This window comes from Amblyomma maculatum, chromosome 7, assembly GCF_055883805.1.
Source record: "Amblyomma maculatum isolate TAMU_Amacu chromosome 7, ASM5588380v1, whole genome shotgun sequence".
Taxonomy (NCBI): Eukaryota; Metazoa; Arthropoda; class Arachnida; order Ixodida; family Ixodidae; genus Amblyomma; species Amblyomma maculatum.
In genome coordinates this window covers 20,445,785-20,517,873 of record NC_139350.1, presented here as the reverse complement: position 1 = coordinate 20,517,873, position 72,089 = coordinate 20,445,785, and the positions used below count along the sequence as shown (strand labels likewise).

Below are 72,089 nucleotides of genomic sequence, written 5' to 3'. Positions count from 1 at the left end.
GGTGCTCTTCACTACATCGTCTCATAGCCTTAGTCGCTTTGGGACGTTAAACACTATAAACCAAACCGAATTAGTTTTCAAAAGTAATTCTTCCATGTATGACGCACTCAGCTTTATTTCTGACCTTTTTTTTTTTTTAAACAGTACGGACTTCTGAGCAGAGCGCAATAACTTATGAACCATGAATACCTTCTTCAGCAAACGGAAGAACCGTAAATGGAGATGGAAAAGTACTAACGGGGAGACTAAAAATGAAATTGACTTTATACTGTGGTCAACCCCCGCCAATATGCTAGATGCAGAGGTAATCGGGAAAGGGCGGTGCAGTGACCACAGGATTGTGAGGTCCAGAATTGGTCCAAATCTGAAGAAGGAACGCAGAAGATTAGTAAGAAAGAAACCCATCAACGAATTAGCGCTGAGGGGGAGGGCAGAAGAGTTCAGGATCTCGTTACAGAATAGATATTCAGCTCTAACTGAGGATGGCGGCAGTACCCTAGAGGCAAAGAACAATAATTTCAGAGATATCATTACTGAGTGCGCAGTAGAAGTAGGCGGTAGGATAGTTAGAGAGGATACCGGTAAGCTGTCTAAGGAGACGGAAGATTTGATTAAGAAACGCCAGAGTATGAAAGCTTTATTCCAACAGACCAGATCGAATTGGCCGAGATATCAAGGCTAATCAATAAGCGCAAGGTGGCCGATATAAGGAATTATAACATGGAGAAAATTGAGCATGCTGTAAAGAACGGGGGAAGCCTTAAAGCGGTAAAGGAGAAATTGGGCATAGGCAAAAACCAGATGTATGCGATAAGGGACAAGGCGGGCAACGTCATCTCGAATATGGACAAGACAGTCAAAGTAGCCGAGGAGTTCTATACAAATCTATACAGCAGCCAAAGTAGTCAGGATCGTAACGAGATTGGCGGTAGGGAAAAACAGTCAGACGTTCCACCAGTGACGAAGGACGAGGTCAAGAAAGCACTAGAAACAATTAAAAGGGGGAAATCAGCTGGAGAGGATCAGATAACTACAGATTTGCTGAAGGACGGGGCGATATCGTGCTAGAAAAACTGGCCACCCTGTATACGCAGTGCCTGGTGTCATCGACGGTACCGGAACCATGGAAGAATGCAAACATTATCCTCATTCATAAGAAAGGGGACTCTAAGGATGTTAAAAATTACAGACCAATTAGCTTACTGTCTGTTACGTATAAGGTATTTACTAAGGTAATCGCTAATAGAATCAGGACAACATTAGACTGCAATCAAGCAAAAGATCAAGCAGGGTTTCGGAAACGGTACTCTGCTATCGATCATATCCCTACCATCAATCAGGTGATAGAAAAATGCTCGGAATATAACCAGCCCTTATACATATCATTCATTGATTACGAAAAAGCTTTTGACTCAGTTGAAACCTCGGCGGTGATGCAGGCATTGCGAAATCAGGGGGTAGACGAGCCGTACGTGAAAGTGCTGGAAGATATATATAGTGGCTGCACAGCAATCAAAGTGCTGCATAAAGAAATATCAAAATTCCCATAAAGAAGGGTGTTAGGCAAGGAGACACAATCTCCCCAGTACTATTCACAGCTTGCTTAGAGGAAGTATTCAGAGACTTGGAATGGAAGCAGTTAGGGATAAGGGTAGATGGAGAATACCTCAGTAATCTACGATTTACTGATGACATTGCCTTGTTAAGCAACTCGGGGAATGAACTGCAAATAATGATTGATGACCTAGACAGGAAAAGTAGAAAGGTAGGCTTGAAAATCAATATGCAGAAGACTAACGTAATGTTCAACAGCCTCGGGAAGGAACAGCAGTTTACATTAGGTAGCAAAGTACTGGAAGTAGTAGACGAATGTGTCTACTTGGGAAGGTAGCAACCGCAGATCCGGACCATGGAAATGAAATAACAAGAAGAATAAGATTGGGATGGAGCGCATTTGGCAAGCACTCACAGATTATGACTAGCAGCTTACCGGTATCGCTAATGAGGGAGGTATGCTCGCGAGTTTTCTTTCAAAACGCTGACGACACAGGGTTTACGAGAAAATGGGGCTTCTTAATGCATTCGCGTTCAAATAACTGTAAGAAAGGAGGCCAGGTTTCTCCAGCGATGTTGCTGCAAATAAGTCAATGTACTGAGAAGCTATAGGGCTGGGAAGGAATGGGGGAAAATGCTAAAGACAACGCCTCTGTAATATCCGATTCGCTCGTGACATTACATTCTTAGGAAATAGGGATCTAAGGGAGGCGGACAGCCGCCTTGTAATGTTCAACTGAACACTCAAATACAAAAAAATGGATGTCACGAAGCCAAAGAAGACCCTCAAGGTTAAGGTGGGCGGTGAGGGAGTGGCAAGAAAGTATGTAAAGGCAAGTAGGGACCTCACATTCGGTCTCTCAAGGGGAAAATGCTGTCCAGAGCATATCTGGCCGTAATCACGTTCGTCGTTCATGAAACCAGCGCCACTAAAGTTCCTTTCGCTGCGGGCACTTGCGGCTGGTATGCACAGAAACTTTTTGGCCAGGAGAGAAAGGCATGGAAACTCTTCGGCATGAGTCTTCCACCACAGCCGCACACTGTCGTTGCCGTTGCTACATGTGTCAGCGTGTAGCTGCCCAGCTCGTCTTCATCAGCTTGAGTTTCGACGGTGTCGTGCTACTGCTGACACTCATGCATCAACATTTGTCGCTTCGCACATGATGATTGGTTGCTGGTAGTTTCTTCTCCTGCAGAAAGTGATAGCATATCGAACAGCGTTTCCCTCACTTTCTCGCAAAGAGCGTTGCAATGTTGCAGTGTAGCAATTCTAAGGAGTTCCCCGGGCTGCATTTTACTTTCAAAAACCTGCATTTCTCTTGTCTTCAGAATGACCATTTGTGAGTTGCCTGTAGAAGATGCAAGGTGTTTCTTCAGCTTCGTAAAGAAAAGAAGAACAAGTGGCAATGTTGCCAGCTTGTCTTGTTCAAGCTTATCGGTTGCCTCTTCGAACGGCTCAAGGACGTCAACAATGTCCGTCAATGTCGCCTTGCTGACATCCGCCATCAGGGAGTTCTCTCTCGATCCAACAAGGTTTCAATCTCCTCGTATTGAGTCAGAACTGACCAAGCTTTGCATTCCATCCCGTGCTCACTTCCTGGCACACGGTGTGTGGAAGCTGGCTTACGAGGCCACTTTGCTTTAAAAAAGTGACGGCAGCCTTAATTTTCTGCATTTGCTCGCGCAGCTCAGGTTGATCTTCAGAAAGGTAGGCATCCTGAGTACAGTGGTCACGATATGAGCGCTACAACTCATTCTTGTGTAAGGGCGGAGGGCACTGATATTATTGGCTCCCTGGTCAGTGTCAAAGACAGAATTTTTTTAAGACGGCTTCGTCAGAACCCATTTTCGCGTACCGGCGCAGAAGTTACTTCCGAATGTTCTCGCCTGCCTTTTTCTCGGGCGGGAAGTCGCCTGTGAACTACACCAGGCTTTTCCAGCTATCATCGACGTAGTGGGCAGTCGCAGTAATGTACGAAACCTTCTTATAATCATCAGCCCCCGGCGAAGCAACACCGACCTTTCTCCCTATTGCTGACACGCTGCAATACTGCCCACCGACAGCGATCAGTTCATAGACAACCTTCAAAAATCCATCGTCACATACGAGGTCGAATGTTCTCATGTCTTTCGTGCACCAACGAACACAAGATGTTGTCAAGTTTTCTTTCACAGTGACAGGAAGACCTGTTTATTTTTCTTTTTGACTGAAGGAAGAAGTAACGGCAGCACGCTCTGGCGTTTACTTGCGTTTGTGACGACTCAGATGGGATGTTCCTGTTCTGCCTCCATCGTAGGTCAAGACGTTTGCAGTCTTTGCATTGCACATGCTCTGCTGGTGACAAGGTATTGGCGTCAACGAGAATTTTTTTCCATACTTCGCTTTTTCTGGCTTCCTTAAAAATTAGTTGCAGCTTCCCCGAAGCAATGTCACTTTTAAGTCACGCTGCGTTCATATTCCAAGACTTATGCGGAGCTATAAACACGAAACACTATGAGCAGATGTATGAATACCTTGAAATGAGAGCTGGAATGCCTTGGTAGGTCCACAGAGGTGCAGTTTTCGTGCACAGAGGCAGTGACTCTGCAGTGGTGTGTAGACATCGTGTATCCCGCTGTTTGCCCAAGGAGTCCCACACTGTAACCCGAGCGTGTCCAGCAACCGTATCTGCCGCCGCCGCAGCGAGGCGATGTCGATCGTGGCGCCAGCGGCCTGCACCTGTGGCCGCGGCGGCTACACCTTTCGTCGGTGTTGCGTTCTCCGCAACACAACCACACCGCCATCCGAGACGTATATCCAAGGTCGGGCGATGCGTGCCGCCGCGGTGTAAGCGGTAGATAGACCACATTTCGTCGCATGCTTTCTGCTTTTCTTTTTTTCCTTAACAGTGCGTAAAGGATAGGGACAGGCAGGGTGGCGGTGCACTTTCGAACTATACACGCTTGCTTCCCTTAGTGAGGTATGGCCTACGGCATCGGAGGAAGGGCTAAAGATATGACTGCTTCATTGCGCAGCGGGTTAAAGCACATCGGCCGCTTTTGCAGCTCAAGACGCGCCCGGTATATGACACTACAGTCACGGAAAATTGCCTGTCAATATGTTATGCAACATCTTGTATATTTCATTGCTTAAATCCAAACGTCAACGTTTACGCGCCCTTTGCTCACACAGAAAAACTGCAGGTGAGTGGGCGCGCGTGGCGCGTATGCTTGCGCGTGTGTATTGAATATTTATTTATTTATTTTTTCGTCCAAGGCCATAGCAAGAGGCTTTTAGTACATTTCGAGCAGCGAACATATATACATATCTTCCATGAGCAGCACGACAGGACATACAAGTATACGTACAAGAAAAGAGAAAACATTACGACGTACAAAGCAAAAAGATCATCCATAACAAACAACTTCACAATGCAGTGCACACCGCGCAAATTACAAAATTCTGCATGTGACCGTTTTCCTGTCAACAGGTAGCAGTTACGGCTCATGCACCGCTATCATGAATATATTAAATGCTCGACTTCTGAGAGGAATGAAGATAGAAATTATTGCACGCGAGTAATGCGATGTTCTAAGCGATTCCATTCACTGATGGCGAGAGGAAAGAAGGAATGCTTGAATGTGTCATGTGTGCAAGTGTTTGTGCCAAGATGGTCGCGATTCTCAGAAGGATGTGCATTTTCGCCAGCCTATTTTGTAGCGGTTGTGTATTAACTGAAACAGGAACTTCAGGCGCGCTTGTTTTGCCCAAGATGATAAAGTAGGAAGGCCGCATGAGGCTGCAAGCAAAAACGGAGAATCGGTGCGCTTGTATATGTTATATATTACTCGTAATGCCTTGGGGGGGGGGGGGGGGGGGCACTGCACAGCTTCTAGTTTCTTCATGTTGTTACTGAATTAGGTAGCCAGACAGTATTCGCGTATTCTAAAATTGGCCTTACGAATGTTGTGTGTGCTAGGAGTTTAGTGGATACTGGTGTGAAACTTAGGCATCTCCGTATACAGAAACGTTTTCGCAAAGCAGCTGATGTGTAGCAGTGATGTGAGAGTCCCACCTCAGATCAGATGACAGCGTGATACCAAAACATTTATGGTGCCTAACATATGTTAATGGCTTGGCTTGGCAAAGGTCGCGCTCCACCTTGGCTTGCAACACAACACGAGTGGAAGTCCTCGACCGAACGTCGAGTCGGCGTTCTCGCCGCACAACCATACAGCTCGGCCACGCAAGCTTCGCTGATCCGATCACGTCATACGTGTTCATCATCAGTCTCCGGCCTTGATCCAAGCCGTGAGATCCAAGGCACCGACCGGCAGTTGCGTAGAAGTGGTTGTCTGGCACGCGGCGAAAAAGTGTTGTTTTACACGTACCGCCGCGTTTCACCGGCAAATTAAGCAGCTAGCCATGCGCGGATCCGCCGCTGCGTCGTCGCCTCTCGAGTGGAACACCCGGCCACGTGGAGTGGAGCTGAGTCTTCGATCTTAACAACATGTAAATGTTTGTGGGCTTCAGTTTGCGTCGCAGTGAGGCGCCGCTTCCGTGCACCGTCTTGAGCGCTGCTTTCTCTTCTACAAATTTGCTGATTGTGGATACAATTCGCGAAGTTTAACGAATTAAAATGGTCATCGATTATAGAAATAACTACAGTGAACTGAAATCAACGATTGCTTACATCGCAAGATGCGCGTACAATCATCACGATGCGCCGGAACGATCCTGTCCGCCGACCATTGCTATTAGCGGCCAGCGGCAGTCGTCGGTGCTACTTGCAGTAAGTACGGCCACCAAACGCACGTCTTAACCGATGTATTTTACTCAGACAGGCTTCCCTGTAAAGCGATGAGAAAACCAAAAAAGGAAATATACGAATCTGTATTACAATTTTGAAGCCGATGACCTGTTTGCCATCCGCCGAAACTGACTATCTAGGGACGAGTACTGTAGGCTGGCAGAAGCGCATATCATCGCCACCCGCGGAAGGCGCCGTTTCCGAAGGTCCGCGCTTTGTGCAGGAATGCTGCTGTTGCACAAGTACAGCAGGCAGTCCTTCTTATAGTAACTATTTTCTTTTTTTTTTATACGGACCTAAACTGTATCAAACCAAGCAGCGCTACACGGCCGGCTCACGACTCCATGGTCCCGGCGGCGGCGACGGACAACCAACGCGGACCATCGGCGCGCCGTCTGCGGCAGCCTTCAGAAATTTTAGTCAATTAAAAAGTCAATAAAGTATAGTTTTAGCTACAGACGATTTTAGTTTCGATGCCTGGGCGCAGCCATCTTAGTTTGATGGTAGCTCTGCGTATGAGCCAAACTGCTGGAACGTCCGGTCCGGCTCCTCTTGATGCCATCTTGGGCTGTGCAGTGCGTGTTAATGCTGCAATGCGGCAGTGTAAAATTGCTGTTTCGCGGTGCTCGTGAAAGCTATCCGACACCTTGGCGCTATTTTATGTTTTGTTTGAGCGCGCCAGCAAACCATATACCATCCGTTTGGCATGGCGGCAGCTGTTGGAAACAGCACTATAGCGACTAGGGCGACTGCGAAGGACTGCACTGCGCTTCCGTAGGCCGAACTCGTCAGGTTAACTGTGAGAATGTATCTGTTGTATTTATCACAACACCTGTATTTTAAATTAAATTTTACGATCGCAATGGTAGCTGTACACACAAAGACACACCGAATGAACCATACGGGCAGCTACCAAACGCGGAATACAGATGCTGCGAAAGATGCTTTTCAGTCATCGCCACATTGATTCAACATGAGTTGCGACCCTTTTCGTGTCGTGTATTTCCTCTCGACAGTGGATATGTATATTCGATGTTGCGCTGCTTTCATTTCGTATTAAATGTACGGATAGCCACCGCGGTTAGTACGCCGCTAACAGCTGCTATCGCAAACCGATCTTGAAGAATGCATGCGTGTCTGTGGTGCGTCGGCTACCTAGTGCGAGTCCACGAACACGCATTGCTGCTCCGATGGCAATTACCACTGAAAGGGGCGCTAATAATTGAATTTAAGTCTCTCAAATGACAATATACAGAGATGCAAGACCGCTTTGCTAATCACGAAGCCCACTCGGTACTATAGCAACAAAGGCGTGCTCGACAATTGTTTACATCGCAGCATGTACGTGCAATCCCCACGAAGCGCCGGTGTGCGCAGCCGGAGCAATCTGGCTCGACTGCTCATGACCGCCGCCGCGTGAGCGCTCGCCTGCATGCGCTGCCTGCAAGACGCCACAACATGGGTTTGCAAGATTAAAAAAAAAATATACGAAAGTAGGAAATGCGCAGGAATGAGTCAATGAGCTCAAGTATGAGTGCATTGGTTGGTGTGTTGTCGCCCGTAAATTCGCCTGGCTGGCGAACAGTCCAAAGAATGTTTACGGACACTTGTTTCCTGTTTGTTTCGGTTGCCGAACACTGTCACACCTAGGTAATACTGCAGCAACCTGTTCAGCTTCCCGGCTGTTCGTGCGGTGGCATGCTGTTGGGGAACAAATTGGTTCCGAAACTTGTTGGCGGCTCGTTTGGCGAACTTATTTGGTTTGTGTCGCTGTTTTGTTTCCGCAGTGCGGCACTGATTTCGAAAATGAATTGCGAAACTTGTACAAGCCTGCCATTAACCGCGGTGTCGCCGGCAGAAAACTTTCAGCTTGCTAGGTTGCATGACGCGGGGCATGGTGCAAGAAGCAGCCGGGCCTACTCCGAAATGTTTTTTTTTTTTTGTAAAATTAAAAATGTGATGGGGGTTGATTGGGGAATTTTTGAATTTTACTGAATAATGTCTTGTGGCCAATTATTGCAACTTTTCTTCCAGAAACACGTCGGCAATAAATTCACGATTCGGAAAGCAGGCGCGACAAAAGGGTGCTGACGGCTGCAGACGGTTAGGAATACGTATACAGGTTTACATGTTACCTGCGCAAACCTACGTGTCCCGGCACTCTTTGTATCATCGCGGCCGTTAATCACAAACCTCAAAGTGCGGGTATCGAGCACCGCTTCGATACCTGCACGCCTTCACTGTTGCGCCAAGGACGGCGGAGAGAAATCGGACACGCGTTTGCTGTTAGAAACCTCTTAGTTCGTCGTACAGCACCGACAGTAGAACAACTTGCTAATATAACAACCTCTGCATACCTACTACAAGCAAATGTAGAAAATGCGGACGAACGCGGCGTGTTTTTCTAAAGCGAGAAGGTTGCGGTCGCAGGAACTAGAGCACTGCGCGGGCATTAAATATTTACCCGGGCCCGCCCCGGGCACTGCAGGCTTGTTCGTTACCCGGCCATGTCCGGCCCGATACTTAAATCTGTGCCTGGACACGGCCCGCACCCGAAGAAGCTTTGATCTCCCAGCCCGGCCCGCTGGGTGGACAGGCCCGACACAGGCCCCGAAACCCGAGTGCTAGGTCTGCATCGGTAAAGCCAAAATATTTTGTTTCTACGAATCTCAATAAAAAACACCTTTATAATTTTAAAAATGGAAACACTACACTCTGCAGAGATAGCAGCAGTTGAATAACTGTAATTTCATTATTTTTTCTGATAAGTGGTAATGTGATAAATTACTTTAGTTCAATAATTTTGTATCAAACGTAACTAGTTCCTTTCGAAACTGCTTACCTAAGTGCAGCTTTGCTCTTTATAGACAAATCAACGTACGCCCGGCCGGGCTCTCGAGATTAGGAACGAAGCGCGGCAGTCTTGGGCCAGCGTAAAGGACCAACGAGAAGGGGTGAAAATGAGAACTGACCTCCTCTGAAGGGCCGCCGAAGAGGCAGGTATAGGACAGGACGGAGTTCTTCAGAGTTAGTACTGAGCAGCGCTTTGTGGCATACCCAAGGTTGCGCCGGCTAGGGCAGTGTGGTGCCTGGATGGCTGATACAGAATTGGAGGGAAGGCGAGAGAATGTGTCTGTTAGTGCATCACGAGGCTGGCTGCAGTTTCGTTCAACCCGTTTCTTAGTTTTTGTTTATATATCAAGACCTGAAAGTAATTTGAGAGTAATTGAATTAATTTTCTAAAATATCTGTAATGCAACACTAATTTTTGGATCAATAATTTGAAGTGTATTTTATTTATTTTGTGGGTTTTTCCGCATATTAATTGGTAATGCAGTTGAATTGGTTTTCAGCCCCTCCGTGGTGTTGCAGTACGTGGATAAGGCGCTCGAGTACTGCGCCCAAAGATGCGGGACCGAATCCCGGCCGCGGCGGCGGTTCTTTGATTGATGCGAAAAGCAAGGCGCCCGTGTGCACCGCGATGTCAGTGCACGTGAAAGAACCCCAGGTGGTGGAACTTTCTGGTGCTCTTCACTACAGCGTCTCATAGCCTTAGTCGCTGTGGGATGTTAAACACTATAAACCAAACCGAATTAGTTTTCAAAAGTAATTCTTCCATGTATGACTCTCTCTGCTTCTTTTCTGACCTTTTTTTTTAAACATTACGGACTTCTAGGCAGAGCGCAATAACTTATGAACCATGAATACCTTACGGAAGAACCGTGAATGGACATGGAAAAGTACTAACGGTGAGACAAAAAATGAAATTGACTTCATACTGTGTTCAACCCCCGCTTTAATACTGGACGTAGAGGTAATCGGCAAAGTGCGGTGCAGTGACCGCCGGATGATGAGGTCCTGAATTGGTCTAAATCTGAAGAAGGAACGTAGCAGATTACGTAACGTTACGAATTAGCGGTGTGGAGGAGGGCAGAAGGGTTCAGTATCTCGCTACAGAATAGATATTCAGCTCTAACCGAGGATGGCGACAGTGCCCTAGAAGCAATACACAATAATTTCAGAGATCTCATTACTGAGTGCGCTGTAGAAGCAGGCGGCAGGACAGTTAGAGAGGATACCGGTAAGCTGTCTAAGGAGACGAAAGATTTTATTGAGAAACGCCATAGTATGAAAGCTTCCAATCCAACAGACAGATAGAATTGGCAGAGATAGCAAAGCGAATCAATAAGCGCAAAGTGGCCGATATAAGAAAGTATAACATGGAGAAAATTGAGCATGCTGTAAAGAACGTAGGAAGCCTAAAAGCGGTGAAGAAGAAATTTCGCATAGGGAAAAATTAGATGTATGCGCTGAGGGACAAGGCGGGCAACGTCATATGAACAAGATAGTCAAAGTAGCCGAGGAGTTCTATACTGATCTCTATAGTAGCCAAAGTAGTCAGGACCGTAACGTGATTGGCGGTAGGGAAAAACAGTCAGACGTTCCACCAGTGACGAAGGACGAGGTCAAGAAAGCAATAGAAACTATGAAAAGCGGGAAAGCAGCTGGAGAGGATCAGGTAACTGTAGATTTGTTGGAGGACGGGGGGGATATCGTGCTAGAAAAACTGGCCACCCTGTGTGCGTTGTGCCTGGTGACATCGACGGTACCGGAACATGGAAGAACGCAAGCATTATCCTCATTCATAAGAAAGGGGACTCTAAGGACCTTAAAAATTACAGACCAATCAGCCTACTCTCTGTTACTTATAAGGTATTTACTAAGGTAATCGCTAATAGAATCAGGACAACCTTAGACTGCAATCAAGCAAAGGAAAAAGCAGGTTTTCGGAAACGGTACTCTATTATCCATCATATCCATACCATCAACCAGGTGATAGAAGATTGTTCGGAATATAACCAGCCCTTATACATAGCATTCATTGATTATGAAAAAGCATTTGACTCAGTAGAAACCTGGGTGGTGAGGCAGGTATTGCGTAATCAGGCGGTAGACGAGCCGTACGCGAAAGTGCTGGAAGATAAATATATGTGGCTGCACAGCAACCATACTTCGGCATAAAGAAAGTAACAAAATTCCCTTAAAGAGAGGTGTTAGGCAAGGAGGCACAATCTCCCCAGTACTATTCAAAGCTTGCTTAGAGGAAGTATTCAGAGAATTGGAATGGGAGCGGTTAGGGATAAGGGTAGATGAAGAATACCTCAGTGATTTGCGGTTTACTGATGACATTGCCCTGCTAGGTAACTCAGATGAACTGCAAATAATTATTGGTGACCTAGAGAGGAAAAGTAGAAAGGTAGGCTTGAAAATCAATATGCAGAAGACTAAGGTAATGTTCAACAGCCTCGGGAACGAACAGCAGTTTACGTCAGGTAGCGAAGCACTGGAAGTAGTAGGCGAATACGTCTAATTAAGAGAGGTAGTAACCGCATATACAGACCATGAAAATGATAAGGCAAAAAGAATAAGATTGAGATGGAGCGCATTTGACAGGCACTCGCATATTATGACTAGCAACTCACCGGTATCGCTCAAGAGGAAAGTATACAAAAGTTGCATCCTACCTTGTACTAACCTATGGGGCGGAAACGGGAAGGTAACAAAGAGGGCCCTATTTAAGTTGAGGACAACGCAGAGGGCTATGTAAATAAATATGGCAGGGGTAACTTAAGAGATAGGAAACGTGCAGAGTGGGTCAGAGAAATAACTCATCTCACTGACATTCTAGTGGGAATCAAGACGAAGAAATGGGCATAGGCAGGACATGTAGTGCGAAGAGATTATAACCGATGGTCGCTTAGGGTAACAAACCGGACCCCGAGGGAAGGGAAGCGTTGCATGGGGCAACAGAAAGTTAGGTGGGCGGATGAGGTTAAGAAGTTCGCAGGGGTCAAGTGGAGGCAGCTAGCACATGACCGGGTTAATTGGAAGAATATGGGAGAGGCATTCGCCATTCAGTGGCTATAGTCAGGCTGATGATGATGATGATGATGGCATACTTCTGGCTCACTTTCCTGAGCGTATTGCAATAAAGCCCAATGCAGCCTCGCGAGTTGCTTTTAACTCATGGGAACGTGTAACAAGGATGCTTGCGACTGGCAGTCGCCTCGCTGCAGGAAAGCAAGAGGTCATGAAGGCCCGTAATTAAATTACCGACGAATGCTTCTTCCTTTCTTCCAAAATGAGAAGCTTGCTTCTCTCAGCGCCGTGTAATGTCTATCCTATTCAGCTACAACAACGCACACCCACACGACTTGAACTCGGACATACTGGTACTTCTAATTATTGAATTCAAATTCGCATTTTCAAAATCTTGCGAGATATTTCAGTAAGTCTATGCAGATGAGTTATATACCAAGGCAGACATTATATACACGAATGAATATTTAGATTGCTTATTCAATTTTGTGAATAGTGACTTTAAGGGGAATTATGCTAAAAAATTATAAACATTAAATGTGAGCCATTTGTTTTTAATTTTCTTGGTTCGAATATCGAATGTCAAAAGTATACGCTTATGAAATCGCGTGGAATTTGCTTCCACGCTTTACGCATCTATAAAATGTCATAGGTTTCATGTCTTTTGAATCAAATGAAGAGGCCATTTGTATACTAATGTTGTAGAAGAAATTAACAAGGTTTCGGCGGCAATGCCATCCTCACATAAGCCGTTTATAAACGTGCAATCAGTGAAAACATAATCAGCGAACTATGAGATGCGCATTTGTGACAGACATTTTGAGCCTCACTGCTCTTCAAGAAAATTTAATTGCCTTCAGTGTTGACGGCCGTCAGTTTTGCAGCATAATGTTAACCCTAAAGAAAAACTGAAAAAGGTGATTCATCAATTTCAGTTATTTATATCCTTAATCATTGAGCTCTAAAAGTATATTGATACAAACTATCAGTGGCTAGTGGGCGCAATCGATGAAGTGGATGCCTTTCCGAGGTTGCCGACCTGGCCAGTGCGGCCCACACGGTGCACATACTCGTCAGTAGACTGCGGCAGGTCGTAATTCACCCCATGCCGCACGTCCTTTATGTCCAGGCCGCCAGCAGCCACGGCTGTCGCCACGATTACCGGACAGGTTCAACGCCGGAATACCAGCAGAGCCTCCTCCCTCTGCCGCTGGTACCTGTCGCCGTGAATGCTGGTAGTCTTTAGGCCCTTCTGGAACATCACCCGGTCGCTGCCCTCCTCCCCTAGGATATCTAGCAGCTTCTCGTATTGGGTCACTTGGTAGACCTGCTGCTTGACGTCAGAGTTGGCGCCACCAAGGATTCCGAGATTGAGAAATATGGAGTTGTTCAAAAACTCTCGCGCCAGCAATTGGATCGACTCCGGAAAGGTGGCGGAGAACGTGAGGGTGCGCCGCTCACCACGCGGCGGCATCGACGAGTGCCGCATGAGAGTACGCACGTCTGGCTCAAATCCCATGTCCAGCATTCGGTCCGCTTCGTCCAGCACCTGGAAACGGAGTTTCTCGAACGAGATCTTGCCCTTCTCGACAAAATCCTTGAGCCGCCCGGTGGTCGCCACCAAGATGTGGCATACCCGAGACAGCTGCGCCAGCTGGTGCTGAACCGAGGTGCCTCCGTAGATGTGAACTGTCTTCAGGATAGAGTCGTCGGAGTATTTGTGCGCGTCCTGCGCAATCTGCATGGCCAGCTCCCGCGTTGGCGAGAGGATCACTGCCTGAGGAGTCTGCACCGCTTGAAATGACGGGTTCTCCAGAGCACTGTCGCTAAGGAGCGTGTGCAAGATGGGCAGCATAAAGGCCGCCGTTTTGCCAGATCCGATTTGAGCGCACGCCATGAGGTCCCTGCCGTTGTACCGAGCCACTCGCTTGAAGGTCGCCAGACAATCCTCAGCGTCTTCGAAGACGTCGCCGTGGAAAGATGGTGGTGTTCGCGGCGGCTGGCAGAGGATCGGAGCTGAGAGCCTGGGATCAGTGGCCATGTCGAGGTGGCTCGGAAATTGCGGCTGCGTCATCCTCGTAGGGGTGGAAAGGGGCCCAACCTCAGGCGACTGTCCGCGGAGCCGGCGGCTGAGTCCCTGTTGGACCGGCGTCAGATCCGTCGTGAAGCGTGTAAACGCGGGTATTGGGCCAAACGTCCAGGCAACGCTCTGAGTCTAGAGGACTGCCGAAGTCCGAAAGCGGTCCGAGGAGTGGTCTAAACTCGGTTCCAGGAAACCAACTTCTTCTTCTTCTCCTTTGTTGTTTGTCTACGCCAAAGAGCAACGACCTCATCGTCTTCTTCTTCTTCTCCCTCGTTGTAATGGCACATACCCACAGTGAGGGATTGGCCAGAATTCATTGTAGGCGACATAATATTTTTGATAATGTCGATTTGACTGTACGATATAGATAAGCTAATAATTAGGAGCTAGTGTTGCTAAAATAGTTAGAAATTTTGAGGCGATGTAATAGCAAACAATGAAAAAAGGAAGAAAATTGCAAATAACTAAAAATAACAATAATAATAAAAAATACAATTCAGACAGATCAGCGGTAACACACAAATTTTCCAGTAGCAATATTATAATTATGAAGCCGGCAGCGGTGGCGTAGCGGTAGAACATCCGCCTCGCATGCAAGAGGACCGAGGCTCAAATCCCGGTGCCGCACAATTCTCCATCGGATTAAAAAAAAAAATCCGCGTGTCGATAGAATTGCATAAACAGGTTTGGGGTGCGACCTGATGCCGGTGAACACCTCCGGCAACGCACTCCCTCACCCGAACAGGATTTGGCCACCCAGATGCAGTAATTGGCCACAACCTCTCATTATAAGCTCCATAAAACCCCGGCCCTCAGTCACCAGCGGCGGCGGAACAACTGACCACGGCGGCGGTCAGACCTGTGACGCAGCAGGGGGTGCTAAGAACTTCTGGCTCCGCTGGACAGGCCGCCTTTGGAAACTGACCCTGGCAACGTTTAACGTTAGAACCCTGGCTCGTGAAGCTAGCTTAGCAGTGCTGTTAGAGGAACTAGAAGGTATAAAATGGGATGTCATAAGGCTTAGTGAGGTTAGGAGGCCGAATGAGGCATATACTGTACTGAAGGATGGGTATGTACTGTGTTATCGAGGCTTACCAGAGAGGCGACAACTAGGAGTAGGTTTCCTTGTCAATAAGTATATAGCAGGTAATATAGATGAATTCTATAGTATTAATGAGAGGGTGGCAGTCATCGTAATTAGGCTTAATAAGCGGTATAAACTGAAGGTTGTACAGGCTTAAGCACCTAGAGGTAGTGATGATGACCAGGCAGGTTAAGCTTCTACGAAGATGTAGAATCGGCAATGCGAAAAATAAAGACGCAGTATACTGTACTAATGGGCGACTCCAATGCCAAGGCAGGAAAAAAGCAGGCAGGAGACAAGGCAGTAGGTGACTATCGCATCGCTTCTAGGAATAACAGGGGGGAGTTACTAGTTGAGTTTGCAGAGCGCATTAACTTATGAACCATGAATACCTTCTTCAGCAAACGGAAGAACCGGAAATGGACATGGAAAAGTCCTAACGGGGAGACTAAAAATGAAATTGACTTCATAATGTGTTCAACCCCCGCCATTGTGAAGATGAGGTAATCAGAAAAGTGCGATGCAGTGACCACAGGATGGTGAGGTCCCGAATTAGCCTAAATCTGAAGAAGGAACGCAGCAGATTAGTAAGAAAGAAGTCCATCAACGAATTAGCGGTGCGGAGGAGGGCAGAAAGGTTCAGGATCTCGCTACAGAATAGACATTCAGCTCTAACCGAGGATGGCGACATTACCCTAGAAGCAATGAACAGTAACTTCAGAGATATCATTACTGAGTGTGCGGTAGAAGTAGGCGGTAGGATAGTTAGAGAGGATACCGGAGCTGTCTAAGGCGACGAACGATTTGATTAAGAAACGCCAGAACATGAAAGCTTCCAATCCAACAGACCAGATCGAATTGGCCTAGATAGCAAAGCTAATCATTAACCGCAAGTTGATCGATATAAGAAAGTATAACATGGAGAAACTTGAGCATAAAGAACGGGGGAAGCCTTAAAGCGGTAAAGAAGAAATTGGGCATAGGCAAAAGCCAGATGTATGCGATAAGGGACAAGGCGGGCAACGTCATCACGAATATGGACAAGATAGTCAAAGTAGCCGAGGAGTTCTATACAAATTTCTACAGCAGCCAAAGTAGTCAGGATCGTAACGAGATTGGCGGTAGGGAAAAACAGTAAGACGTTCCACCAGTGACGAAGGACGAGGTCAAGAAAGCATTAGAAACTATGAAAAGGGGGAAATCAGCTGGAGAGGATCAGATAACTACAGATTTGCTAAAGGACGGGGGGGGGGGGGGGGCTATCGTGCTAAAGAAATTGGCCACCCTGTATACGCAGTGCCTGATGTCATCGACGGTACCGGAACCATGGAAAAATGCAAACAATATCCTCATTCATAAGAAAGGGGACTCTAAGGACCTTAAAAATTACAGACCAATCAGCTTACTGTCAGTTACGTATAAGGTATTTACTAAGGTAATCGCTAATAGAATCAGGAGAACCTTAGACTGCAATCAAGCAAAGGATCAAGCAGGATTTCGGAAACGGTACTCTACTATCGATCATATCCATACCATCAATCAGGTGATAGAAATATGCTCGGAATATAATCAGCCTTTATACATAGCAATCAATGATTACGAAAAAGCATTTGACTCAGTTGAAACATCGGCGGTTATGCAGGCATTGCGAAATCAGGGAGTAGACGAGCCATACGTGAAAGTGCTGGAAGATATATATATATAGTTGCTGCACAGCCACCATAGTTCTGCACAAAAAAGTAACGAAATTCCCATAAAGAAAGGTGTTAGGCAAGGGGACAAAATCTCCCCAGTACTATTTACAGCTTGCTTAGAGGAGGTATTCAGAGACTTGGAATGGGAGCAGTTAGGGATAAGGGTAGATGGAGAATACCTCAGTAATCTGCGATTTGCTGACGACATTGCCTTGCTAAGCAACTCGGGTGATGAACTGCAAATAATGATTGATGACCTAGACAGGAAAAGTAGAAATGTAGGCTTGAAAATCAATATGCAGAAAACTAAGGTAATGTGCAACTGCCTCGGGAAGGAACAGCAGTTTACATTAGGTAGCGAAGCACTAAAAGTAGTAGGCGATTATGTCTACTTAGGACAGGTAGTAACCGCAGATCCGGTCCATAAAAAGGAAATAACAAGAAGAATAAGATTGGGATGGAGCGCATTTGGCAAGCACTCGCAGATTACGACTAGCAGCTTACCGGTGTCGCACAAGAGGAAAGTATACAACAGTTGCATCTTACCTGTACTCACCTATGGGGCTGAAACGTGGAGGCTAACCATGACAGTTCTACTTAAGTTGAGGACAACCCAAAGTGCCATGGAACGAAAATGTTAGGGGTAACATTAAGAGATAGGAAGCGTGCAGAGTGGGTCAGAGAAATAACTCAAGTTACCTACATTACGAAGAAGGAATGGACATGGGCAGGACATGTAGTTCGAAGAGATGATAACCGATGGTCGCTTAGGGTAACAACTGGATTCCAAGGGAAGGAAACCGTAGCAGGGGGCGGCAGAAAGTTAGGTGGGTGGATGAGGTTAAGAAGTTCGCGGGGGTCAAGTGGATGCCGCTAACACAGAACCGGGTTAAGTGGAGAAATATGGGAGATGCCTTCTCCCTGCAGTGGGTATAGTCAGGCTGATGATGATGATGATGAGGAATTATGAAGTAAGTCACACACCGGTTTCAGGGCGTACCCTTTGACGGTTGCACCAAAGGAGAGGAGGACAGGAACTGTAAATGGCAATCCTAGGCGAGTAAGAGGTATTTCTAGATAATTTCTTCTCTGAGTAGCATACCTGTGGCAGGAGAGGATGTAATGTTCAATTGTTTCCACGTCATTACATGACGCACAAAGATTCGACGGCGTGAATCCAGAGCGACATAAATAAAGATTGAGGGAAGGAATTCTACAACGCATGAGCGTCATGGAACCCTCACAATGCCTCGAGGTACAACATCGGACATTCCAATGGAAATTTAAATGGTTAAAATACGTAGTCGCAAAGAGTGGCTCATGGCTCAAGGAGTTTAACGTTTGAAGCCGTTCAAAACTGGATATATTTGGCAAGATAATATTGGGTACAACATTGAGAGCTGAATTTGCTAAATAATCCGGCATTTTATTAGAAGCGATGCCGCAGTGTCCCGGAACCCACTGAAAACGTACTTCCTGTAAATGTAACGGAAGGAAAAACATCAGTGTTTGTTTCAAAAGAGGCATTTTCGGACTTTCTAATGCTGCTAAGATTGACAGGCAGTCAGAGAGTATGATTACGTGAGTAACCTTACCGGGAACGTTTTGAGGGGCCAAACCAATTGCAAGCAATTCAGCAGTAAATATTGGTGTGTAATCAGGGATCCGTACAGAAAAACTCCAAACAAGTGCTTGGGAGTAAATCCCTATTGCTGCTTTTTCATTTCGTTGTGAGGCATCTGTGAAAATAGGTACGTGTCGTGGATACTGTAATAGATAATCTTCAAGGTGTCCCTTTATTACCGTGGTAGTCAAGTGTTTTGCATTAGATGGCAACGAATGGTCAAAGCACAGTGTGGAAGCAGCTTGAACATTGCCAACACGTCTTACTGACGTAAGCAAAACTGCAATTTTGGACAGCAAGGACTGAGTAAATACAAATTGTGGTTGCTTATATTGCGGCCAATGATAATCTAGAAAGTGAGATTGGTGTGTAATAAAATTTGGAGAAGCCACTCCGGACAGAGATTCCAGTGCTCGTAAAAAGGTTCGCACAGTGAGCAGCTCAAATCGAGAGTTCAAGTCACGTACACGGGCCTCTAAATAGAGGACTGCATTTGAAACTGTTTTGGCAACCCCAAACATAGTCATAAAGCGCGCCTCTCCAGTAGCAACAAAGGTCGTAGTTTGTATTTAGGACTGCCCGAGAAAAGAACATAGCCGAAAGAATTGGTCTCAAATAAGTTTTATAGAGAAACAAAAAAGTATCTCTACGCATACCAAAATTCTTATGGCTAATTCTAATCAGGCGACCAAAGGCTCGCTCACCTTTCAGGCAATTACTTTTGATATGAGGCCGCCAGTCTAATTGGGAGTGGTATAATACGCCAAAGTACTTTAAGGATTCAACCTGTGGGATTTGTGAACCGCAATACGTAAGGGAGATATAAACAGGGTGTGCCGGTGGGAAAACAAATACTGAGGATTTCTTCACGTTGAGTATAATTTTACTATTCCGAGCTAAACTTCAATGGCACTCAAGTAGGCTTGCAACAGCTGATATAAGGAATGAACATCTCGTGCGGAAGAGTAAAAGGCAATATCATCCGCATACACGTACACTTTTATATTTGGATGAACAGGAATATCTCTCATTATTATAATAAATAGCAATGGAGACAGCAATGATCCCTAAGGCACGCCTGTAGTTTGACAATAATTTTCCGAAGTTATAGAACCTCTCCTGCAGAAAAACTTTCTATTGCTTAAGAATTCTTTTAGCCATGCAGACATGTGAAAAGGTGACCTAATTTCGTTTATCTTATTCAACAGTATAGAGTGTTCTACACTGTCATATGCTTTGGCGATATCCAAAGTGACCAATGCCAACACTTCTTTCTTCTTCATTGCTAACCTAATTCTACTCTCCAAATCCGTATGAGCCGTCCAAATCGAGCACCCTTGACGAAACCGAATTTGTGTATCACTAAATGCATTCAGGGTCATCACATGGTTTGTCAGGCGCAGGTGAACTATGCGTTCAGTAAGTTTCACTAGATTTGAAGTTAGAGAAATTGGCCGAATGTTATCCAAATCAAAGCCTTTTTTCGGATCAGAGACTTGGTATAATTTTTGCAACTTTCCAGTCTTGAGGTAACCAAGCAGTTTCCAGAGAAAAATTGACAATATTCCACACTTCCAAGCTGTGGTCTTGCACTAAAGCTTTCAGCATAGCCACTGTAATACCGTCACAACCAGGAGCTGCAGGTTTCAGAGCAGCCGCTATACAATGCAATTCCAGTGGCTCATCTGCAACAAAATCAGCACTTGGCGTAGGTCGAAGTAACGGAGCCACCGTTTGCGCTTGAAAGCGAATAGCAAGACCGTTCGCAATTTGTTCAAGTTTCTATTTTGCTTCATTGGGTGATAACACCTCTGACTCAGTTATATGTGGTGGAGAAGAACTTTGGTTGCGTTCCATGAGCCTATACAATGCCTTCCGATTAATTGGATTAGGGCGATAAATATTCATATTAGCATTATACTCATCCTTTGTTATACGAATAGTTTTTTTTAATGAAGCCGCATAAAATTTATAATTTATCCAATTTTGGGGACACTGGTTATGGGAAAGGCTCTTCCACGCAGCTTTTCTACGACGGAATGCTTTCTCACATTCTTCGTTCCACCATCGGCATGACATTTTGTTAGGGACAGATGATTTCACAGTGAACACTGAACGCTCAGTGGCATCTAGCCCCGAAGAGAGTGCTTGTTGAGCACGTTCAGAATGCTGAGATGATGCTATGGAGGAAAAAGAGGAATTCACAAACTTTTTAAATAGTTTATGGTTGACAAATTTTTGTTCACAATTAGGGGAGTAGATTCTATGATAAACGTAACTGGAAAGTGGTCGCTAGATGTACCACAATCCACCATAGCCCATGATGAGACCCTAAATCCATTTGCTGCTGACGTTAAATCAATTACTGACCTAGAAGCTGCTCGCATGTAGGTTATGCCTGGACTATTACAGCAATGCACATCATTTACAGACATCCAGTTCCAAAGTCGCTTCCCAGATATATCTGAACGGTAACCCCAAATAACATGGTGTGAATTAAAATCGCCAGCAATAATCAGTCCGTTGGTCGAACTCAGCAGATCACTTAAACAATCTGTTGTACGGACACCTGTTGGGAAGTAGACATTTGCAATAGTGAGAGGAGCAGACTGTGGAATTGCAATATCAACTGCAAGCAGTTCGCAGTCTTGTCGTAGAATTTTGTGTGACACCTTCGCCCGATGAATTGTTTTTGACGAAAATAATGTTAACAAGCCGCCACCCCGGCCGCTAGGGCGATCAGATCTAAAAGTTCTAAAATACTTTAGAGAAATTGGCCGATTTGGCAAAAGTCAAGTTTCTTGTAATAAAACTATGTCTGGGCTGAAATTTCAGATAAGATTCTGTAAATCGTGAAACGAAGATGCAATTGAACGACAATTCCGCTGTAGTACTTCTAACCCCGCCATGATTATTGTAGAATCTGGGAGGCTGTAACAGCATCCTTTAAGACATCAATGTTATTCGGAATATTAGGGGAACCTTTTTTACTTTTAGTGTTAGAATGGGCGGATTTTGAGGGAGAGGAAGAAGCGCGACGCTTCTGGGATGAACATGTCATCTCTACGTCCAATGGGTTAACGGTGGACACGTGGGTATCCACAGGACCCTGACTCTGTACTTTCATTGAAGAAAAAGGAGCAGGCGTCGTCTGGGTAGAATCTCCCTCAACAAAGGCCCTAGCAACCATAGGAGCATGGTATTCAGCTAAACCAGGGTTGCCGACTTGCAAAGCTGCAATTTCGATCGAAACAATCTTTGTAGCTATGACCTGTTACACAGCTTCTGTAAATGTGCTTAATATACGCTCGAAGAAACCCTCAAGAGATTTCTCTACAGCTGAGACAACCGACTTTGTCATGCCTGTTTCCACATCCGAAGCTATTGTTTTTGCACAAGCTGCATACGAATTACTCTTATAGTCTAGCTGTGCATAGGTATCTCCTCTAGAACACTTTTTATGCTGGATAATGTTAAGAACAGTTTCTTCATCTGCACGTTTTGGGCATGTACCATCATCAGCAGGGTGATCTAAGTGACATAGTGCGCAAATAACCACAGCAGAGGTGCACATGTCAGATGAATGGTTGTCTCCGCACAGTCTGCAGCGTGATGCGGATTTGCACGACTTGCTGCTGTATCCGAATCGCCAGCAGGTTTTGCACTGCAAAGGGCGAGGCTGCGGGGGATCTACACGGTACACAATGGGCCATACCTTAATCTCTGTTGGACAGTTAGCCCCGGCAACCGTCGCTATCATCGATTCTGTCGGCACCCTAGAGCCACCAGCATCCCTGCTGCAACGGAATAGTGATGAGATGCCAATGCCAGCCTCATTAAATTCCTCAATCGTTTCTTGCGGAGAAGCCGACGAATCCACGCCGCGTATAATACCTTTTGCACATGCCAGCGTTTCAGATATAAAAGGTTTTACTGGCAGTGATGCAAACGATGTGCATTGAAGCAAGTCCGACACACACTGTATATTCGAGGACTTACATAGGATACCTTTCCTGCCAAACGGACGCACCTCAGAGATTTCTAGGTAGTGGGGGATGACAGCCTTTAGCTGCTCCTGGATTATTTTTGGATTTTTCAACTTCAGGAATCCATCCCCAATTGGTACAAATGCCAACGGTATTATCTTTATTCCATTTCGTCCGAAAGATTCCAAGTCCAAGCTTTGGGCCGGCAGACTGGCAAACCAGGATGCCGAACCCCCACCTGGGGAAGCTAGAGACATTATAGGCCTAATTGCACCTGAATCCTAGGTTCGGTTTAAAACAAATACTGGTCAATCCCCCGACGTGAAATGGTCTCGCCAGAGAGAACGGTCAGGCTTGCAGTCAAGATAGGATCCAGAAGTAAGGAGAAAAAAGCAGAACAGCACACCAGCACAGTAGCACAGCATGGTCACTCGAAGAAGAAAACCGCAGCCACCATCAAGGCGAACATAACCTCTTCTTCCGATCTTGCAGGCATCGGAACAGCGCTGCGCAATTCATCGTCTACGCCAACTAGCCACTGATTGTCTCCGCTTCGTCGTCGACTATAGTTAACATAATATGATGTTCGCCCAGCCGTACCATCTACCTAAAAGAGCGCACCGTCGTATGATTTACTGGTTTAGGAAGAAAATTTTGAAATGAATACTTTGAAATACCCATGATGTTCAGGATTGATGCTTTGAACAAACTGCTCAGTCTTGGCTCCAGAGTAAAAATTAAATTCCTTTTCGCTGCCCCTTTTGCTAACACCGATGAAATAGGGCATTCGAGGACGCGGAACCCAGTGACCATTCTGTGCCTTGTCATACCTTCCACATACCACCTTAGGGAGGTATGCTCGCGAGTTTTCTTTCAAAACGCTGACGACACCGGGTTTACGAGAAAATGGGGCTTCTTAACGCAGTCGCGTTCAAATAACTGTAAGCAAGGAGGCCAGGTTTCTCCAGCGATGTTGCTGCGAATGAGTCGATGTACTGAGAAGCTAGGGCTGGGAAGGAATGGGGGAAAATGCTACGCAGCTACACAGTTAGTTACAACAGTTGATGAAATTTCTAAAATCAAAGATATTGGAGGACAAGTTGACATTGTTTTACTAGATTAGTCAAAAGCCTTCGACAGAGTGCCTCATAATAAGCTGATCACTAAAATGCAAATGATTGGTGTTCCTAGTGAAATTGTACATTGGACATCATCTTCTCTCAAAAAGCGTAAACAGTTTGTTACTGTTAATGGTGTCGACTCTTGTTTACTAGATGTCCTTTCTGGCGTTCACCAGGGTTCGGTTTTAGGGCCTACACTGTTTAATCTTAATATTAATGATCTGGTCGAAGCACTGGAACCAACAGTTTCGATTAGATTATTCGCCGATGACTGTATAATTTTAAAAGATAATAAATCCGTTCATGATCAAATAACTCTAAACGAAAATTTCCAATTTTTGGAACGATGGTGCAATTAATGGGCGATAGCCATTAACTTTGAGAAAACTGTTGTACTTAGCCTCACAAATAAAATTATTAAACTTGAATTTCATTATAACATAAACAGAAACCTAGTCACGCAGGTAAATGAATATAAATACTTAGGCGTAACGATTACTTCCAGACTAAAGTGGACAAGGCACATTGACAGTATATACTGTCAGCGGTGGCGTAGCGGTAGAACATCCGCCTCGCATGCAAGAGGACTGGGGTTCAAATTCCGGTGCTGCCCAATTCTCCACCGGATGAAAAAAAAAAAATAAAAAATCCGCGTGTCGATGAAATGGCATAAACAGCTTTGGGGTGCGACCAAATTCCGGTGAATACATCCGGCATCGCACTCCCTCACCAGAACAGGAGTTGGCCACCCTGGTGCAGTAATTGGCCGCAACCTCCTATGATGAGCTCCATAAAACCCCGGCCCTCAGTCACCAGTGGCTGCGGAACAACTGACCACGGCGGCGGTCAGACCTGTGACGCAGCAGGGGGTGCTAAGAACTTCTCGCTCCGCTGGACAGGCCGCCTTTGGAAACTGACTCTGGCAACGTTTCACGTTAGAACCCTAGCTAGTGAAGCTAGCTTAGCAGTGCTGTTAGAGGAACTAGAAGGTATGAAATGGGATGTCATAGGGCTTAGTGAGGTTAGGAGGCCGAATGAGGCATATACTGTACTGAAGGATGGGCATGTACTGTGTTATCGAGGTTTACCAGAGAGGCGACAACTAGGAGTAGGTTTCCTTGTCAATAAGTATATAGCGGGTAATATAGATGAATTCTATAGTATTAATGAGAGGATTGCAGGCATCGTAATTAGGCCTAATAAGCGGTATAAACTGAAGGTTGTACAGGCCTATGCACCTACATGTAGTTATGATGACCAGGCAGTTGAAACACATACAAAAATTGTCTATGTACTTCAATGGAAACGTTTATGGTCAGCTATGTCTCTCTATGGACTTTTATAGTCGCCTATAAAGCGCCATTGAAATATTTATAGGCAGCTATAGAAAATTCTATACCACTTTTTCCATAGCTTCTGGACCATACAAAATCTCTTTAGCTAACTATAGAAAACCATATGTCTATGAAGCTATAGGCTATTAGATATACAGTTATCTTTAACTGTCTATAGAAATTTGAATGGCTCTAAAACTACAGACTGCTAACCATAGAATCAGTTTTAGCAAGCTATAGAAAAATTTATGCTCCTGAAGCTATAGGATATTAGTAGTACCAATATCTTTAGCTGTCTGTAGAAATTTGAATGCCTCTAAAGCTACAGACTACAAGCCATAGAATCAGTTTTAGCAGGCTATAGAAAAATATATGCTCCTGAAGCTATAGGATATCAGTAATACCGATATCTTTAGCTGGCTATAGAAATTTGAATGCCTCTAAAGCGACAGACTACAAGCCATATAAGCTGATTTTGCTGGTTATAAAAAAGTGTATGTCCCTGAAGCTATAGACTACTAGTCATACAGTTACCTTGAGCTGTCTATAGAAATGTGAATGTCTCTAAAGCTACAGACTACGAGCCATATACGCTTCTTAGCTGGCTATCGAACAGTGTATGCTCCTGAAGCTATAGACTAGTAGTCATACAGTTATCTTTAGCTGTCTATAGAAATTTAAATGGCTCTAAAGCTACAGACTGATAGCCATATAAGCTGTTCTAGCTGTCTATAGAAAAATGTACGCTCCTGAAGCTATAGACTAGTAGTCATACAGTTATCTTTAGCTGTCTATAGAAATGTCAATGCCTCTAAAGCTACAGACTGCAAGTCATATAAGCTGCTTTAACTGGCTATAGAAAAGTGCATGCTCTCGAAGCTATAGACTAGTACACATGCAGTTATCTTCAGCCGTGTATAGAAATGTCAATGCCTCTAAAGCTACAGACTGCAAGTCATATAACCTGTTATAGCTGGCTATAGAATATTGTATATACCAAAAGCTATAGACCAGTAGGCGTACACCTTTGTATGAAAGTACATATATCGTCGGTTCGAATCTCTCGTGCGACTTGTACTCTGTCTTGATTAAGAGTTTTGTGCTGTGTGCAACTAGAAACCGTATGTAATCAACTACAACGCTATACGACAAAAAGATTAGGTTACAATCTTGGTATAACTGGTGGAAGCACTGTCGCCGTATGGAAGTACGCCTGCAGTGAGTACCTCCTACCCATGATGGTCTTAGTCGTGGGGACGGCTGGCCAATTTTCTGTTATTTATTCATCGAATTGAAAATAAACGTCCGAAGATATAGAGCATGATACACATATACATACACACTTGCGCATGCACAAACACACGCACGCACGCACATACACGCACGCGCGCGCGAATATTCTATAGCTGACCATAGAAAATGCTAAAGACTGCAAATACTTATATTAGGACACCAGAATTATTCCATATAGACTTCTATAGCAGGCTATAGCTTTTTGGGCCAAATATCTATAGCCGACAATACACGGGAGTTTTTATTACTGGCGATGAACGTTTGTATGCGGCCATAGAAAATGCTATAGACTGCAGTACATGGGGAGCCCTAAGTCTATAGAATAGGTTAAAGACTTCTATAGAACAGACTATAGAAAAACCTAAAGACAGCCATAGAAGCGGCTATAGATATTTGGGCCAAATATCTATAGCCGACCGTACAAAGGATTTTTTATAGCTGACCATAGGAAATGTTTGTATGGGAAGCTTCTACGAAGATGTAGAATCGGCAGTGCGAAAAATAAAGACGCAGATTACTGTACTAATGGGCGACTTCAATGCCAAGGTAGGAAAAAAGCAGGCAGGAGACAAGGCAGTAGGTGACTATGGCATTGCTTCTAGGAATAACAGGGGGGAGTTACTAGTTGAGTTTGCAGACCGCAATAACTTAAGAATCATGAATACCTTCTTCAGCAAACGGAAGATCCGGAAATGGACATGGAAAAGTCCTAACGGGGAGACTAAAAATGAAATTGACTTCATAATGTGTTCAACCCCCGCCATTGTGCAAGATGTAGAGGTAATTGGGAAAGTGTGATGCAGTGACCACAGGATGGTGAGGTTCCGAATTAGCCTAAATCTGAAGAAGGAACGCAGCAGATTAGTAAGAAAGAAGTCCATCAACGAATTAGCGGTGCGGAGGAGGGCAGAATGGTTCAGGATCTCGCTACAGAATAGATATTCAGCTCTAACCGAGGATGGCGACATTACCCTAGAAGCAATGAACAGTAACTTCAGAGATATCATTACTGAGTGTGCGGTAGAAGTAGGCGGTAGGATAGTTAGAGAGGATACCGGTAAGCTGTCTAAGGAGACGAACGATTTGATTAAGAAACGCCAGAATATTAAACCTTCCAATCCAACAGACCAGATCGAATTGGCCGAGATATCAAAGCTAATCAATAACGCAAGGTGATCGATATAAGAAAGTATAACATGGAGAAACTTGAGCATGCTGTAAAGAACGGGGGAAGCCTTAAAGCGGTAAAAAAGAAATTGGGCATAGGCAAAAACCAGATGTATGCGATAAGGGACAAGGCGGGCAACGTCATCACGAATATGGACAAGATAGTCGAAGTAGCCGTGGATTTCCATACAGATCTCTACAGCAGCCAAAGTAGTCAGGATCGTAACGAAATTGGCGGTAGGGAAAAACAGTCAGATGTTCCACCAGTGACGAAGGACGAGGTCAAGAAAGCATTAGAAACTATGAAAAGGGGGAAATCAGCTGGAGAGGATCAGATAACTACAGATTTGCTAAAGGACGGGGGGGGGGGCTATCGTGCTAGAGAAATTGGCCACCCTGTATGCGCAGTGCCTGATGTCATCGACGGTACCGGAACCATGGAAAAATGCAAACATTATCCTCATTCATAAGAAAGGGGACTCTAAGGACCTTAACAATTACAGACCAATCAGCATACTGTCAGGTACGTATAAGGTATTTACTAAGGTAATCGCTAATAGAATCAGGACAACCTTAGACTGCAATTCTGCAAAGGATCAATCAGGTTTTCGGAAACGGTACTCTACTATCGATCATATCCATACCATCAATCAGGTGATCGAAAAATGCTCGGGATATAATCAACCTTTATACATAGCATTCATTGATTACGAAAAAGTATTTGACTCAGTTGAAACATCGGCGGTGATGCAGGCATTGCGAAATCAGGGGGTAGACGAGCCATACGTGAAATTGCTGGAAGATATACCGGGTGTCCCAGCTAACTTGAACCAAGGGTTACAAAATAATATATTTGAGGTAGGTCAGTGAAACCAGTTGCATACAACTACCAACCTGCTTGCGCACTACAGGCAATTTTTTGTTTTGCAATTAGTTAATTGGCTAATTATGTTAATTTTTCTAATTTAATAAAAATTCACCTTAGACAAAAAATGTGAATTGGAAAGTTGTAGAGCACCTTCAGAAACCCCCATTCCATTAATTACGATAAAGAAAGTCTCACGTGCGTCTTTTTTCCCGGACTCAAAAGAAAGCCCGCGAAATACAAATAATACCACGTGACTAGAGCATTTGAGCGCAGCGATTGTGGTGCTCTCAGTCGTGGTTTGAGAGAACGACATCAGCTGCGGCCGTGACCCGTTGGTCCCGTTGCAGCGGCAGGCAGAAATGTTGGCGATGGTTGGAGCGAGCTCGCTCGTCGTCACCGCGATCTTGGCCAGGCATGGGCACAGCAGCAGCCTACATCACGACAGGCGGATGACGATAAAGAACCGGCAAATGAAGGTGCAGCGCTAATTTTAGTCGAGTCACATGATGTCATCTCGCCCCTTTACCCAAGCTTGTATGCGCAGATTCAGTGGCTGATACCTTATCGCTCATCCGTTTGCTGTAAAGTTCGCTGATGGGAGAGAAGGAGGGTTTTTTAGAATCCTGGTGGTGTCGGCTCGCCGCTCTCGCTGCTACTTGCACCGTCACGTGGGCCGGCTGTCTGACGCGGGCGAAGAAGCCATTGCAGGCATATCGGCCTGCCGCTTTAACAGGGCTAAGGAGACACGGCCGCAGCTAATTTCGTTCGCTCAAACCACGACTGAGAGCACCACAATCGCGGCGCAGAAATGCACTAGTCACGTGGTATTATTTGTATTTCGTGGGCTTTCTTTTCAGCCCAGAAAAAATGATACACGTGAGACTTCCTTTATCGCAATTAATGGAATGGGGGTTTCTGAAGGTGCTCTACACGTTTCCAATTCACATTTTTGGTCTAAAGTCGATATTTAATAAATTCGAAAAATTAACATAATTAGCTAATCACCTAACTGGAAAACAAAATATTGCCTGTAGTGCGCAAGGATGCTGGCAGCTGTATGCAACTGGTTTCACTGACCTACCTCAAATATATTGTTTTGTAACCCTTGGTACAAGTTAGCTGGGACACCCGGTCTATAGTGGCTGCACAGCCACCATAGTTCTGCATAAAGAAAGTAACAAAATTCCCATAAAGAAAGGTGTTAGGTAAGGAGACACAATCTCCCCAGTACTATTCCCAGCTTGCTTAGAGGAGCTATTCAGAGACTTGGAATGGGAGCAGTTAGGGATAAGGGTAGATGGAGAATACCTCAGTAATCTGCGATTTGCTGATGACATTGCCTTGCTAAGCAACTCGGGTGATGAACTGCAAATAATGATTGATGAGCTAGACAGGAAAAGTAGAAAGGTAGGCTTGAAAATCAATATTCAGAAGACTAAGGTAATGTTCAACAACCTCGGGAGGGAACAGCAGTTTACATTAGGTAGCGAAGTACTGGAAGTAGTAGGCGAATATGTCTACTTAGGACAGGTAGTAACCGCAGATCCGGACCATGAAAAGGAAATAACAAGAAGAATAAGATTGGGATGGAGCGCATTTGGCAAGCACTCACAGATTATGTCTAGCAGCTTACAGGTATCGCTAAAGAGAAAAGTATATAACAGTTGCATCTTACCTGTACTCACCAATGGCGCTGAAACGTGGAGGCTAACCAAGAGAGTTCTACTTAAGTTGAGGACAACTCAGAGGGCTATGGAACGAAAAATGGTAAGGGTAACATTAAAAGATAGGAAGCGTGCAGAGTGGGTCAGAGAAATAACTCAAGTTACCGACATTCTAGTGGAAATTAAGAAGAAGAAATGGACATGGGCAGGACATGTAGTGCGAACAGAGGATAACCGATGGTCGCTTAAAGTAACAAACTGGATTCCAAGGGAAGGAAAGGATAGCAGGGGGCGGCAGAAAGTTAGGTGGGTGGATGAGATAAAGAAGTTCGCTAGGGGTCAAGTGGATGCAGCTAGTACAGAACCGGGTTAAGTGGAAAAATATGGGAGAGGCCTCCGCACTGCAGTGGCTATAGTCAGGCTGATGATGATGATGAATCATGAAGTAAGTCACACACCGGTTTCAGGGCATACCCTTTGACGGCTGCACCAAAGAAGAAGAGGACAGGAACTGTAAATGGCAATCCTAGGCGAGTAAGAGGTATTTCTAGATAATTTGTTCTCAGAGTAACATGCCTGTGGAGGAGAGGATGTAATGTTCAATTGTTTCCACGTCATTACATGACGCACAAAGATTCGACGGCGTGAATCCAGAGCGACATAAATAAAGATCGAGGGAAGGAATTCTACAACGCATGAGCGTCATGGAAACCTCACATTGCCTCGAGGTACAATATCGGACATTCCAATGGAAATTTAAATGGTTAAAATACGTAGTCGCAAAGAGTGGCTCATGGCTCAAGGAGTTTAACATTTGAAGCCGTTCAAAACTGGATATATTTGGCAAGATAATATTGGGTACAACATCGGCAACAGGCCCATTGAGAGCTGAATTTGTAAATAATCCGCCATTGTATTAGAAGCGATGCCACAGTGTCCCGGAACCCACTGAAAACGTACTTCCTGAAAATGTAAGGGAAGGAAAAAGATCAGGGTTTGTTGCAAAAGAGGGATTTTCGGACTTTCTAATGCTGCTAAGACTGACAGGCAGTCAGAAAGTATGATTACGTGAGTAACATTACCGGGAACTTTTTGAAGGGCCAAACCAATTGCAAGCAATTCAGCAGTAAATATTGGTGTGTAATCAGGGATCCGTACAGAAAAACTCCAATCAAGTGTTTGGGAGTAAATCCCTATTGCTGCTTTTTCATTTCGTTGTGAGACATCTGTGAAAATAGGTACGTGTCGTGGATACTGTAATAGATAATCTTCAAGGTGCCCCTCTATTAACGTGGCAGTCAATGTTTTGCATTAGATGGCAACGAATGGTCAAAGCACAGTGTGGAAGTAGCTTGAACATTGCCAACACGTCTTACTGACGTAAGCGAAACTGCAATTTTGGACAGCAAGAACTGAGTAAATACAAATGGTGGTTGCTTATATTGCGGCCAATGATAATCTAGAAACTGAGATTGGTGTGTAATAAAAATGGGAGAAGCCACTCCAGACAGAGATTCCAGTGCTCGTAAAAAGGTTCGCACAGTGAGCAGCTCAAATCGAGATTTCAAGTCACGTACACGGGCCTCTAAATAGAGGACTGCATTTGAAACTGTTTTTGGCAACCCCAAACATAGTTAAAAAGCGCGCCTCTCCAGTAGCAACAAAGGTCGTAGTTTGTATTTAGGACTGCCCGAGAAAAGAACATAGCCGAACTCTAGAATTGGTCTCAAATAAGTTTTATAGAGAAACAAAAAAGTATCTCTACGCATACCAAATTTCTTATGGCTAATTGTAATCAGGCGACCAAGGGCTCGCTCACCTTTCAGGCAATTACTTTTGATATGAGGCTGCCAGTCTAATTTGGAGTGGTAGAATACACCAAAGTACTTTAACAATTCAACCTGTGGGATTTGTGAACCGCAATACGCAAGGGAGATATATAGAGGGTGTGCCGATGGGAAAACGAGCACTGAGGATTTCTTCACGTTGAAAATAATTTTACTTTTCCGAGCCAAACTTCAAGGGCATTCAAGTAGGCTGGCAATAGCTGATATAAAGAATGAACATCTCGTGCAGAAGAGAAAAAGGCAATATCATCCGCATACACGTACACTTTTATATTTGGATGAACAGGAATATCTCTCATTATTATAATAAATAGCAATGGAGACAGCACCGATCCCTAAGGCACGCCTGTAGTTTGACAATAATTTTCCGAAGTTATAGAACCTCTCCTGCAGAAAAACTTTCTATTGCTTAAGAATTCTTTTAGCCATGCAGACATGTGAAAAGGTGACCTAATTTCGTTTATCTTATTCAACAGTATAGAGTGTTCTACACTGTCATATGCTTTGGCGATATCCAAAGTGACCAATGCCAACACTTCTTTCTTCTTCATTGCTAACCTAATTCTACTCTCCAAATCCGTATGAGCCGTCCAAATCGAGCACCCTTGACGAAACCGAATTTGTGTATCACTAAATGCATTCAGGGTCATCACATGGTTTGTCAGGCGCAGGTGAACTATGCATTCAATAAGTTTCACTAGATTTGAAGTTAGAGAAATTGGCCGAATGTTATCCAAATCAAAGCCTTTTTTCGGATCTTTGAGACTTGGTATAATTTTTGCAACTTTCCAGTCTTGAGGTAACCAAGCAGTTTCCAGAGAAAAATTGACAATATTCAACACTTCCAAGCTGTGGTCTTGCACTAAAGCTTTCAGCATAGCCACTGTAATACCGTCGCAACCAGGAGCTGCAGGTTTCAGAGCAGCCGCTATACAATGCAATTCCGGTGGCTCCTCTGCAACGAAATCAGCACGTGGAGTAGGTCGAAGTAACGGAGCCACCGTTTGCGCTTGAAAGCGAATAGCAAGACCGTTCGCAATTTGTTCAAGTTTCTCTTTTGCTTCATTGGGTGATAACACCTCTGACTCGGTTATATGTGGTGGAGAAGAACTTTGGTTGCGTTCCATGAACCTATACAATGCCTTCCGTTTAATTGGATTAGGGCGATAAATATTCATATTAGCATTATACTCATCCTTTGTTATACGAATAGTTTTTTTTAATGAAGCCGCATAAAATTTATAATTTATCCAATTTTGGGGACACTGGTTATGGGAAAGGCTCTTCCACGCAGCTTTTCTACGACGGAATGCTTTCTCACATTCTTCGTTATACCATCGGCATGACATTTTGTTAGGGACAGACGATTTCACAGTGAACACTGAACGGTCAGTGCCATCTAGCACCGAAGAGAGTGCTTGTTGAGCACGTTCAGAATGCTGAGATGATGCTATGGAGGAAAAAGAGGAATTCACAAACTTTTTAAATAGTTTATGGTTGACAAATTTTTGTTCACAATTACGGGAGTAGATTCTATGATAAACATAACTGAAAAGTGGTCGCTAGATGTACCACAATCCACCGTAGCCCATGATGAGACCCTTAATCCATTTGCTGCTGACGCTAAATCAATTACTGACCTAGAAGCTGCTCGCATGTAGGTTATGCCTGGACTATTACAGCAATGCACATCATTTACAGACATCCAGTTCCAAAGTCGCTACCCAGATATATCTCAACGGTAACCCCAAATAACATGGTGTGAATTAAAATCGCCAGCAATAATCAGTCCGTTGGTCGAACTCAACAGATCACTTAAACAATCTGTTGTACGGACACCTGTTGGGAAGTAGACATTTGCAATAGTGAGAGGAGCAGACTGCGGAATTCCGATATCAACTGCAAGCAGTTCGCAGTCTTGTCGTAGAATTTTGTGTGAAACCTTCGCCCGATGAATTGTTTTTTGACGAAATTTATGTTAGCAAGCCGCCACCCCGGCCGCCAGTGCGATCTTATCTAAAAGTTCTAAAATACTTTAGAGGAAATGGCCGATTTGGCAAAAGTCAAGTTTCTTGTAATAAAACCATGTCTGGGCTGAAATTTGAGATAAGACTCTGTAAATCGTGAAACGAAGATGCAATTGAACGACAATTCCACTGTAGTACTTTTAACCCCGCCATGATTATTGTAGAATCCGGGAGGCTGTAACTGCCTCCTTTAAGACATCAATGTTATTCTGAAAATTAGGGGAACCTTTTTTAATTTTAGTGTTAGAATGGGCGGATTTCGAGGGAGAGGAAGAAGCGCGACGCTTCTGGGATGAACATGTCATCTCTACATCCAATGGGTAAACGGTGGACACGTGGGTATCCACAGGACCCTGACTGTACTTTCTTTGAAGAAAAAGGAGCAGGCTTCGTCTGGGTAGAATCTCCCTCAACAGAGGCCCTAGCAACCATAGGAGCATGGCATTCAGCTATAATAGGGTTGCCAACTTGCAAAGCTGCAATTTCGGTCGAACCAATCTTTGTAGCTATGACCTGTGACACAGCTTCTGTAAACGTGCTTAACATACGCTCGAAGAAACCCTCAAGAGATTTCTCTATAGCTGAGGCAACCGACTTTGTCATTCCTGTTTCCACATCCGAAGCTATTGTTTTTGCACAAGCTGCATACGAATTCCTCTTATGGTCTAGCTGTGCATAGGCATCTGCTCAAGAACACTTTTTATGCTGGATAATGTTAAGAACAGTTTGTTCATCTGCGCGTTTTGAGCATGAGCCATCATCAACAGGGTGATCTGCGTGACATAGTGCGCAAATTACCACAGCAGAGGTGCACATGTCAGATGAATGGTTGTCTTCGCACAGTCTGCAGCGTGATGCGGATTTGCACGCCTTGCTGCTGTGTCCGAATCGCCAGCAGTTTTTGCACTGCAAAGGGCGAGCCTGCAGGGCATCTACACGGTACACAATGGGCCATACCTTAATCTCTGTTGGACAGTTAGCCCCGGCATCCGTCGCTATCATCGATTCTGTCGGCACCCTAAATCCACCAGCATACCTTCTGCAACGGAATAGTGATAAGATGCCAATGCCAGCCTCATTAAATTCCTCAATCATTTCTTGCGGAGAAGCCGACGAATCCACGCCGCGTATAATAATACCTTTTGCACATGCCAGCTGTTCATGTATAAAAGGTTTTACTGCCAGTGATGCAAACGATGTGCATCGAAGCAAGTCCGACACACACTGTATATTCGATGACTTACATAGGATACCTCTCCTGCCAAACGGAGGCACCTCAGAGATTTCTAGGCAGTGGGGGGTGACAGCCTTCCGCTGCTCCTGGATTATTTTTGGATTTTCCAACTTCAGGAATCCATCCCCAATTGGTACAAATGCCACCGGTATTATCTTTATTCCATTTCGTTTGAACGATTCCAAGTCCAAGCTTTGGGCCGGCAGACTGGCAAACCAGGATGCCGAACCCCCACCTGGGGAAGCTAGAGACATTATAGGCCTAATTGTACATGAATCCTAGGTTCGGTTTAAAACAAATACTGGCCAATCCCCCGAAGTGAAATGGTCTCGCCAGAGAGAACGGTCAGGCTTGGAGACAAGATAGGATCCAGCAGTCAGGAGAAAAAAGCAGAACAGCACTCCAGCACAGTAGCACAGCACGGTCACTCGAAGAAGAAAACCGCAGCCACCATCAAGGCGAACATAACCTCTTCTTCCGATCTTGCAGGCATTGGAAGAGCGCTGCGCAATTCATCGTCTACGCCAACTAGCCACTGATCTCCGCTTCGTCGTCAACTATAGTTAGCATAATATGATGTTCGCCCAGCCGTACCATCTACCTAAAAGAGAGCACCGTCGTATGATTTACTGGTTTAGGAAGAAAATTTTGCAATGAATACTTTGAAATACCCATGATGTTCAGGATTGATGCTTTGAACAAACTGCTCAGTCTTGGCTCCAGAATAAATATAAATTCCTTTTCGCTGTCCCTTTTGCTAACACCGATGAAATAGGGCATTCGAGGACGCGGAACCCAGTGATCATTCTGTGCCTTGTCATACCTTCCACATACCACCTGAGGGAGGTATGCTCGGAAGTTTTTTTTCAAAGCGCTGACGACACCGGGTTTACGAGAAAATGGGGCTTCTTAACGCAGTCGCGTTCAAATAACTGTAAGCAAGGAAGCCAGGTTTCTCCAGCGATGTTGCTGCGAATGAGCCGATGTACTGAGAAGCTAGGGCTGGGAAGGAATGGGGGAAAATGCTACGCAGCTACACAGTTAGTTACAGCAGTTGATGAAATTTCTAAAATCATAGATATTGGAGGACAAGTTGACATTGTTTTACTAGATCACTCAAAAGCCTTCGACAGTGTGCCGCATAATAAGCTGATCCCTAAAATGCAAGTGATTGGTGTGCCTAGTGAAATTGTACATTTGATATCCTCTTATCTCACAAAGCGTAAACAGTTTGTTACTGTTAATGGTGTCGACTCTTGTTTACTAGATGTCCTTTCTGGCGTTCCCCAGGGTTCGGTTTTAGGGCCTACACTGTTTAATCTTAATATTAATGATCTGGTCGAAGCACTGGAACCAACAGTTTCGATTAGATTATTTGCCGATGACTGTATAATTTTAAAAGATAATAAATCCGTTCATGATCAAATAACTCTAAACGAAAATTTGCAATTTTTGGAACGATGGTGCAATGAATGGGCGATGGCCATTAACTTTGAGAAAACTGTTGTACTTAGCATCACAAATAAAATTATTAAACTTGAATTTCAGTATAACATAAACAGAAACCTAGTCACGCAGGTAAATGAATATAAATCCTTTGGCCTAACGATTACTTCCAGACTAAAATGGACAAGGCACATTGACAGTATATACTCTATACAGCACGTAAAAAGCTGGGTTTTTTAAAACATCGAATGGGTGAGTGTCCAAGCCCATTAAAACGTAAGGCATACAAAGCATATATCAGACCAACACTTGAATATGCCTGTGTGGCATGGGGCCCTTATACATCGATTGACACTCAAAACTTGAGAATATTCAATGCTCAGCAGCCCGTTTTATTTTTAATCGATACAGACGCCGTGACTCACCTTCATATGATACTTCTCTCTGGCCTTGATCCACTTAATGAAAGCAGAAAGAAAGCCCGTCTAGCCTTACTTCAATCGTTATATTTTCACACCTGGCATTAAACCTGACACCTACCTGAAAAAAGAATCCTCCTGACCTTCTCGCCATAAGCACTGTCTTGCCTTGTCATCTATATTCCTAACGCCTCTGTAATATCCGATTCGCTCGTGACATTACATTCCTAGGATCTAGGGATCTAAGGGAGGTGGACCTTGCCTTGTAATTTTCAACTGAACACTCAAAGAATGATGGCGTGACAAAGAAATAATACAAAAAAATGGATGTCCCGAAGCCAAAGAAGACCCTCAAGGTTAAAGTGGGCGGCGAGGGAGTGGCAAGAAGGTATGTAAAGGCAAATAGGGACCTCAGATTCTGTCTCTCATGGGGAAAATGCTGTCCAGAGCATATCTGGCCGCAATCACGTTCGTCGTTCATGAAACCAGCGCCACTAAAGTTCCTTTCGCTGCGGGAACTAGTGGCTGGTATGCACAGAACCTTTTTGGCCAGGAGAGAAAGGCGTGGAAACTCTTCGGCATGAGTCTTCCACCACAGCCGCACACTGTCATTGCTGTTGCTGTATGTGTCAGCGAGTAGCTGCCCAGCTCGTCCTCATCAGCTTGAGTTTCGACGGTGTCGTGCCACTGCTGACACTCATGCATCAGCATTTGTCGCTTCGCACATGATGACTGGTTGCTGGTAGTTTTTTCTCCTGCAGAACGTGATGGCATATCCTACAGCGTTTCCCTCATTTTCTCGCAAACAGCGATGCAATGTTGTAGTGTTGCAATTGAAAGGAGTTCCCCGGGCTGCATTTTACTTTCAAATGTTCATTCATTCTTCATCTCATATCCTACTGATGCCCTGAGGCAATAAATATCGACAAAAAAAGAAAAAAAAAACCTGCATTGCTCTTCTCTTCAGAATGATCATTTGTGAGTTGGCTGTAGAACGTGCAAGGTGTTTCTTCAGCTTCGTAAAGAAAAGAAGAACAAGTGGCAATGTTGGCTGCTTGTCTTGTTCAAGCTTATCGGTTGCCTCTTCGAACGGCTCAAGGAAGTCAGCAATGTCCGTCAATGTCACCTTGCAGACATCCTCCATCATGGACTTCTCTCTCGATTCAAGCAAGGTTTCAATGTCTTCGTATTGAGTCAGAACTGATCTTATCATTGCAAGCTTTGCATTCCATCCCGTGCTCACTTCCTGGCACACGGTGTGTGGAAGCTGGCTTACGAGGCCGCTTTGCTTTAAAAAGTGACGGCAGCCTTCATTTTCGGCATTTGCTCGCGCAGCTCAGGTAGATCTTCAGAAAGATAGGCATTCTTAGTACAGTGTTCGCGATGTGAGCGCTACAACTCATTCTTGTGTAAGGGCGGAGGGCACTGATAATATTGGCGCCCTGGTCAGTGGCAAAGACAGAATTTTTTAAGAGGGCTTCGTCAGAACCCATCTTCGTGTACCGGCGCAGAAGTTACTTCCGAATGTTCTCGCCTGCCTTTTCCTCGGGAGGAAAGTCGCTTGTGAGCAACACCAGGCTTTTCAACTTCCAGGTATCGTCGACGTAGTGGGCAGTTGCAGTAATGTACGAAACCTTCATATAATCATCTCCCACGGCGAAGCAACACCGACATTCCTCCATTGCAGCTTCGATGCTTGGTTTTAATGCTTCACGATGTGCCACTTCACTAACCTTACGGGACTCAGTAGTAGGATGTGGAATCACATTTTTTGCTGACACGCTGCCAAACCGCGCACCGACAGCGATCAGTTCATAGACAACCTTCAAAAATCCATCTTCACATACGACGTAGAATGTCCTCATGTCTTTCGCGAACCAACAAACACAAGGTGTTGTCAAGATTTCTTTCACAGTGACAGGAACACCTGTTTATTTATATTTTTTTTTCACTGAAGAAAGAAGTAATGGCAGCACACTCTGGCGTTGACTTGCATTTGTGACGGCTCAGATGGGATGTCAGTGTTTTGCCTCCATCGTAGGTCAAGAAGCGTTTGCAGTCTTTGCATTGCACATACCCTACTGGTGGCAAGGTATGAGCAGATGTATGAATACCTTGATATAGTGCCGGAATGCCTTGGTAAGTCCACAGGGGTGCAGTTTCCGTGCACGGAGACAGTGACTCTTAAGTGACTCTTAAGACATCTTGTATCCCGCTGTTTGCCGAAGGAGTCCCACCTTGTAACCCGAGCGTGCCCAGCAACCGTATCTGCCGCCGCCGCAGCGAGGCGACGTCGTGGCGCCAGCGGCCTGCACCTATGGCCGCGGCGGCCACACCATTCGTCGGGGTCGCGTTCTCCGCAACACAACCACACCGCCATCCGAGACGGATATCCAAGGTCGGGCGATGCGTGCCGTCGCGGTGTAAGCGGTAGATAGACCACATTTCGTCGCATGCTTTCTGCTTTTCTTTTTTTCCTTAACAGTGTGTAAAGGGTAGGGGCAGGCGGGGTGGCGGTGCTGTTTCGAACTATGCACGCTTGCTTCTTTATGGCCTACGCTGCCCGTGGCGACAGCGGAGGGAGCGCTAAAGATATGACTGCTCCACTGCGCAGCTCGTCATATAAAACACATCGCCCGCTTTTACAGCTCAAGATGCGCCCGGTATATGACACAACTACAGTCACGGAAAATTGTCTGTCAATATGTTACGCAACATCTTGTGTAATTTCATAGCTTAAATCCAAACGTCAACGTTTACGCGCCGTTTGCTCACACTACAGAGCTGCAGGTGTGTGGGTGCGCGTGGCGCGTATGCTTGAGCGTGTGTATTGAATATTTATTTATTTATTTTTTCGTCCAAGGCCATTGCAAGAGGCTTTTAGTACATTTAGAGCAGCGAACATATATACATATCTTCCATGAGCAGCACGACAGGACATACAAGTATACGTACAAGAAAAGATAAAACATTACGACGTACAAAGCAAAAAGATCATCCATAACAAACAACTTCACAATTCAGTGCACACCGCGTAAATTACAAAATTCTGCACGTGACCGTTTTCCTGTCAACAGGTAGCAGGTACGGCTCTTGCACCGCTATCATGAATATATTAAATGCTCGACTTCTGAGCGGAATGAAGATAGAAATTATTGCACGCGAGTAATGCGATGTTCTAAGCGATTCCATTCACTGATGGCGAGAGGAAAGAAGGAATGCTTGAATGTGTCATGTGTGCAAGTGTTTGTGCCAAGATGGTCGCGATTCTCAGAAGGATGTGCATTTTCGCCAGCCTATTTTGTAGCGGTTGTGTATTAACTGAAACAGGAACTTCAGGCGCGCTTGTTTTGCCCAAGATGATAAAGTAGGAAGGCCGCATGAGGCTGCAAGCAAAAACGGAGAATCGGTGCGCTTGTATATGTTATATATTACTCGTAATGCCTTGGGGGGGGGGGGGGGGGGGGCACTGCACATCTTCTAGTTTCTTCATGTTGTTACTGAATTAGGTAGCCAGACAGTATTCGCGTATCCTAAAATTGGCCTTACGAATGTTGTGTGTGCTAGGAGTTTAGTGGATACTGGTGTGAAACTTAGGCATCTCCGTATACAGAAACGTTTTCGCAAAGCAGCTGATGTGTAGCAGTGATGTGAGAGTCCCACCTCAGATCAGATGACAGCGTGATACCAAAACATTTATGGTGCCTAACATATGTTAATGGCTTGGCTTGGCAAAGGTCGCGCTCCACCTTGGCTTGCAACACAACACGAGTGGAAGTCCTCGACCGAACGTCGAGTCGGCGTTCTCGCCGCACAACCATACAGCTCGGCCACGCAAGCTTCGCTGATCCGATCACGTCATACGTGTTCATCATCAGTCTCCGGCCTTGATCCAAGCCGTGAGATCCAAGGCACCGACCGGCAGTTGCGTAGAAGTGGTTGTCTGGCACGCGGCGAAAAAGTGTTGTTTTACACGTACCGCCGCGTTTCACCGGCAAATTAAGCAGCTAGCCATGCGCGGATCCGCCGCTGCGTCGTCGCCTCTCGAGTGGAACACCCGGCCACGTGGAGTGGAGCTGAGTCTTCGATCTTAACAACATGTAAATGTTTGTGGGCTTCAGTTTGCGTCGCAGTGAGGCGCCGCTTCCGTGCACCGTCTTGAGCGCTGCTTTCTCTTCTACAAATTTGCTGATTGTGGATACAATTCGCGAAGTTTAACGAATTAAAATGGTCATCGATTATAGAAATAACTACAGTGAACTGAAATCGACGATTGCTTACATCGCAAGATGCGCGTACAATCACCACGATGCGCCGGTACGACCCGGTCCACCGACCAATGCTATCAGCGGCCGGCAGCTGTCGTCGGTGCTACTTGCTGTAAGTACGGCCTCCAAACGCACGTCTTATCTGATGTATTTTTCTCAGACAGGCTTACCTAATAAGCGACGACAAAAACAAAAAAGAAAATATACGAATCTGTATTATAATATTGAAAGCGTTGACTTGTTCAAGAATCAGGTGTGCCATCCGCCGAAACTATCCAGCGACGAGTACGGCAGGCAGGCAGCATCGCATATCATCGCCAGCTGTGGAAGGCGGCCTTTCCGAAGGTGTACGCTTTGTGCAGGCTTGCTGCTGTTGCACAAGTACAGCAGGCAGTCCTTCTCATAGTAACGTTTTTCTTTTTTTTTATACGGACGTAAACTGTATCAAACCAAGGAGCGCTACGCGGCCGGCTCACGACTCCGTGGTCCCTGCTGCGGCGACGGACAACCAACGCGGATCACCGGCGCGCCGTCTGCGCCATCCTTCAGAAATTGTAGTCAGTTAAAAAGTCAATAAAGGATAGTTTAAGCTGTAGACGATTTTAGTTTCGATGCCTGGGCACAGCCATCTAAGTTCGATGGTGGCGCCCCGTAGGAGCTAAACTGCGGGAGCGTCCGCTCCAGCTCCTCTTGACGCCATCTTGGGCTGTGCTGTGCGTGTTAATGCTGCGATGCGGCGGTGTAAAATTGCTGTTTCGGGGTGGTCGTGAAAGCTATCCGAAACCTTGGCGCTCTTTTATGTTTTGTTTGAGCGCGCCAGCAAACCATATACCATCCGTTTGGCATGGCGGCAGCTGTTGGAAACAGCACTATAGCGACTAGGGCGACTGCGAAGGACTGCGCTGCGCTTCCGTAGGCCGAACTCGCCAGGTTAACTGTGAGAATGTATCTGTTGTATTTATCACGACACCTGCATTTTAAATTAAATTTTACGATCGCAATGGTAACTGTACACACAAAGACACAGCGAATGAACCATACGGGCAGCTACCAAACGCGGAATACAGATGCTGCGAAAGATGCTTTTCAGTCATCGCCACATTGATTCAACGTGAATTGCGACCCTTTTCGTGTCGTGTATTTCCTCTCGACAGTGGATATGTATATTCGATGTTGCGCTGGTTTCATTTCGTATGAAAGGCACGGACAGCCATCGCGGTTAGTACGCCGCTAACAGCTGCTATCGCGTACCGAGCTTGGCGAATGCATGTGTGTCTGGGGTCCGCCGGCTACTTAGTGCGAAAAGCATACGATCCAGCCGTCCCGCTTTACAGTGTATACTTTCAAGTTAAACCACGGTTCAAAGATAGCCCATAAAAGAAGTAGTGTGTAAGGTACAATCCGTCAACGTTTTTATGCTGCCTTGGTGTACGTCCGGCGGCACAGCGATATACTATCTCCGTCCCGCTGTAGCATCATTGTTTGCACGACGTATGGTTGAGCAGAACGTCGAAACCTGCGCGCTCCCAGCTGCACCAAGAACGAAGATGACAAATGCGCAGCGCATAACCAGCGCTTACGAAAAGCGCCGCCGCCGGCTTGCGCGGCGGACGACGGCACTCGCGCCGAGCGCTATACTCCCTACTCGTCGCTAGGCCTAAAATTTTCGCACCGAAGGTACAGGGTGGTCCACTCTAAGTGCGAACACGGCTCCGCGGAGCGCGGCCACGCGGAGCCGTGTTCGCACTTAGAGTGGACCAGCCTGTACATCCGACGGCGCTATGTAATTGTTCAGCGCTAGAGTAAATGGTATCTTGTGGAACTGCCTTACTGCCGATCTCATTGTATCACTTTCGACAAACTTGTTTTTATTGCAGTTAACAACACAGTTTATGGGTCAGAGATCCACAAGAATTTTTTTTTTTCGCTTTCGGCTTATTGTTTGAGCGCAGAACAGATTTTAGCACGCCCTTCTGGCGCTGGCGGAAGCGATCCACGGTACTGTTGGCGCGGAGGGCTTGCGGGAGGTACGGCCTGCCCGGCCTTCGTGTTTACTACGGTGGAGGAACTACAATGGACATCAAAATCGTGAGTCCGCCATTGGTCCTAAAACTGTCAGGACGGACTAGAAAACGGTGAAGCAGAAACATATCACAGCCGCACTCGGACTGTCGTTGCTTGCCGCATACGCTCTCGGCAATCATCTTGCGATTTCTTTTATTGTTTGTGGAGTCCACGAACACGCATTGCTGTACCGATGACAATTACCGCTGAAAGCGGAACTAATAAATGAATTTAAGTCTCTCTAATGACAATATACAGAGATGCAAGACCGCTTTGCTAATCACGAAGCCCACTCGCTACTATAGCAACAAAGACGTACTCGACAATTGTTTACATCGCAGCATGTACGTGCAATCCCCACGAAGCGCCGGTGTGCGCAGCCGGAGAAATTTGGTTCCACTGCTCATGACCGCCGCCGCGTGAGCGCTCGCCTGCATGCGCTGCCTGCAAGACGCCACAACGTGGGTTTGCAAGATTAAAAAAAAAAAGTATCTGAAAGTAGGAAATGCGCAGGAATGAGTCAATGAGCTCAAATATGAGTGCATTGGTTGGGGTGTTGTCGCCCGTAAATTCGCCTGGCTGGCGAACAGGCCAAACAGCTTTGACGGACACTTGTTTCCCGTTTGTTTCGGTTGCCGAACACTGTCACACCTAGGTGATACTGCAGCAACCTGTTCAGCTTCCCGGCTGCTCGTGCGGTGGCATGCTCTTGGGGAACAAATTGGTTCCGAAACTTGTTGGCGGCTTGTTTGGCGAACTTATTTGGTTTGTGTCACTGTTTTGTTTCCGCAGTGCGGCACTGATTTCGAAAGTGAATTGCGAAACTTGTACAAGCCTGCCATTAACCGCGGTGTCGCCGGCAGAAAACTTTCAGCTTGCTAGGTTGCATGACGCGGGGCATGGTGCAAGAAGCAGCCGGGCCTACTCCGAAATGTTTTTTCTTTGTAAAATTAAAAATGTGATGGGGGTTGATTGGGGAATTTTTAAATTTCACTGAATAAAGTCTTGTAGCCAATTTTTACAACTTTTCTTCCAGAAACCCGTCGGCAATAAATTCACGATTCGGAAATCAGGCGCGACAAAAGGGTGCTGACGGCTGCAGACGGTTAGGAATACGCATACAGGTTTACATGTTACCTGCGCAAACCTACGTGTCCCGGCACTCTTTGTATCATCGCGGCCGTTAATCACAAACCTCAAAGTGCGGGTATCGAGCGCCGCTTCGATTCATGCGCGCCTTCACTTTTGCGCCAAGGACGGCGGAGAGAAATTCGACACGCGTTTGCTGTTAGAAACCTCTTAGTTCGTCGTACAGCACCGACAGTAGCACAACTTGCTAATATACCCAACCTCTGCATACCTACTACAAGCAAATGTAGAAAATGCGGACGAACGCGGCGTGTTTTTCTAAAGCGAGAAGGGCGCTGTCGCAGGAACTATAGAGTACTGCACGGGCCTTAAATATTTACCCGGGCCCGGCAGGCTTTTTCACTACTTGGCCATGTCCGGCCTGATATTTAAATCTAGGCTCGGACCCGGCCCGGCCCGAAGAAGCTCTGATCTACCCGGCCCGGCCCGCTAGGTGGACAGGGTCCGACTCAGGCCCGGAAACCCGTGTGCTAAGTCCGCATCGGTAAAGCCGAAATATTTTGTTACTACGAATCTCAATAAAAAAAAACACCTTTATAACTTTAAAAAATTGCAACACTACATTCTGCAGAGATAGCAGCAGTTCAATAACTGTAATTTCATTATTTTGTCTGGTAACTGGTAATGTGATAAATTACTTTAGTTCAATAATTTTGTATCAAACGTAACTAGTTCCTTTCGAACTGCTTATCTAAGTGCAGCTTTACTCTTTATAAGCAAGTCAACGTACGCCCGGCTGGGGCCTCGAGAGTAGGAATGAAGCGCGGCAGTCTTGGGCCAGCGTAAAAGACCAGCCAGAAGGGGTGAAAATGATAACTGACTTCCTCCGAAGGGCCGCCGAAGAGGCAGGTATAGGACAGGACGGAGTTCTTCAAAGTTAGCACTGAGCAGCGCTTTGTGGCACGCCCAAGGTTGCGCCGGCTAGGGCGGTGTGGTGCCTGGTTGTCTGACACAGAATTGGAGGGAAGGCAAAGGAATGTGTCTGTCAGGGCATCTCGCGGCTGGCTGCAGTTTCGTTGAAGCCGTTTTTTAGTTTTTGTTTATATATCAAGACCGCAAGTAATATAAGAGTAATTGTATTACTTTTCGAAACTATCTGTAATGCAATATCAATTTTTGGGACAAATAATTTGAAGTGTAATTTAATTACTTTTGTGCTATTTTCCGGATAGTAATTGGTAATGCAGTTCAATTCGTTTTCAGCCCCTCCGTGGTGTTGCAGTACGTGGTTAAGGCTCTCGACTACTGCGCCCAAGGATGCGGGACCGAATCCCTACCGCGGCTGCTGCTTTTTGATGGATGCGAAAAGCAAGGCGCCTGTGTGCTGCGCGATGTCAGCGCACGTGAAAGAACCCCAGGTGGTCGAACTTTCTGGTTCTCTTAACTACAGCGTCTCATAGCCTTAGTCGCTGTGGGATGTTAAACACTATAAACCAAACCAAATTCGTTTTCAAAAGTAATTTTTCCATGTATGACGCTCTGAGCTTTTTTTTTACCTTTTTTTTTTTCTTTTAAGCAGTAGGAACTTCTAAGCAGAGCGCAATAACTTAAAAACCGTGAATACCTTCTTCAGCAAACGGAGCAACCGGAAATGGACATGGAAAAGTACTAACGGAGAGACTAAAAATGAAATTGACTTCATACTCTGTTCAACCCCCGCCATTATGCAAGATGTAGACGTAATCGGGAAAGTGTGGTGCAGTGACCACAGGATGGTGAGGTCCCGAATTGGTCTAAATCTGAAGAAGAAACGCAGCAGATTAGTAAGAAAGAAGTCCATCAACGAATTAGCGGTGCGAGGGAGGGCAGAAGCTTTCAGTATCTCGCAACAGAATAGATATTCAGCTCTAACTGAGGATGGCGATATAAGCAATAAACAATAATTTCAGAGATATCATTACTGAGTGCGCTGTAGAAGTAACCGGTAGGATAGTTAGAGAGGATACCAGTAAGCTGTCTAAGGAGACGAAAGAGTTGATTAAGAAACGCCAGAGTATGAAAGCTTCCAATCCAACAGACCAGATAGAATTGGCAGATATATCAAAGCTAATCAATAAGCGCAATGTAGCCGATATAAGAAATTATAACATGGAGACAATTGAGCATGCTGTAATGAACGGGGGAAGCCTAAATGCGGTGAAGAAATTGGGTATAGGGAAAAATTAGATGTAGGCGCTGAGGGACAAGGCGGGCAACGTCATATGGACAAGATAGTCGAAGTAGCCGAGGAGTTCTATACTGATCTCTATAGTAGCCAAAGTAGTCAGGACCGTAACGTGATTGGCGGTAGGGGAAAACGGTCAGACGTTTCACCAGTGACGAAGGACGTGGATAAGAAAGCAATAGAGACTATGAAAAGGGCGAAAGCAGCTGGAGAGGATCAGATAACTGTAGATTTGTTGAAGGATGGGGGGGATAACGTGCTAGAAAACCTGGCCACCCTGTATACGCAGCGCCTGGTGATATCGACGGTACCGGTATCGTTGAAGAACGCAAGCATTATCCTCATTCATACGAAAATGGACGCTAAGGAGCTTAAAAATTACAGACCAATCAGCGTACTGTCTGTTACGTATCAGGTATTTTAATAGAATCAGGACAACCTTAGACTGCAATCAAGCAAAGGATCAAGCAGGGTTTCGGAAACGGTACTTTACTACCGATCATATCCGTACCATTAACCAGGTGATAGAAAAATGTTCGGAATATAACCAGCCTTTATACATAGCATTCATTGATTACGAAAAAGCATTTGACTCAGTAAAAACGTTGGCGATTATGCAGGCATTACGAAATCAGGGGGTAGACGAGCCGTACGTGAAAGGGCTGGAAGGGTACATATATATATATATATATATATATATATATATATATATATATATATATATATATATATATATATATATATCTGAAGTGCGAACGCGTTGGATCCTGGATAAGCAAATAACGGAAGGTGGTCACGGTGAAAAAAACTTTACTGCTGACGTTTCAGCCGGGTCCGGGCTTTGTCGGAGTGAGTCAGTATTAAAGTGTTTTTCGCCCTCACCATATTCAGATAATATATATATATATATATATATATATATATATATATATATATATATATATATATATATATATATATATATATATATATATTATATCATACGGGCTACACATTGACACAAATACTTGAAAAAAAACAACAAACCTGCCTTGAATTAGGTCAATTTAGCGCTTTTTCTGCCTTTTTGTTTTGTCAGTGTGATAGCTTGATAGAATCTCCGTTCAAATGTCACGTAGTGGTGACAAGGCCGTAGACACCAAAAGAAGACACAGGCTTCATGGTACTGAAATTAACTCTTTATTTGGCTGACTTGCGCCCGCAAAGGAACTAAGCAACCCGGCGGCGGCGATAGCAACAAACGTGCTTGTCAATCGTCGAACAAAGATTGCCCGTCGCACTCGCCAGCGCTCAAATTAAAGGCTCCTCAGAGCAATCTAGATAACGTCGCAACTGCTACAAGCAGAAGCTGGAACATTGTAGAAAGACACACGAGTGGCTGGAATATTCGAGACAGATCTCGGTGCATCTTGCACTAAAACAAAACTGATAAAGGTGTGACTCGCGACATCGAGCATTAACAAACAAGGAATACAGAACTGATACGCGATCCAGAATCAGAGTGATAAGGCCGCATGCTGGCGGCTGGTAAAAAATACAACAAATACAGTTTTGAAGGTTTCGCGGCACAAGATTGCTGTCGGTAGCCTGCCCATCGTGGCTCGGGCTTTCTGAGCTCTGGCAGAATGCGCTGACTCAGTTTTCTGAATACGCTGATAGTGGCATACGTCGGCCGCTCATCTCGAGACGGGAAGCGTGCGCGCTTCGTTAATTCAAAACGAGTTTGGAAGTGCTGCAATCCTTTGGCGCAACCCCACTGTCACGTGCTATTTTTCATATCTGTCGGGTTTCATTTAAATGCTGGGAAAAGGATCACGTAGGAGGTAGGTTAATATTGTTTGTTTGTTTTGTGGGGATTAACGTCCCAAAGCGACTCAGGCTATGAGAGACGCCGTAGTGGAGGACTCCGGAAATTTCGTCCACCTGGGGTTCTTTAACGTGCACTGACATCGCACAGAACACGGGCAAAATGCTTTTCGCCGCCGTGGAAAAGCGGCTGCCGAGGCAGGGATTTGATCCCACACCCTTGGAAACAGCAGTCGAGCGCCCTAACCACTGCGCCACCCCCGCGGAGAGGTAGGTTAAAATAAAAAAAAAAAACTGGACAGGTTGTACCTTTGCCTTCTCGCAACTTAATGAAAGCCACTTAGCTCTCAAGCGAATAATAATGGTATTGCATAATTAATTTTGGTTATTCAGCTCATTGAGCGGAATACCAAAATTACTTTGAGCAGCACTACATGAACATAGACAATATTTTTTTTATTTATTTATTTACTTTACCCCTCAGGGCCAGAGGCATTACAGAGGGGGAGTGGTAAATACACAAAAATTAAGAGAGTACAGTATGTACATGAATGTCAAATAGCACCTGAGTATACAATGTTAGCTAGAGCTACGCGGAATATATCGTTCTCAGGCAGCGAAAAACTTCCTTGCTTTTAATCCTCGGTTCACGTTACGTGAAACACACTGTATATGATTTCCCTTTAACCATGAACCATGAATACCTTAACCATGAACTTAAGAACCATGAATACCTTCTTCAGCAAACGGAGCAACCGGAAATGGACATGGAAAAGTACTAACGGAGAGACTAAAAATGAAATTGACTTCATACTCTGTTCAACCCCCGCCATTATGCAAGATGTAGACGTAATCGGGAAAGTGTGGTGCAGTGACCACAGGATGGTGAGGTCCCGAATTGGTCTAAATCTGAAGAAGAAACGCAGCAGATTAGTAAGAAAGAAGTCCATCAACGAATTAGCGGTGCGGGGGAGGGCAGAAGGGTTCAGGATCTCGCAACAGAATAGATATTCAGCTCTAACCGAGGATGGCGATATAAGCAATAAACAATAATTTCAGAGATATCATTATTGAGTGCGCTGTAGAAGTAACCGGTAGGATAGTTAGAGAGGATACCAGTAAGCTGTCTAAGGAGACGAAAAAGTTGATTAAGAAACGCCAGAGTATGAAAGCTTCCAATCCAACAGACCAGATAGAATTGTCAGATATATCAAAGCTAATCAATAAGCGCAATGTAGCCGATATAAGAAATTATAACGTGGAGACAATTGAGCATGCTGTAAAGAACGGGGGAAGCCTAAATGCGGTGAAGAAATTGGGTATAGGGAAAAATTAGATGTAGGCGCTGAGGGACAAGGCGGGCAACGTCATATGGACAAGATAGTCGAAGTAGCCGAGGAGTTCTATACTGATCTCTATAGTAGCCAAAGTTTCACCAGTGACGAAGGACGTGGATAAGAAAGCAATAGAGACTATGAAAAGGGCGAAAGCAGCTGGAGAGGATCAGATAACTGTAGATTTGTTGAAGGATGTGGGGGATATCGTGCTAGAAATCCTGGCCACCCTGTATACGCAGCGCCTGGTGATATCGACGGTACCGGTATCATTGAAGAACGCAAGCATTATCCTCATTCATACGAAAACGGACGCTAAGGAGCTTAAAAATTACAGACCAATCAGCGTACTGTCTGTTACGTATCAGGTATTTACTAAGATAATCGCTAATAGAATCAGGACAACCTTAGACTGCAATCAAGCAAAGGATCAAGCAGGGTTTCGGAAACGGTACTCTACTACCGATCATATCCGTACCATTAACCAGGTGATAGAAAAATGTTCGGAATATAACCAGCCTTTATACATAGCATTCATTGATTACGAAAAAGCATTTGACTCAGTAAAAACGTTGGCGATTATGCAGGCATTACGAAATCAGGGGGTAGACGAGCCGTACGTGAAAGGGCTGGAAGGGTACATTTACATTATATATATATATATATATATATATATATATATATATATATATATATATATATATATATATATATATATATCTGAAGTGCGAACGCGTTGGATCCTGGATAAGCAAATAACGGAAGGTGGTCACGGTGAAAAATACATTATTACTGACGTTTCAGCCGGGTCCGGGCTTTGTCGGAGTGAGTCAGTATTAAAGTGTTTTTCGCCCTCACCATATTCAGTTTATATATATATATATATTATATCATACGGGCTACACATTGACACAAATACTTGAAAAAAAAAAAACAAACCTGCCTTGAATTAGGTCAATTAAGCGCTTTTTCTGCCTTTTTGTTTTGTCAGTGTGATAGCTTGATAGAATCTCCGTTCAAATGTCACGTAGTGATGACAAGGCCGTAGACACCAAAAGAAGACACAGGCTTCATGGTACTGAAATTAACTCTTTATTTGGCTGACTTGCGCCCGCAAAGGAACTAAGCAACCCGGCGGCGGCGATAGCAACAAACGTGCTTGTCAATCGTCGAACAAAGATTGCCCGTCGCACTCGCCAGCGCTCAAATTAAAGGCTGCTCAGAGCAATCTAGATAACGTCGCAACTGCTACAAGCAGAAGCTGGAACATTGTAGAAAGACACACGAGTGGCTGGAATATTCGAGACAGATCTCGGTGCATCTTGCACTAAAACAAAACTGATAAAGGTGGGACTCGCGACATCGAGCATTAACAAACAAGGAATACAGAACTGATACGCGATCCAGAATCAGAGTGATAAGGCCGCATGCTGGCGGCTGGTAAAAAATACAACAAATACAGTTTTGAAGGTTTCGCGGCACAAGATTGCTGTCGGTAGCCTGCCCATCGTGGCTCGGGCTTTCTGTGCTCTGGCAGAATGCGCTGACTCAGTTTTCTGAATACGCTGATAGTGGCATACGTCGGCCGCTCATCTCGAGACGGGGAGCGTGCGCGCTTCGTTAATTCAAAACGAGTTTGGAAGTGCTGCAATGCTTTGGCGCAACCCCGCTGTCACGTGCTATTTTTCATATCTGTCGGGTTTCATTTAAATGCTGGGAAAAGGATCACGTAGGAGGTAGGTTAATATTGTTTGTTTGTTTTGTGGGGATTAACGTCCCAAAGCGACTCAGGCTATGAGAGACGCCGTAGTGGAGGACTCCGGAAATTTCGTCCACCTGGGGTTCTTTAACGTGCACTGACATCGCACAGAACACGGGCAAAATGCTTTTCGCCGCCGTGGAAAAGCGGCTGCCGAGGCAGGGATTTGATCCCACACCCTTGGAAACAGTAGTCGAGCGCCCTAACCACTGCGCCACCCCCGCGGAGAGGTAGGTTAAAATAAAAAAAAAACTGGACAGGTTGTACCTTTGCCTTCTCGCAACTTAATGAAAGCCACTTAGCTCTCAAGCGAATAATAATGGTATTGCATAATTAATTTTGGTTATTCAGCTCATTGAGCGGAATACCAAAATTACTTTGAGCAGCACTACATGAACATAGACAATATTTTTTTTATTTATTTATTTACTTTACCCCTCAGGGCCAGAGGCATTACAGAGGGGGAGTGGTAAATACACAAAAATTAAGAGAGTACAGTATGTACATGAATGTCAAATAGCACCTGAGTATACAATGTTAGCTAGAGCTACGCGGAATATATCGTTCTCAGGCAGCGAAAAACTTCCTTGCTTTTAATCCTCGGTTCACGTTACGTGAAACACACTGTATATGATTTCCCTTTAACCATGAACCATGAATACCTTAACCATGAACTTAAGAACCATGAATACCTTCTTCAGCAAACGGAGCAACCGGAAATGGACATGGAAAAGTACTAACGGAGAGACTAAAACTGAAATTGACTTCATACTCTGTTCAACCCCCGCCATTATGCAAGATGTAGACGTAATCGGGAAAGTGTGGTGCAGTGACCACAGGATGGTGAGGTCCCGAATTGGTCTAAATCTGAAGAAGAAACGCAGCAGATTAGTAAGAAAGAAGTCCATCAACGAATTAGCGGTGCGGGGGAGGGCAGAAGGGTTCAGGATCTCGCAACAGAATAGATATTCAGCTCTAACCGAGGATGGCGATATAAGCAATAAACAATAATTTCAGAGATATCATTATTGAGTGCGCTGTAGAAGTAACCGGTAGGATAGTTAGAGAGGATACCAGTAAGCTGTCTAAGGAGACGAAAAAGTTGATTAAGAAACGCCAGAGTATGAAAGCTTCCAATCCAACAGACCAGATAGAATTGTCAGATATATCAAAGCTAATCAATAAGCGCAATGTAGCCGATATAAGAAATTATAACGTGGAGACAATTGAGCATGCTGTAAAGAACGGGGGAAGCCTAAATGCGGTGAAGAAATTGGGTATAGGGAAAAATTAGATGTAGGCGCTGAGGGACAAGGCGGGCAACGTCATATGGACAAGATAGTCGAAGTAGCCGAGGAGTTCTATACTGATCTCTATAGTAGCCAAAGTTTCACCAGTGACGAAGGACGTGGATAAGAAAGCAATAGAGACTATGAAAAGGGCGAAAGCAGCTGGAGAGGATCAGATAACTGTAGATTTGTTGAAGGATGTGGGGGATATCGTGCTAGAAATCCTGGCCACCCTGTATACGCAGCGCCTGGTGATATCGACGGTACCGGTATCATTGAAGAACGCAAGCATTATCCTCATTCATACGAAAACGGACGCTAAGCAGCTTAAAAATTAGACCAATCAGCGTACTGTCTGTTACGTATCAGGTATTTACTAAGATAATCGCTAATAGAATCAGGACAACCTTAGACTGCAATCAAGCAAAGGATCAAGCAGGGTTTCGGAAACGGTACTCTACTACCGATCATATCCGTACCATTAACCAGGTGATAGAAAAATGTTCGGAATATAACCAGCCTTTATACATAGCATTCATTGATTACGAAAAAGCATTTGACTCAGTAAAAACGTTGGCGATTATGCAGGCATTACGAAATCAGGGGGTAGACGAGCCGTACGTGAAAGGGCTGGAAGGGTACATTTACATTATATATATATATATATATATATATCTGAAGTGCGAACGCGTTGGATCCTGGATAAGCAAATAACGGAAGGTGGTCACGGTGAAAAATACATTATTACTGACGTTTCAGCCGGGTCCGGGCTTTGTCGGAGTGAGTCAGTATTAAAGTGTTTTTCGCCCTCACCATATTCAGTTTATATATATATATATATTATATCATACGGGCTACACATTGACACAAATACTTGAAAAAAAAAAAACAAACCTGCCTTGAATTAGGTCAATTAAGCGCTTTTTCTGCCTTTTAGTTTTGTCAGTGTGATAGCTTGATAGAATCTCCGTTCAAATGTCACGTAGTGATGACAAGGCCGTAGACACCAAAAGAAGACACAGGCTTCATGGTACTGAAATTAACTCTTTATTTGGCTGACTTGCGCCCGCAAAGGAACTAAGCAACCCGGCGGCGGCGATAGCAACAAACGTGCTTGTCAATCGTCGAACAAAGATTGCCCGTCGCACTCGCCAGCGCTCAAATTAAAGGCTGCTCAGAGCAATCTAGATAACGTCGCAACTGCTACAAGCAGAAGCTGGAACATTGTAGAAAGACACACGAGTGGCTGGAATATTCGAGACAGATCTCGGTGCATCTTGCACTAAAACAAAACTGATAAAGGTGGGACTCGCGACATCGAGCATTAACAAACAAGGAATACAGAACTGATACGCGATCCAGAATCAGAGTGATAAGGCCGCATGCTGGCGGCTGGTAAAAAATACAACAAATACAGTTTTGAAGGTTTCGCGGCACAAGATTGCTGTCGGTAGCCTGCCCATCGTGGCTCGGGCTTTCTGTGCTCTGGCAGAATGCGCTGACTCAGTTTTCTGAATACGCTGATAGTGGCATACGTCGGCCGCTCATCTCGAGACGGGGAGCGTGCGCGCTTCGTTAATTCAAAACGAGTTTGGAAGTGCTGCAATGCTTTGGCGCAACCCCGCTGTCACGTGCTATTTTTCATATCTGTCGGGTTTCATTTAAATGCTGGGAAAAGGATCACGTAGGAGGTAGGTTAATATTGTTTGTTTGTTTTGTGGGGATTAACGTCCCAAAGCGACTCAGGCTATGAGAGACGCCGTAGTGGAGGACTCCGGAAATTTCGTCCACCTGGGGTTCTTTAACGTGCACTGACATCGCACAGAACACGGGCAAAATGCTTTTCGCCGCCGTGGAAAAGCGGCTGCCGAGGCAGGGATTTGATCCCACACCCTTGGAAACAGCAGTCGAGCGCCCTAACCACTGCGCCACCCCCGCGGAGAGGTAGGTTAAAATAAAAAAAAAAAAAAAAAACTGGACAGGTTGTACCTTTGCCTTCTCGCAACTTAATGAAAGCCACTTAGCTCTCAAGCGAATAATAATGGTATTGCATAATTAATTTTGGTTATTCAGCTCATTGAGCGGAATACCAAAATTACTTTGAGCAGCACTACATGAACATAGACAATATTTTTTTTATTTATTTATTTACTTTACCCCTCAGGGCCAGAGGCATTACAGAGGGGGAGTGGTAAATACACAAAAATTAAGAGAGTGCAGTATGTACATGAATGTCAAATAGCACCTGAGTATACAATGTTAGCTAGAGCTACGCGGAATATATCGTTCTCAGGCAGCGAAAAACTTCCTTGCTTTTAATCCTCGGTTCACGTTACGTGAAACACACTGTATATGATTTCCCTTTAAAAGTTAACAAGTTAAATGGTCCACATTTGCCTAAAACATCAATGTCAAGGATATAATGTAACGTTTTCATAAAATGTGCGCTCCTTATGGTTGACTTGAAAACAGCGCAAGAGTCAAACATCAAAGCAGAGAATCAAGGGACTAGCGCTGACTCAAAAGTGAAAGTTTATTCAAAGACGGAACACAATATAATGAAAATGTGACCAGCCTATCAAGAAGTGGACAAGCGAAAAACACGTGCTGCTACGTAGAATGCAGGCACGCAATGACTTGAACGAGAACATCTTCGGCGGAACTCCTTCTGGTTGGGTATTCGAAACTAAAATCTAAGAAACACTATCACCAACCAAATTATTTATTAGAACCCTACGTTTCGGGACCAACTCGGTCCCTTCCTCAGGGGCGACTGAAGTTCGAGGCCCACAGTAGAGGCCCTATGCTTCTCCTTTTACAACACGTGGCGAAGTCTAATTGTGTACGCGGAGGGTAACGTGCAGCTGTCAGTCGGATGAACCACGACTCGACGTGACGTCTTTTCGACTATCGACTCGCCTAAATCGTTCGCCGATAGTTTTTCCCCTTCCTACACCGAAAAACAGGCATCTTCTCACGCAATGAAACTCTCCAGGTTGCAACAGGAAAAAGACGAGCCAAGTAGGCCACCTGGTGATGTTTCGAACTTTGTCACAAATCTTTCTTCGAGACCACTATCTCCAATCGAAACTTCTGCTTTGGCGAAAGGCCACGAGTTGAGAACCACGTCAATGGCGCCGCCACTCCCAAAACTAGTTGCTGCCGTGGAGGATGAGGCACGTTGAGCCTGCCACCCGTGAAGAAGTCCGGCAAAAGGAGATCGGGGTCCTGTTCAAGCTACCCGGCGAACATTCCCAAGGAGAAATAGCTCTAAGAGAACTCCGCGGGGTCAAGGGCATTGCCATTCTGCTGGCAGACAAAGGAAATTCAATGGTAGTCCTCGACCGACAGGTTTACGAGCAAAAAGTCAGGTTATTCCTCGACAGCCCAGCTTACGAAAAATTAAGGATCCTACTACTCAATTGTACACCACAATAAACAAGCTTTCGACCTCATTTTCAAACGCTGCCCTCAGTTTAAACATGTGTACTCACGCCTGATATGCAGGAACGGCTTGGCATCCGCATTTTACTGACTCCCCAAATTTCATAAATCTGGAATTCCGCTTCACCCCATCATTGACTTCACCTTTTTTCCGCTCCGAGCGCTCTCGAACTATCTCCATCGAATCCCTTCCCCCCTGACAGGCAAAACATTGACTCACGCCTCGTCGCACTTCTTTCTCATGTACAACTGGAAGCAGATGAGTGCATGGTTTCTTTCGACGTGTCTCGCTCTTTACCAGCGTTCCTGTGCCGTCCCGCAGTGAAACAAGCCCTCGAAGCGGACGCTTACCTTGGTGCCAGGACAAGCTTGAACTCGGAAGAACTTTGCCGGCTCTTGGAGTTTTTTTTTTTTAAGTGCGCGGCCCTTTCCTTCAAAGGGGAATTTTACAAACAAACAAGCGGCATGGCTCCGGGTGCCGCGATCTCAGTCACTGCTTCCAACTTCCTTGCGCACCTGAAAAGCCGGAATACATGCGGCGTTTTTTCCCGCGATTTTCGCGCGTTGAGAACTGCCGCGCCGGTGCGATGCCCAGTTCGAGATACATGGAACGACGAAGCGGCGCGAGCGCCGCCGCGGATCCCTCGATGCGAAGGCAAATACATCAGTGAGCGGAAATATATCCCTTGTGCTAAAATCGCGAAAGGATGCAATTCAACGCTACTGTCCTAAATGTAGAAAGCGTACACAGATCGCACAAGGATTTGGCTCACTCGAATGAACGAAGATACCTCGGATTGCCCACTCGGATACCAGCGGCACGGTTCTTCCTTTTCTTTTTTTTTTTTTTACAAAGTTCGCTTCAGGGAGAAAACAAATACATTATGATTCGAGAGTAGGTAGTATACTCCCAAAAAGCGATATGCCATGCTTGATTAAGCGTTTATTTTTACGGTAAATCACATTTCTGCGGCCAAACTACCGTACACCTCGTCAGCCATGGCGGCCATGTTGGCAGTGGCTGCTCAAACCGGAAATGCCAGCTTTCCGAGCTCCTATTAGCTCCCGTCGGCAGTAGCTTCCTGTTCGAGAGGACGCCGCGCCGCCCGTGCGTCAAATATCTGGCAGGGCCAGATCAGCGGCGGCGCGCGTTTTTTTCCGACGCCGGGCGTCGAGTGCGCGCCGCCGCCCGTAAAACGCCGGCTTGACGCGGCAAAAACGCTCATGTATTCTAGCCTGAACGCGGTTGAGCCCTCTATCCAGTTCTCTTTGGAACGTGAAAAGGACAATCAGTTACCATTCCTTGACGTCCTAATTTCAATACAAGGGGGAGACCAAAACTTCAGTGTGTACAGGAAGCCCACTCATACCGGCTGCTACTTAAATGTCAATTCAGACCAGCCCGCTGCGCACAAGGCCTCCGTCGTCCCCTCTCATCTGAGGAGAGCTGAGTACACTTTCTCCTCCGAGGTGGAAAGAAAATCGGAAGAGGCCACCGTTTTCGCCGATCTGAAGAAGAGTGGCTACACACGCGCCTTTATTCAACGTGCTTCCCGCTGTCGAGCTAGCAGGACAAGAGGGTCGGTCAGCACGGAAACGACGAAGCGCCCTCGCATTGTGCTCCCATACGTGGCGGTCGCTTGCACGCATCCTGTGTTTCACACAAACCTGCCTTAACAGTCGGCTGTTTTCTACCACTACTAAAAGACCGTATCCCCAGAGAACAACAACCAGGCGTTACTTATAAAATCCCGTGCTCCGAGTGTGTATATCGGCGAAACAAAAAATCTCCGTCCGCTGATCCTGCAGCACAAAAATGACGTCCGCCAGTTGAACTCGGAAAGCAACCCACTCGCCGAGCAGTGCGAAAGCGCCGACCACAAAATCGCCTTTGAGGAGGGGAGCGTACTTGTCGTGGAGACCAACCCTTGCAAAAGACGTCACGTCTAGTCGTGGTTCATCCGACTGACAGCTGCAGCAGTGAACAGGAATCCGGGGACGCTACCCTCCGTGTACACAACTGGACTTCGCCACGTGTTGGGAAAGGAGAAGCATAGGCCGCTGCCTGCTACTGCGGGACTCAAACTTTAGTCGCCCCCGAGGAAGGAATCGAGTTGGTCCCGCAACGTCGGGTCCTAATAAATACTTTGGTTGGTGATTGTGTTTCTTAAACTGTTGTTAAGGCACGCAATCGCACTTTCGTGCAGAAAAATGGTCTACTAACGCACAACCTTGCTTGTTTTCCTTTATATAGGCTGTAAATTTACAACTTCGGGTTTTAACATGTTCATGAGAAAGATCCCATTGACAATAGGAACATCCCTGTGATAACAGCTAAAGCACAATCAGCGAACGTTGGTGCGGTAATGCGACGCAGTAAGCAAAAAACACGCAGCAAAGGGAGCGGAACGGAAGGCTTTGCGCAGTGCGACACGCGTCTTGGGGGCAATAAAATCTCACCTTCACCGTTCAATTAAAACAGATGTAGTGATACGCCGCTTATGTAGACGTGTATCCGTATAACAAGCCACCACTTTTGCGACGTGCCTGGGAGGCCGAGCTGGCCGAGCCGAACCGCCGAGCTGTGACGCAGCATTGTCCCATCGTTAGGAAATGCGCACATACAACGGCAATCTGTTTTTCATCGAGCACACACAGTCTTCGCCTTGCTGTAAAGCTCTACCACAACCATCAGAACGAAATACTGACTGCTTGACACAGATTACCCACTCTGTTTGCAGCACGCAACGCTGAATGTTGAATAGTGGCCGATGACGCACCCAGCCCGCGGATGAAAAAGCTTTTAGTCAGATTCATATCTGAGCTTTGGGCAACTACGCAGCGGATACTAAATGGCCGAGAGAGGCCCTTAGAAAAAATTTATAATGTTATTATAAATATACGTTTTTATCTTACGCAAGAAACAAAACGACATTCAGGCCTGAGCGTAAATGTTATATTTACTTTCTAGTTTTTGGAGTAATCTTATTTTTGTGGTTTAATATTTTGCCACACAGTTCGCAGGGGCCCTTTGCATCGTTCATAATCATCGAGTTGATGCCACTGGCAATGGGCAGCTGCACGCGTTTTCTTCCAGGGGCCCTATTCTCGACACACATGACCACCGTTCAGCGCCATTTATTTTCTCTGATTGGTTCGCAGAACAGTCACATGTTTCAAATTTGTGGCGCGAAATTTCGGTGTGTCGAAATGGATTTTTGCGCTGACGTAAAAATGACGTGAGCGTGAAAACAGATTTTTAGCAGCGGTATTCATGATGCATGGAGGGTATATATAAGTAACTGTGGAGGGAAATCAGAGGTATATATGATAGAAAGGGAAGCACTTACGCTTGAATTACGAATGGGCTGATATGAACCACCCACTGTCAAAAGCCGACTCCTGAAATCTGATTGGCTGACGTTGTATAGCGGGAAATACGTCATGCATAAACATTTATTGATGACGTCAAAATGACGTTTCATTATCCAAATGATATTCTGCCATTTCTGTAAAGGACCAAATTTGGGCGCCGCATTTTTAACCACTTGAGGCGAATTCAACGTGCAGTGTAGACGGCTCTTAGCTCACCGCAGTTTGGTAGAGAGTTTGGTGAGTTGTGAAGTAAGTTGACACATCTTGTAATTGCAGAAAGCACTGAAACGACGTCATAAGGGAACGTTTCAGCAGAGCCATCTTTTAGAGGATTAGTAATGAAGACGCGGATTTGCAGCCGCACGAGGGTCGTAGCTACCCTCCCGTTGCAAATGCTTTGCTCTCCTAGAGAAACCATCGATCCGCGCCGTCGTTTCCAAGCGCAGCAATGCGGCCCCCGAACTCAAACGGTTGATCTGCTCGAGACGAGGCATTTCAGAGAGCAACAGAAGGTGAAGTTGGACGAGTTGTAGGTTGTTCATGATGATTTCGTGGCCGCTTTGTAACACAGAGACAAAAAAAAAAGAAGAAAAATAAAGGCGCCAGTCCCATGTTTTCTTCTCTTCGTCTCTTTGTTAAACAGCGCCCACCAAACCATCATGAATTTCAGAGAGCACCGCGATGCATGCTTTCTAATTATCTGTCTGATCGGTTTGTGAGCAGAACCTGAGGGGTCATATGGTTCGATGGCTGCGCAGGAACTTCGCGCGACAGGCAGCGAGGTATCACCAAAGATTTTCTTAAACGTCGGTCCTAAACACTGCCTTTTTTGCTTTGCACTGTGCACTCACTGCAATGTTAATGAATTGAACAGCATTTCCACGATACGCAAAGCAAGCAAAAATACTCGCCACTTCTATTTTAATAAAGGAATGTATGTGCCATGAACATGGCATATGTTTGCTTGCCACATGTAATGTGTTTCATTTATAAATTTTTCTTTCAATATGCATGCGGGCTCTCCATTTGCTTATATGGAGAGCCCGTTGGTAACTACAGTTAATGAATTTCAAGTAGTTCTCGATAAATCTGGGCAGATTGATGTCCTCATTTTAGACTTCTGCAAGACCTTTGACACAGTTTCCCATAGTAAACTCATTTATAAATTAGTAAGTATCGGCGTCCCTAACTACCTTGTTAATTGGATTAATGCTTATCTTACAAACAGGAAACAATACGTAGAGGTTAATGGTTTCAAATCAAACGAGCTTCCAGTCACATCAGGTGTACCACAAGGGAGCGTGTTAGGACCGCTGCTTTTCATAATTTATATTAATGATCTGTCTGTTTCTCTTCCTGATAATGTCCCTTTAAGGCTTTTTGCAGATGACTGCGTACTTTTTAAGACCATAAATGAGCCCAACGATCACTACACCTTGCAAAATTCGCTATTAGCTGTTCACCAATGGTGTCTTAAATGGGACATGAAATTAAACCTCGACAAAACAGTCCTATTTCGAATTTCACGTAAAAACATATCAGTCATTTCTCTTACAGCCTGCTTAATCATTTAATTGAGGAGACTACACATTATAAATATTTAGGGGTAACCTTAACTCATGATTTAACTTGGTCTTCTCATATTTCCGACATTTGTTCCTCCGCATTTTCCAAGCTGTGCTACTTGAGGCGGAAACTTAATGATGCTCCAAGTAAACTCAAACTTCTATCATACACATCATTTATTAGGTCTAAATTAGAGTATGCTTCAGTTTTATGGGATCCTTATTTAAAAAAAGACATACATAAAATAGAGATGGTGCAAAGGAAAGCGGTTAGGTTCATTTACAGTAAATACAAGAGGTCAGACTCACCTACACTAATGAAAGCTAACCATATTCCACTCCTTGAACTACGCAGAAAAATGTCCCGTTTATTGTTTATGCACAACCTCTTAACACACAAATTAAACATACTTCGCCCTGAAATTCTTAAACAATTGTCTCGCAGGACACATCATTCAAGAAGTAACCTGCTCGAACCCATTTTTGCAAGGACTGACTCTTTCAAGCACAGCTTTTTTCCACGGACCATTTCCGACTGGAACTGTCTTCCTGAGGCCATTCTCCAGTCTTCCAATTTCATTAAAGCTCTAGAGTTACATTTTTTTGAATGATACAGTGTTGTATTTTGTTGACTTGTTCATTTACTCTAATCCCGTGTTTTGATTTTTATTTTTATTTGTTGTTTTAATGCCTTGTATATCCACTCCTGCCTGGGCCAAAATATTGGCCTGCAGTATTTTGAAATAAATAAATAAATAAATATTTAAGAAAAATTAAATACTCCCGAGCACGTTTTAACGGTACGCTGGAATCATATGATGAAGTTGAGTGACATTTTGTGTTGATTGCTTCTTTTAATACAGCCTGGAAATAATCTCTCTTTATTGATTTGCATTTTACCGTTTCGACAGTAAGAAATACGCGCGCACGGCGCCGCCTTAGCTTCATACCACGATTTCCTCAGTCATATTTCGCTTTCTTTCCTTATTCTCCGCTTACCCCCTTTTGCACGTGTATGGTAGCCTGGGCATCGCCTAACTAACCTTCCTGCTTTTCTTTTCTTCTGTTTCGTTCTCTTTCTCGGACATCTTTTGCGTTTCGCAAGAGCGTTCCTCACGCCAGCGCATGAAAATTTAACCGACTACAGTGTAAGGCCCAGCCTATACCGAATTCTACTTCGTGTGCGTGTGTGGAAGACTCTCTCTTTCTCCCTCCATCTCTCTCTCTGCGCTGCTTTCCGCGTTCTACACAAGTCAAGCCGACACAATATGTTAGAAACTTAAGCGGACTTCGTGACCTGACGGTAGCTGGTCATAACGCAGCGTTTCGAAAACGGCGGGTAGCACAGCCAGTACCTAACAGTAATTGATACTTTGAGACTGCGAGCGTTGTCTCCATAGATGGACATTACCGACTGCGCCAGCGCCTCTTCGTCAGTGCTGGAGCTACTTTGGAAATGATCATGGAAGACAGTTGGACTAGTTGATGTGTATTCGTTATTGACTGCGACATTGCATTCACGCTAGTAGCAATGTCGCAGTCATTAACGAACTTTGGAAATCTGTTGATTCCTTCTGTTTACGACCAAGTCCTTAAACGTTTTAGTTCTTGCCTTTAAAAGCCGCTGATAAATTAATTTTAGAGGTCATCAGCGCTTATGAACAGCAACGCTGCTTTCCGCTCCCATTTTGCACCAACCCACTGCAAGTATTCCATTGTCGTTCTTGCTCTTCAGCTGAAACTCGCGCAGCCTTTCCGTGCGTAGCTGATGCCGAATGTTCGACCGCAAGTATGTCATGACACACTAATACCGCAACGCCACAACATACTTCACTCGCTTGACTGCAACCCGAGGCTTCCGAATCACGGAATGCATCGCAGAGTATCGATTCCTGCAGGAGCACCGTCGTTTTTCATACTTGGCGCCAATATATAGTAGCAGAGGACAGCGCGCTTTTTTATGTCACTTTATTTCTCTTTTTCTTCAGAGTGCGTAACCCGATTGTGTGCTTAAGTAACCTGGCACCGTCCTACTGCACACGTCGCGCGTACGTCACAATTTGAACAAAATGGCGAACTGTCGAGAATAGGGCCCCAGGTAACGGGATCTGTTATATTGACCTTGCACATACCGTCTTTGCCAACAGTAACCGAGCAGCCTCGCCGGCTGGCGGAGCGGGCACGGTGCCGAACCATAGCCGAGCGGCGGCTCAACCACCGCCGTCGCTGACCGCTGCTATCCGGCGGCGAGTGTAAGCTGGCTGACATAAGCACGCTTCCTCGCTCTCCTCTTGGGATGATAAAAATAAGCGATTATCGGCATCCGATTTCGCTTCAGAGCGCTGTGCTTACGAAAGGCGCTCCGCGCAGCAATACTTGCTCAGCGCTTGTTTTTGGCTGGTCCTGTAACACTGCGCTCTTAGTTAGAATGCCTTCGCGCTAAATATCAGTACAATGTTTTGGTTTGGTTAGTGGGGTGTAACGTCCCAAAGCGACTCAGGCTCAGAGACGCCGTAGAGGAGGACTCCGGAAATTTCCACCACCTGGGGTCTTTAACGTGCACTGACATCGCATAGCACACGGGCGCCTTGCTTTTCGCCTCCATCGAAAAGCGGCCGCCGAGGCCGGGATTCGATCCCGCGTCCTTGGGCACGGTAGTCGAGCGCCGTAACCACTGCGCCAACCCCGCGGGGCTCATTACAATGCTCCGCTAGTGGCAATGACTGTGCAAATAATTGCTTTTCTGCTTGTTTGGAAAGCCGGAAAAGTAAAACGGGAAATGAATTTACAAAACTCGATGCGCTTATTCCTGTGCTTCCTAGTCATCTGTTGTGACGACGACCGGCTTGGTTCTTAAAGCTGGAAGAGAGAACAAGAAAACATTTCCACCTCCTCTTTCTACATACCGATATTTCGCGCCATTTGGTAACGTACGAAACCAGCGTAATATTTTTTCTTTTTGGTAATTACGTTCATACATTAACCTGCAAGAAAGTATTCGTTTATTGAGCGAACTGCATGAAAGACTGTCATTCTCACAGCTCGAGCATAGGGCAATAATTTCCTCTAAGTAAGACAGTTTTTCTTTACTGGGACAACATATCACCATCATAACAGCTATATGTTCTGGAAATGAACAAAATCTGGACACGTATCATTTGGACTACGAACTATGTTTGTGTTACATCGCTATACCTAGCCATCTGATTGGTAATTTATTGTCCTCTGGCAGTAGGGTGCCGCCAGTAACTCGTCTAGTAAGATGTTGCGTAGGCACCTTACGTAATAGCAAGGCGTTTTTGGAAATCATGCGCTAGGAAGCATTTATATAGCTCATTTTCTATTGCCAAAAATTTTTGAGGCAGTTCAAACCTGTACAAATTTCGGGCATTCATTTTGGCGTCACAGTTGCTAAACCCATTTCGCACTTATACGCGTTAGCAAGCGGAGGCAATGCGGCGTTGGCAGATATTGCTTCGTCATGTAGACACGAATAGCCGCACTTTAGCGGAAATTATTGCCTCGCTTTTTTTTTCTTGTCTAGCTCAACGTGGCGTCACAATCGAAGTCTACGAATGGCGGAATAAACCACACGAGTTTTCGATATCGATACCCTATCTCATTCTGCTAACATCACAAGCGAGAGACAAACAACTATTTATTTAAATCATTGCACCTACAGGAGCTGTATACTGATATTAAACGTGCAAGGTATTTTAACGAAGATCGCAGCTTCACGGCGCAAGCCACATATGAGCGTTGAGCAAGATTTGCTGTGCACAGCGCCCTCCACGACTTGCACAGCGCTTCAAAGGAATAAAATCCGAGGCTGCACATGCTACCCGCTTACATTTTATCATCCAAAGAAAGATAGCGAGGGAGAAAGCTTACGTTATCCAGCTTACCCTCGCAGCCGGAGAGCAACGGACACCGACGACGGTCGCCATGCCGCGGTTCGGTTGTGCGCCTGCTGCAGCGGCCGACTGGGCTGCTCGGTTACTTTTGGCAAAGACGATACATCTGTACCCTGAGTGTGTTACAAATAAATAAATAAATCTTCATCATGCTGTGCACGTCACCTGCACATATCGTAGGGATGTGTTTTTCGTATTACTATAAACCCCTATTACTTAAACTGGGGGTCACTGAAGCTCTAGATGACTTTAATGTGATGACGTGCTAACGATAAAGGCTTCCTTTTGACGGCTCCACTTGTGAATCATCATACGCGCCCGTTCACTTTGCTGCTCACTTAGATGCCTTATATTTCTGCCTCTATTATCCAACACATGTTGATTAACATAGCGCCTTGAGACAATTTTGTGAAGCCTGACCTGACACTTCAAGCCTCGACCTAATCAAGCCGCACGAACGTGCCTGAGTGGCCTGGGAGAGGCGTGTAACTATAAGTCTAAAGCTCCTGGATGTATGGAATTCGTTATCACCTTTCCATCTCAAAGGCGAATTCCGAGCTGGCAGCGGCTGTCAAAACTCTCTTCTCATGCGGTGTTTTGACGTCACATAACCCAATGACCATTCAGTGCATTGCCACGTCGCCTGGCAGTTACCTACATCTAGTTCCATGTCCGTGTTTTTTGCTCAAATACCGGTGAGGCAACGCCGACACTGGATTTTCTGGAGAACGATGCCTTTACATTTATGGCGCAAAAAACCCCGCCGCGTAAGAGCAGTGGCTAGGGCTCTCGACTGCTGTGCCCAAGGATGCGGGACGGAATAGCGGCCGCGGAGGCCGCTTTTCGATGGAGGTGAAAAGTAAGGCGTCCTATACTGTGCGATGTCAGTGCAGGTTATAAAGAACTAGAGGTGGTCAAAATTTCTGTAACCCTCCACTGCGATGTCTTTTATAACCTGAGTCGCTTCGGGACGGTAAACTCCACAAGTCAAACAACAAACGATCTATCGTTCAAAAACTACCCCAATTTTGCATATTTATGTTCCAGCAATTTAAATCCTTCAGCTTCCTTATACGGATAAAAATTGGCTATTACGATGCAAGGTAATGCTATGTTTTAGCGTAGTTCTCCGCATGTAATAGTTCTGCGATAGGTTGAGGTCACAAAATGGAGGGACAAGCTTCTACACATAAACACTCAACCCAACGACAGCGTCTTCACGCAGATGGCCAGCGCCGCAGGAGGGAAACGGAGCGCAGCGGAGTAGTGATGATGGCAGGCCTCGGAGCGTCGAAACAGGGCGGACGGGTGGGGGCGATGAGGAGGGGCAACTCCGTTCGCTGAGGCGACGAATCGCATAATGTTGTTAGTACAGGAGGGCAGAGATGGTTGGCGGGGTCGCACAATCAGTCTGCCATATCGTTCGTCTGCGGATGTCTGCGCGATGGACAGTAAACTGTCCACAAGCAAGGCTCCATGGGGCAGGCCTCGAAAATCCTTGGAATAGGAAGAGGCGCAGCGACGACGTAGAGGAGCACAATACTACAAGAGCGCAGCCAGACGCACCAAGAAAGCAGCGCTCGCCGCACATAAAGAGGTCTTCTGGTCTCCGATCGAAAGGCGTAGTCTACGTGCTCAGCAGGACGCCGTGCCTAGGACGAGGAATAACCTGCGAAGGATAGCGGAGATACTGCGCGAGAATCGAGAGGATGAAGAATGCCTGCGAAAACAATTAGTACCGCCGCGAACGAAAGTACACGAAGCACGCTATCTCCTTCTAAACTATTTCAAGCATCGCATAATTGAAACTGGCAGTAATGACATGTGCGAACAAGTAGTAGACATCAGTGCCCTTTCCCTTGTACAAATATTGCTTTCTTATCTCCGGTGCAGAAATGAGTGATTTCAATTTGAACAGAAAAGTGTCCTCCGTTTACTTATGTCCACACCTGTACATTCAAAATGAATTTGTCGATACATTGTAGCCCAAATAGTAATACTTTCTCACTCTCCCAGGTAGGTGGTTCTAAGTATCACAACCAATTTTTTTCTGCTTACTGTTGTACGACAACATGTACCGCAGTTGTAACCGTATTCCAACTACCTCGCCTTGAACGGTAACGTGGGGGCGTCACTATCTTGCACAAACACAGAGGATAATTGTGCTCAATTGTTTAGCTCCGCCTTCAACGATACAATGCGACCGTGTTAATTGCTTTCATCGGCGGCTCCCTTTTCTGATTTGCGTTCCAGTTCATGGGATTTGCTCAGCGCTAAATCACTACTTTCCAAGCGGCAAGCCTGTGGTCGTCAATAGCCCTTGCCAATATGACCGACTAAACTCATCGGGCCAACCTAGGCCACCCACCTCAGCCCGAGGTTGGGAATTGACAATGGCCTAAGAACGGCCGATCATCGGCAATCGACCTCGGGCCGACGAGTATGGCCGACTTGGCCAGCCTACTTCCGCGCTAGGGTCAAGCATGGGCCATGGCTTGCCGACTTGGCCAGCCTACTGCCGCGCTAGGGTCATGCATGGGCGACGGCTTACCCACACATATCCCACCACTTCGGCGGTACTCGCTGCCCGGTGGTTTATCCACTGTCGACAGTGGACCTCGGGCCAACGGGTATGGCCGACTTGGCCAGCCTACTGCCGTGCTAGGGTCATGCATGGGCCATGGCTTATCCTGACATGGCCCAATCACTTCGGCGGTACATGCTGCCCGGTGGTTTAGCCATGTAAAATTAGCGGTCTACTCATCTAATCCATGGCCAATGGTTTACCCATTAAAGCGTCTGCAGTTCGATTGTGTATGGACGTTAGCGCTGCGGCAGTATTTTGAGATGCGCATCTTCTCCTCCAAGCGGGCTCTAACATTGTGGCATCAGCAATGGTGTTCTCCGGGCAGGTGAAAAGCAACCCATACGTGTTTAGCCTAAAAAAGCCTGCGTATCGACAAATGTAGGTTTAAAGAGCATTTTTTATTGGTTTTTCTTAAATATTCGAAACAGGCTCAAAGCCCTCCTAATAAAAAAGTGGCACTTGCAGCTTACTAAGTTTCCAGGCTTCCCAGCAATTTATTCTGGCTTTCAGCTTCTAGGCTGAGTTGAAGATGTCACGTTTCCCTGCTCGATGTGCCCGCCGTCCCATTGCTTCACTGTTACGCGCCATCGCTTGATTGCTGGAGAGGACGTCACTCAGGTACAAGCTGCCTCTCCTCAGGCATCCTAAAAAATATACGAAATAAAATATCAGCGTTCATTTCGTATTCATGTGATTTTTCTAGCCTGTTAAAGTGATAAAAGGCTGTCACTCAAGCAATTATAAGGACCTTCAGTAGGATCAGTGGTGATGTAGTCTTCGGATGATATCTGCAGTCAATTTAAATATGAGATGTGCCATTTTTTACACATATACTGCTTGGCCAAGCAAATTTGATCCAAGAGAAAAAATTACATTTCGGAGGCAGGCGAAGGAAACCAGACGCATATTTTGGAAGCTACCTTGAGCGACACAGAAAAGGTTTTGTTTGGAATCCTTGATTGACATTATTTACCTGAATTACTGAATAATGACTTACACAATAAATGGTGTTGCTACTTTGAAGAGTACCGGCACAAACCACGTTTCATTATTTGCGATAAAGAACCCTCACGTCGTGCATCTTGCTCCCCAGATACAATAGGAAACCCCAAAAATACAAAAATCAGATTCCCGGACAATACAATTGCGGACTTGGCTTGGCTCGACAGACTTATAAGTTGCCTATGATTTCTTCTTCCGCGCCAGCACAACAATTCAACAAGACTTATTTGTATTTTACAGCTGAAAAATATTGTTCCACTCAATTATAGCCTTACCGCTGTGTAGTCATTATCCGCATTGAAAAGTTCGGCGCGCTCACTGTAACTCGCGCCTTCATGTGAGCCAAAGGGCCGGCGCGAAGAAACCTTTGCCATCACCCTTACTCATGCATGGGGCCAGCCATCATAGCGGCAGGTTGTTTCGTCCGCTCAAGAGTAGCATAATTGAAGTGCGCGAATAGGCTGGTAACGGTTCCGTTATCTACATAACCCGGAATTTCTCTGCAGATGGAAAAAAAGGTACACATGAGGTTTCTAACCGCAAATATTGAAACAGGGGTTTCCGACCGTGCTCACCGACTCTGTATGTCCTATTTATTGTCTAAAGTGAATATTTAGTACTTGAAGCGAATAACCTCACTTCCCTAAGTACAAAATAAAAATTTTCTGCGCTGTCCTAAGTGGCTGCTAGCAATGCGCCACCGGTTTCCATCGTCTGTTTCTAATGGTTTATTTCTAATCCTTGGCTCAAGCTTTCGGGTACAGCAGGTGTAATGTAGCTTGAATAAAGCCTGCAAGAGATCATATATATGGGTAGATTTGCAAGCTTTAAAGATCTCACTTACAAATACTACGAGAATCGCGTCATTGCGGCCTTTCTTTAAAACTGACACGTAACAGCGCTATATTCGTGACTTAAATAAAGTACTCAACGTATTAATTCAGCTTAGCAAGTGCAGCAGGAACAGAAAGTGAGGGCTGGCGACACTGAAGTTGTGCCTAGCTTTCAAATTTTCTTCGATGGCACAACCGTTCGAAATATGGAATTTTAAAAATAAGCCCTTGATAGCGGCTTTCACACAGAGTATATATCGGTGCCTTAGGTAAGAAACATAACCGAGGTCCCATGACCATCTTTTGTTTTCAATGAAAGTTTTATATGTGGTGGGCAAATATCGAGACACAAAGGAATTAACCTTAGTTTTGCAAGATGCGGCGTAGTTTCCTCGAAAAAAAAAAATCCACGGTATATCATTAGAGGTAGAAAACGCTGTATTTGCCATTTCAAAACGTTGCATGTTTGGATACTATGGTTTTGTAATCTACTATTTTTTACTCACTAAATATATGCAGGTTTTACATTTACAAACACGATTAGAATCCAGTTTTGTTTTTGCAGTTGAGTTTTTAAAAAATCGCAAACTTGGCTTCAGGAGCGATGCGTTGCAAAAATATTCATATTTAATCTTATATACTGGTATATGATGCATGAGGTTGGTTGCAATAAGTAGGCCTTCACTTTCTTACGCATGTTCTTCATTCCAGGCAATATTTGGAGCTCCGGACCACTCTGTGTGTTCTCCACAACGCATTAATATGGCTCAAAATTTGAAAACAGCAGTAAAGGGCAAATTGGCTGCATTTAAAAAAAAGATCAACTTCGATTTCCATTCAAATCCCTCTCAAAAATATTCAGTACCTCAAAAATATCACGGACTAAAAAGTGTTGCGTTATACTTTTTAAAAATATAACAATAAATATTAAACCGAGTGTTTGTCCTGATAAGGGCGAAATTCAGGCTGCATTCTTGCAAGATCCAATAATATCTTGGCACTAAAACTGTTTCTCTACATTATCTAGGTTCCATTCTTTATTTCTGGAAAAATTTGAAGCTTTAGCTTTGTGTTTTTTCTGTATATTATTTTGAAATCGGACAAAAGTAAAAAAAAAATGTAAAATATGGAAAACTGATTAGAATTGAAGAAACGGCCGCCACATCTATTTGTATCGAAATATCTGAAAACAATGCAAAGTGCTTTGTTAATATGAGTCAGTAAATATATGGAATTCTGCAAAGTGTAATATTAGAAATATAAAAATGCCTGTTTTTATTCTATAGATGTGCTTACATAGCTCCCTCTTATAAAGTAGGCATCAAAACTTCAATTTAGTATTTGCTGAATTTGGTTACATGTTACCTTAAGTAAAACTTAACGCCTTGTCAGCGCTTATATACCCTTTTTCTGCTTGTCGGCAAAGACTTAATATAGCTTAAAATGGTATTAATTCGCTATTTCTATCAATTTCATGGCAGAACTCAAGTGAAGGCTTCTGTCCTGAATTCTTTTTTATTGCTAGGTGCAGTAGTATTCACTCTAGTTTATTAATTTAATATTCAATTTCTCAGCTTTGACCGTAACGAACAATACTATATTTTTGAAGGTGATTTTTAAATGTGTAATTTTTATAATTTCAATCATAAGCAAATCGCTTTCCAGCATAATAATTTTGGGGGTGTTACAAAGAACATACATAGGAGCTTAGAGCTCAAGATTCTGCCTTAAATTAACAATATAACCTGCGTAATAAACACGGAATGTTTTAGTGCAAACAACGCAACGCATCACGCCAATATGAGAAGGTTGGAAATTAACATTTTTGTAGCGCGTTGCTCCTGAGGCAAAGTTTGCGATTTTTTACTAAATCAATTGCATCAATGAAACAGGCTTTTAATACTTCTTATAGAAGTAAAAGTTACGTGGATGTGGTGAGTAAAAAACAATGAAGGACAAAATTTTAGTGCGCAAGCAGCCAGCCTCCGAACGTGCAACGTTTTGAAATGACAAAAACGGCGTTTTCCAGCTTTAGTGATAGGTGTTTTGTTTTTCCGGAGAAACTGCGCCGCATCTTGCAAACCTAAGGGTCATTCATTTGTGTCGAGACATAAGATTTGAAAAGACAAATGGTCATGGCTTCAGGATTACTGTTCCTGTCCGAAAACATCCATATTTGTTTTCCTTTCGTCTATTCAAACAGGCTGGTTTAGGCAATGCGGTAAATAAACATATCATCGCATATATTAAAGATTTTCGCGCTATACGTTATACCTGAAGCCACCTATATAGTTACAACTGTCATCCGTTATTTGTAGCTGAAACAACATCACAAAAGGGGTTCGATTGCAAATTGTCGCGAGTTAAATAGACGTACGAGATGACACACATATACTATAGTAGCATACAATTTAGAAAACA

The 72,089-nt window shown here is 45.0% G+C and overlaps 1 pseudogene; it reads right to left on the bottom strand.

The window, feature by feature from the left end:
* Positions 1-13,209: 13,209 nt before the first annotated feature.
* Positions 13,210-38,259, bottom strand: LOC146182788 (ATP-dependent RNA helicase vasa-like; annotated as a pseudogene).
* Positions 38,260-72,089: the final 33,830 nt, after the last annotated feature.